General features: G+C 42.9%; 1 protein-coding gene and 1 long non-coding RNA gene across 2 annotated transcripts; one reads left to right on the top strand and one right to left on the bottom strand.

The window, feature by feature from the left end:
* Positions 1-29,073: 29,073 nt before the first annotated feature.
* RARRES1 (retinoic acid receptor responder 1) lies at positions 29,074-69,572 on the top strand. The gene is made up of 6 exons (XM_057740220.1): positions 29,074-29,510; positions 56,386-56,448; positions 58,817-59,000; positions 62,028-62,164; positions 69,139-69,201; positions 69,281-69,572. Exons 1-6 carry the CDS (start codon positions 29,241-29,243, stop codon positions 69,428-69,430), a joined length of 867 nt encoding a protein of 288 aa, XP_057596203.1. The 5' UTR covers positions 29,074-29,240; the 3' UTR covers positions 69,431-69,572.
* On the bottom strand, positions 64,639-69,284 carry LOC130856040 (uncharacterized). The gene is made up of 3 exons (XR_009054418.1): positions 67,421-69,284; positions 65,480-65,553; positions 64,639-64,801 (listed from the first exon to the last, which is right to left on the bottom strand). It is a non-coding gene; the product is annotated as an uncharacterized LOC130856040 (long non-coding RNA).
* Positions 69,573-72,089: the final 2,517 nt, after the last annotated feature.

The following is a 72,089-nucleotide window of genomic DNA, read 5'->3' as shown; positions in this document are numbered from 1 at the left end:
TTAACGTGGGAAAGGAAATAGGTACCCAAGTCCAGGAAGCACAGAGAGTCCCAGGCAGGATAAACCCAAGGAGAAACACGCCAAGACATATATTAGTCAAGCTGATAAAAATTAAAGACAGAGAAATATTATTAAAAGCAACAAGGGAAAAACAACAAATAACATACAAGGGAACTCCCATAAGGCTAACAGCTGATTTCTCAGCAGAAACTCTGCAAGCCAGAAGGGAGTGGCATGATATATTTCAAGTGATGAAAGGGAAGAACCTACAACCAAGAATACTCTACCCAGCAAGGATCTTATTCAGATTCGACAGAGAAATCAAAAGCTTTACAGACAAGCAACAGCTAAGAGAATTCAGCACCACCAAACCAGCCCTACAACAAATGCTAAAGGAACTTCTCTAAGTGGGAAACATAAGAGAAGAAAAGGACCTACAAAAACAAAAACAAAACAATTAAGAAAATGGTAATAGGAACATACCTATCGATAATTACCTTGAATGTAAATGGACTAAATGCACCACCGAAAGACACAGACTGGCTGAATGGATACAAAAACAAGACCCATATATATGCTGTCTACAAGAGACCCACTTCAGACCTAGGGACACATACAGACTGAACGTGAGGGGATGGAAAAAGATATTCCATGCAAATGAAAACCAAAAGAAAGCTGGAGTAGCAATACTCATATCAGATAAAATAGACTTTAAAATAAAAAATGTTACAAGAGACAAGAAAGGACATTGCATAAAGATCGAGGGATCCATCCAAGAAGAGGAGATAACAATTATAAATATATATGCACCCAATATAGGAGCACCTCAATACATAAGGCAAATGCTAACAACTATGAAAGAGGAAATGCAAGGCAGAAATAGAGACACAGATGTAGAGAAGAAACACATGGACACCAAGTGGGGAAAGCGGGGAAGGTTGGGGGGGAGTGAATTGGGAGATTGGGATACCAAATTGTACACTCTAAATATATGCTGTTTATTGTCTGTTAACTGTGTCTCAAAAAAAGAAGAAATATCAGGTGGTGAATTGAACCAGCAGAGTGGCGATGGAGGTGAAGAGAAGCAGCAGAATTTAAGTCTTTTAGGAGATAGAATTTATATGTGGGAGGGAAAAGGATATGGTGGATGACAGAGGAGGAGAAGAAGGATGAAACTGCAGGCTTCTAGAACCAGCAAATGGGTGAATGAGGTGCCATTCCCTGAGCTGGAGCTCGCAGAGGAAGAGCAGGTTTGGAGAAGGTAGGAAGACGATTGATTCAGTTTTAACCTGTTGAATTTGAATTACCTGTAGGAAATCCAGCATAGATAAATGTCCATTAGATGGACACAGTGTATTTGGGTCCAGAGCTCAACAGAGAAGCTGGGCTGAAGACAGAGATTTGGATAGCATCAGCACAAAGATGGTAAGGAAAGCCATGGAAATAGATAAGAGTGTGTCAAAGAAGAGAAAACAAGGACAAAACCTTTGGAAGCCCCAGAGGTTATCTTATTGTCAAGTGAAGGGCTGGTACAAACTCCACTGTGTCACATGGTACACCTTAAATGAATAAGGGAGGGTCAGCAAGAGAATGAAAGTCTTTCCCAAGCCACTTGTCATTCGAGAAAGCTCAGACATAGCACAGCTTGTGCTCTAGGAGAGAGAATCCCTGCAGCTGTCCCTTTTGCTGTGGACTTTGAGATTTGAGACCAGGCGTTAGAACCTGACCGATGGTATGACTGGTGGTTTTTATGGTCAAGAGGCCTGGTAGCAGAGATGAACTTCCTGCCAGCTGAACAGGGGTCCCTCTCCTAGGGGCCAGGAGTGAAGCTGAGCCATGGGAATCCCAGGGAGGGACCCCTGTGTCAGCAGTTTAGTTGTCCTTCCTAGAATTTCTAGACACTGTCTCTGGTGCTAGAAAGGATGAAATAGTTTTCTTTAACCATTCTACTGGCGCTTTTGTTTTTGTTGTTAAAATGGAGGTATTTGTTGCTTTTCATTTTTTAAGGCATAGCCATGTTTGTATATATTTTTTCTTTTTTTATTGTGTTAAAATACATATAACAAGAATTTAGCATCTTAACCATTTTTAAGCATAAAGTTCAGTGATATTAAATATATTCGTTTTGTTGTGTAGCCATCACCACCATCCATCCCCATAACTCTTTTCATCTTGTAAAACTGCAGCTATACCAGTTAACAATAACTGCCCATTCTCTCCTCTGCCAGCCCCTGGCAACCATCAGTATACTACTTCTGTCTTTATGATTTTGACTACTCCATATAAGTGGAGTCATACAGTATTTGTCTTTTTATGAATGGCTTATTTCATGTAGTGTGACATCTTCAAGGTTCATCTACGTTATAGCATATTGCAGAATTTTTTTACTTTTTAGGACAGAATAATATCCCATTGTATGTATATACCGCATTTTGCTTATCCTTTCATCCATTGATGGACATCTGGGTTGTTTCCACTTTTTAGCTACTGTAAATAATGCTGCTGTAAACACAGGTGTACAAATATCTCTTCAAGACCTTAGTTTCAGTTCTTTTGGGTGCGTACCCAGAAGTAGAATTGCTGGATCATGTAGTAATTTTATTTTTAATTTGTTGAGGGACCTCCATACTGTTTTCCATAGTGGCTACACCATTTTACACTCCTACCAACTGTGCACGAGTGTTCCAATCTCTCTACATCCTCTCCAACACTTGTTGTTTTCTATCTTTTTGATAGTAGCCATCCTAATGGGTATGAGATGTGAGGTGTTTATACTGGCACTTTTTTGGAATACTCTAGTTTAAATATGTCCACCCAAAACTGACCACAAAACTGACCAGTCCAGGGCTACCTGAGCTCAAGCTGTCAGTAGGGTTTGCTGCAGCCCATCACTCTAAAGTCTATTACACTAGTGGCCAGCAAAACCACACACACACACACACACACACACACACACACACACTTTAAAGAAGTTGTCATTTAAAAAAAGAATGTGATCGTGGTTAAAACGTTTAAATGTTTTACAAAGTATATAAAGTGAAGAGTAAAATCTCTTTCCGTTGCTTTCCAATTCCCAGCATTCTGCCATCAGGAGAGAAGCACAGATGACAACTTCCTGTGTATTCTCATGGAAATTTTCTATTCACTTCCACACGTACCCTGTTTCATGCCACCCTGCATAACTGATCAGGATGACATGATCAGTCTCATAAATTTTGTATTTTAAAAATATGTGCGTGTATGTGTGAATACACACAATTCACTCTTACATTGTGATCTCCCCCCATGTGGTGGGCTCTCAGCTAACAAGAGCTAATGTGGTCACCTGTGGAGTGTGTCTATATGACCCTATGTATATATTTTACATAAATGAAAGCTTACCTTTATACTTTCTGTAACTTACTTTTTTTTTACCCCCTTTTTTTAAAAATATATTTTTGTTTTTAATTTTTTTATAATAAACTGCATATATTTAGAGCATAAAATTTGGTATCCCAATCTTCCAATTCATTCCCCCCCAACCCTCCCTGCTTTCCCCACTTGGTGTCCATATGTTTGTTCTCTACATCTGTGTCTCTATTTCTGCCTTGCAAACCTGTTGATTTGTACCAATTTTCTATAGTCCATATATGTGTGTTAATATACGATATTTGTTTTTCTCTTTCTGACTCACTTCACTCTGTATGACAATCTCTAGGTCCATCCATGTCTCTAAAAATGTCCCAATTTCATTCCTTTTTTACAGCTGAGTAATATTCCATTGTATATATGTACCACATCTTTTTGTCTATTGTTGGACATTTAGCTTGCTTCCATGTCCTGGCTATTGTAAGTAGTGCTGCAATGAACATTGGAGTGCGTGTGTCTTTTTGAATTATAGTGTTCTCTGGGTATATGCCCAGCAGTGGGATTGCTGGGTCGTATGGTAACTCTATTTTTAGTTTTGCGAGGAACCTCCATACTGTTCTCCATAGTGGCTGTATCAATTTACATTCCCACCAGCAGTGCAAGAGGGTTCCCTTTTCTCCACACCCTCTCCAGCATTTACTGTTTGTCGATTTTCTGATGATGCCCATTCTAACCAGTGTGAGGTGATACCTCGTTGTAGTTTTTTTTTTTTTTTTTTTGGGGGGGGGTACACCAAGTTCAATCATCTGTTTTTATACACATATCCCCGTATTGATTTGCATTTCTCTAATAATTAGTGATGTTGAGCAGCATTTCATGTGCCTCTTGGCCATCTGTATGTCTTCTTTAGAGAAATGCCTATTTAGGTCTTCTGCCCATTTTTTGATGCGGTTGTTTGTTTTTTTGATATTGAGCTGGATAAACTGTTTATATCTTTTGGAGATTAATCCTTTGTTGATTCGTTTGCAAATATTTTCTCCCATTCTGAGGGTTGTCTTTTCGTCTTGCTTATTAGTTTCCTTTGCTGTGCAGAAGCTTTGAAGATTCATTAGGTCCCGCTTAGTTATTTTTGTTTTTATTTCCATTACTCTAGGGTTTACCCCCCCCCTTTTTTTTTCCCACACACCCTCTGGCTGTGTCTGTGAAGATATTCCTGGGTGAGGTTAGCATTTAAATCTGTAGACTGAGTCAAGCAGATTGTGCTCCCCAGTGTGGGTGGGCCTCATCTGGTCCATCTGAGGCTGCTGTAGAACAAAGGGTGAGGTAAGGGAGAATTTGTTCCCTCTGCCTGTCTTGAGCTGGAACATGCATCTTCTCTGGCACTTGGACTGGAATCACACTACCAGCTCTCCTGACTCTCCAGCTTGTAGATGGCAGCTCTTTTAACGAATCTTCATAAAATTCATGACCTATTTTCACTGTCCTGACCTCAAACTGCTCAACATTTTAATCTAATTAGTTTTCTCTCCAAGAATGGCTCTGACCTTTGCCAGGATGATCACCTTAGAAAGGACACTCCTGAGGTCCCACAAAGGGCCCCTTGGGTAGGGCAAAGCAGCCCCTCAGTGACACACTGGGGAAGCAGAGCGGATGGCTGGCTACATGCCACAAGGGCATGTCAGGAGGAAGGACCGTAGGTGTTGCCCCCATTTCAAAGTTCCATATTCCATTGCTTTCTCCTTCCAACACATCGGAATTTGGTATCTTTTATTTTTCAAGAGAACCAATCCACAATTGTATTTAGTTATTTTTCAGTAAGTTCAAATCCTTGAGGGGTACAGCATCGCTCGGATTCTATGTGCAGTGGCCTTAGCAGGAAGACTGTTATTAGCAGTTCGGCAGGAGCTGCCACTGTTTCCATGGGCACTAGTTACCTTTCTCCGGATTCCTCTGATTTTGTTTGCTTGGTTTGCCACCAGAAATCACTCTGTTGTGCTTTATGCACATGTCCCTTGCCCAAAAAAGAATTCAGTTTCATTTGGGGCATAAAACCCTTCAATTTTAAGAAGAGCTGTGTGCTCCTTCTGGTTCCAGGAAACTCGCTTATAGCCAACAATAATGGCCCTAGACCACAGCCTCCCCCAAAATTACTGCTTTAGAAGTCGTTACTGGCAGGCTTGCACAGGCAGAGCGGATTTGATCTCTTTTGATAGGATAACAATCTCTCTCTAATTAGAGAAGAACAAAGTACTTTTAAATACAATTTGTACCAAAATAAACTATTTTGATTGCTGAATCCAAGATGTAGCAATACATGTAGTCCTAAATCTTACTCAGATTCCTTAAAACTAGCTTCAATTTCCAGAAGGTCAATACCATATTTATTTTGTTGGTAGCATTTATTATTTTGTGTTGAAAATTAACACTACAAAAAAGTAGAAGTTCCACTAAATAGTTCCACCAAAGAAAAATAATTTCACTTCTATTAAGATTTGAAAGACAGTTATCAGTTTACATGGACATTGCCTCAGAATTCATAATTAATCCCCAAATGATGTAAGTGAAAGTTCTGCAGGTCAGTAAGGAGGAAAACAGAAATGAACTTCATGAAGGATTAAGATTGCTCAAAGTATGGCCCAAAGCCATGGCCCCTCCGTCTCTGTAGGATCGTGTCCTCAGGCAAAGTGGAGTTGGGGTTGGAGAGAACTCAAGCAGGACACCACTGAAAAGCACCCGGGGTACAGCAGGATGCGGCGGTTATGATTTAGGAGGCCTGGGGCCCCTTGAGTCAGAAACAACAATGTGTAGCCCTCCTGGGGTGCTTTTGAAATCTTAGCCTCCTCAAAGCCCCACCATAGGCCCAGGGCACTGAGTTGCTGAGAAAGGTCGCTGCCACAACCATCATGTAACCTGAGGTCCTGGTGGACAGACTCGGGGGAGGCAGACACCAGCACTGAGTGGGTGTCATAGCAACACCCTCTTCACTGAGCTGCCAGCATCCGCCTGTGCCCGTTCCCGTATGTTCACAGCAGGGCAGCCGACCCTTTCAAGACACTTCTGATCATGTCAGGCCTCTGCTTAAACATTCAGGCCTCGTGTCAATCTTAGAACAAAGACCACATCCTCATAGGGTCTTCAGGCCCACTTTTCCACCATCATCGTCGCCTACTTCCTGCTCCACGGCCTTCTGTAAGCTCCTCAAGCATTCCACGAGGGCACTTTGCTGCCATGGAGCTCTACACAGGCTGTTTCCTTTCCTGCTGGGAACTCTCTGCTCCCCTTTCCTCTGCCTTGTCCTCTGGTCATGTCCTCCACAAACTGCCTGCCCCAGGCTAGTTTGCCTCTCCTAGCACCAAGTGTCTTTCCCTCAAGAATTTATCACAATATACAATTATGCAGGCATGTGCATGCTTGTTTGATTCCTGTCTTCCTCCTCCACTTAAGCTGTGATATCCACAAGGACAAGGCCCATGTCTGTTTTGCTCACTGTGTTATTTCCTTACGCCTGGCACGGGTACCCTATAGGCTCTCAGTAAATGCTCCATGCATGAGTAAATGGTAGAGTGCCATCCCATCCTTTATAGGTGTAAGATTTGGGTCCATTCCCCACCACTCCAGCACAGGGTATAATCAGCGTGCAAATTTCTGTCCCGAATACAGTAAAGGTTTACTCACATCTTATCCTCTAGGATTTAATTGTACTTTGATTACTTCAATTCGTGTATCTCCATCCTTCAAACAGAAAGAAAATCATCACAGACTCATAGTGCTAAAGTAGGCTCAGTTATTTTGACTGGACAGTTTAAATATTAGGCAAATATTAAGCAGGCTCGTCAAGTTAACTGAGCTACCTAATTTTCCTACTGTTAGAGATTTTCTCCCTGCCCCGGAAGTCTAGTCAAATGCCACTTAAATCTTTCTGCGCCCTAATAGACAAGGACAATTTCTCTTTGCTTTTCATGTACTCTCCCTCTGACTGATGGTCTGGGAAGTGAAATCAACCAAATGTAGTTGCAGCACCTTCCTCATTCTCCACGAGCTCTCTGAGTAGCTGGTGGATGCTATGCCCCCTGTTCTCTGAAATAAACCACCCCCATTTCTAGCTTAATTCCTTTATTTAAAGTGGTCTTTCTTCTCAACTTTTGTGGAGGTGCCATGGAAAAGACAACTTTGAAAAGAATTGTGAGGATAAACCAGCTCTGCCAAATATTAAATACATGTTAAAGGACTTCCTAGGTGGTGCAGTGGTTAAGAATCCACCTGCCAATGCAGGGGACATGGGTTTGATCCCTGCCCCAGGAATATACCACATACCACAGAGCAACTAAGCCCATGCACCACAACTATTGAGCCTGTGCTCTAGAGCCCGTGAGCCACAACTATTGAGCCCATGTGCCACAGCAAGAGAAGCCACTACAATGAAGAAAAGCCCCCGCTCACCACAACTAGAGAAAGCCCATGTGCAGCAACAAAGACCCAACACAGCCAATAAATAAATAAATAAATGTATTTTAAAAATAAATAAGTAAATAAATACATAAGGCTATGATACCTGATGTGTCTAGTGCCAGGACTTCTGCTTCAGTAGCCATGTCCTTTGGGAACCAGAGTAACTAAAGGAATGGAAATCCTGGACAGTGCCAGTCAGGGCAGAGATCCTTCATGGCTCCTGGAAGGGGTTCCCCACTTGACCCACTTGAGGCTGCCTCTAGGCCAAGGCAGCCACTTAAGAATCACAATCTCAGCTTGAGGTTGCCTGGCTTCTCCTGGCCTCACTTGTCTTCTGGTTACTACCCCTTTTATCCTCTGAGTGAAAGCCTTGGTCTCTTCTCTTCCCTTACAATATCTGTGGTTGGCCTGTTGAGAAGGTCCTCAATTACCCTTTCAATGATGAGTCCCAGTTGTCATCAACTGAAAATCAGTCCTCAAGGGCAGGTGGTACCCATTCTTCATCACACCTGATAAGTCTCATCTTCACTCCAAGGAGAGAAGAGAGGTGTTACCTCTAAGCCCTGGAGAAAGTTGTCCTCACACCCAGAATGGATCAAGCTCTTTTCCATCCATAAAGAAAAAGACAATGAAAGTTGAATATTCATTTAAAGAGAAAGTTTATATCCTGCTTTTCAGACATAATTCATTTAATACTCACAAATATCTCCAGCATACACATACATAAAAAAGGTGATTACATTTTTTATATTTAAAAATACTACCCATGTAAAGAACACTCGTAATTTGTATTTTGTTTAATGCTCAATTTATTAAACCTACAATTTTAATAAACAAAACTTTGAAAGTCAAATTTTCTTATACATTCAAGCAATGATTATATGCTTAAATTACCGTAAATTACTTAAGCTACAATTAAAATTTTAGCATCACTGATTTTTGAACACTTCACACACAAACACAATGATTACAGAACCCTTCAAACTACTCTAAGTTATCAACCCAATTCATTTCCTAATTTTTCCTATACTTCTTAAGCCTTCTCTAAGTTATATAAAATCCAGTACTACTTAATTTCAAAACCTTCCTAGTGTTATAGAAATTTTGATCCGAGGTTTGTTGAACCCACTCTCTTTGGAGAGCCTGCTGTAATCACAGCCACAGAAAAGAAATAAGCCACATGTGTTACTGTTCTGCTACTTATTACAATCAACACAAAATTAAACACATATCATCGCATCCATTCTACTATAAGCTCCTTTTCATTCATTTTATATTAACTTTTCTTTTAAATGTTATTAACTTTGTACAAATTCAACAGTTCCAACTAACTATAATTACCGTTTTCTTTGTGATGTTCGTATGGTCAAAGGCAGGCGGGAACCTCCCTGGCTCAACTCCGGTGTCCTCTCAGCACAACTCCCGGAAGTGCTGGAAATCATTCTTGCTTTGTTCCAGATATATCCTGAGGTTTTCTCTGCCCCAAATATATGGAATCAGCTACCCTCTGGGAGTCCTATTTCCTTGTAGAGACCAATTCTGGGCAGAGAGGGTGCACGAGAGAGTGAGTGTTGGGAAAAGTGCCTCTACTGCTTTTCTCCGTCATTAACAGTGCTAGCATGAAGCATCTTTAAGGACTTGCATTACAATACGTGCTCTGATATAACAGATATTGTTGTAACCCACTTTTCTCTCTCTTTTTTTCTGTCTTGTAATTGTTACCATTTACTTTTTTTTTAATTGGGGTATAGTTGGTTTACAATGTTATGCTAGTTTACTGTACAGCAAAGTGAATCAGCCCTATGTATACATGTATCCCCTCTTTTTTGGATTTCCTTCCCATTTAGGTCACCACAGAGCACTAAGTAGAGTTCCCTGTGCTATACAGCAGGTTCTCATTAGTTATCTATTTTATACATATTAGTGTATATATGTCAATCCCAATCTCCCAATTCATCCCACCTCCTCTTTCCTGCCTTGGTGTCCACGTGTTTGTTCTCTACATCTCTGTCTCTATTTCTGCCTTGCAATCAGGTTTATGTGTACGATTTTTCTAGGTTCCACATATATGCATTAATATACAATATTTTTTCTCTTTCTGACTTACTTCATTCTGTATGACAGTCTCTAGGTCCATCCACGTCACTACAAATGATCCAGTTTCATTCCTTTTTATGGCTGAGTAATATTCCACATCTTATTTATCCATTTGACTGTTGAGGGGCATTTAGGTTGCTTCCATGTCCTGGCTATTGTGAACAGTGCTGCAATGAACTTTGGGGTGCATGTGTCTTTTTTTTTTATAAATTTATTTATTTATTTATTTTATTGGTTGTATTGGGTCCTCTTTGCTGTGCACGGGCTTTCTTTAGTTGCGGTGAGCGGGGGCTACTCTTCATTGTGGTGCGCAGGCTCCTCATTGCCATGGCTTCTCTTGTTGTGGAGCACGGGCTCTAGGTGCGTGGGCTTCAGTAGTTGCAGCACATGGGCTCAGTAGTTGTGGCTCACGGGCTCTAAAGCGCAGGCTCAGTAGTTGTGGCGCACGGGCTTAGTTGATCCGTGGCATGTGGGATCTTCCTGGAGCAGGGCTCGAACCTGTGTCCCCTGCCTTGGCAGGCAGATTCTTAACCACTGTGCCACCTAGGAAGCCCTGCGTGTGTCTTTTTGAATTATGATTTGTAACCCATTCCTCTTATAGTGTGAGATTTCATTCACTGCCATGTTATTTTCTTTTCTACTCTTATTTTCTCAAGGCAACTGAGGCTGAGAGAGCTTATGTAATGGGTCCAGGGTGACATCATCAGTAAGCAGCAAATACTATTTTAAACCTGGTCTAATCCCAAAGGTCATATTCTCTCTGTTACACAGCACTTTGTGAAACAGAAGCTATGGTTCTGGTCCTTTGTTCATTTATTCCATCAGTCAGTCCTTCCTTATAGCTTAGGACTTGTCTTCTTTCTTTCTCCATCCTCTGTGAAGGGTTATAAGGTGATCTAACTATGTCCTGCCATTCTGGACACACTGCCAATGAGGAGGAGAAAAAATGTTTCCTGTGATTGCATCAAAATGAGAAAGAGTTCTTTATAAAATTATTTTTATACCTTCAAGATCTATTCTCTCAAGACAATAAAATTACCTTACATTTCAAGGAATAAAGAGTAGAATATAAGTGATCAACAAAAGAAATAACCTGGACAGTGCAAGCCAGCAGAACAACAGTTAACAAGGATTCAAATCTTGCCAAGCGCTAAATTTCAAAATAAACGACCTGCTCCCTCCTTATACAATTGGCCTGATGATCACATAAGAGCCCATTGAAAGCTCTTATCATCTAGCACCTGGCATAGAGCAAATGCTCAAAAAATATTACCGACCATTAGTAGAGTTACTTCTTTCTGAACCAACCAGCTTATGGAATACCTACAATATGTACAGTATTATGATTCAATTTGGGGGTTAGTATAAACAAAAAAGCCTGCCTGTCACATAATTAAAATAATTATTTCAAGGATTCATGTTGTTGATAGAAATGTTTATAAAAGTTACAAAGTGGGGCTTCCCTGATGGTGCAGTGATTGGGAATCCACCTGTCAATGCAGAGGACATGGGTTTGAGCCCTGGGCCGGGAGGATCCCACATGCCATGGAGTAGCTATGCCCGTGCTCTACAACTACTGAGCCTACACTCTAGAGCCCACGAGCCAGAACTATTGAGCCCACGTGCTACAAATACTGAATCCCACGCACCTAGAGCCCATGCTCTGCAGCAAAAGAAGCTACTGCAATGAGAAGCCCACACACTGCAACGAAGAGTAGCCCCCATTCTCTGCAACTAGAGAAAGCCCGTACACACCAAGGAGGACCCAATGCAGTCAATAAATAAATAAATTAATTTTTTAAAAAAGTCATAAGGTGCTGTTTTGAGTCAGAGGAAGAAGATGGGCTGGCGGAGGGTGGCGGTGAGCCAGCTCTGTTCCCGTGGGGAAACAGGAGACACTTGGCGTGCTTCAGTGGAAACCTTTCACAGCCTGAGAAAAATAAATGAGTCAAAAGTAATTGAATTTAGAATTATAGTGGATTAACATAGACTAAAGGTACATATTATTAAATATTAAGTCAAATAGTTTAAGCATTTAAGATGTCTTGCCTTTATCAAGAAGTCAAAGGGCAATCTTGTTTTTAGACCTAAAAAAGACTTTATCTCACCCCAATCCTACCTCCTCCAAATACACCACACTTTAGTTAAATACTTAGGTTTCTTCATTCAGAATGATTATAGTCCCAAATTAGAGTCTACTAAAGTCTACAGTGGCCTTCCGTCTGTAGGATGCTAGATCAAATATACTGTAATCAGCTGAGTAGGATGTGGTAATAAGTAGATGAGAAACTTGGAAAGTCCCTGTCCCACACATTATAAAATCTATTTTGTGTAAAAGCAGAAGGAAAATCCTCAAACCACTGGTACACAGCAAATCTTAGTCAAATCTGATCTCAGTTTCTGTGGACGGTGGCACAAATAGACAGTAAATAATTCCTTTTAGTTCCTAATTTCTCAAGTACAGAATAAGATAGCTCAGCAACCTAATTAGTAGCTGCAGCCAATTCAATCGAATTTTTTAAAAGAATTTTAAAATGTGATACATGATTGAAGTCTTTCTATCAAGTTCAAAAGTAGTGTTGGAAATAGTTGCTAGGATAAACACTACAATGAAAACCTAAGCTTATACTGTTTTACATTTTCCCCCCTTGTAATTGGCACTTAAGTGTCATCCAACCGAGTGTTCACTGAGAGAGTCCCCTCTCAAATTTCTCATAAATGCAGTACGAGTTTTGTAACTCTCTGTGAATGTTTCCATGTAAAGGGGGCTAGAAAAACATACACATAAATATAAGTGTTTCCCCCAGGACAGTGGGCATCCCGGGAGTTTGTCATCTGCCTGCTGCTATGGATAAAGAAGAGTAAGTCCTTCATGTGAAATCAAATCCCCAGGCTTACTCCTCTCACAGGAACAGGAGTCACATTTACATTATTCCCAGAGCATGGGAATCGTTATCCAAAAAATTAAACTGAGAACTAGTCTGGGACCCCAAAAGCCCTTTGATCTAAGAAAAGGCAGACTACCTTGTAAGGATACCAGAAAAGAATTAGAATTTCAAAAATTTGGAATAATCTGACCATGTGCCCAACATTAGGAACATATTTTTTCCTGTCACACTTGAAACACTTATAAAAGTTGAATATTTACAAAAATTGACCACTGACCAACAACAAAAGGAATCTCAGTAAATACAAAAACTCAATACCACCAGGAAAATACAATCAAAAACAAATTTTGGAAATGAATCAATGGTGGAGAAAAGGGAACTCTCCTGCACTGTTGGTGGGAATGTAAGTTGGTACAGCCACTATGGAAAACAGTTTGGAAGTTTCTTAAAAAACTAAAAATGGAACTACCATATGACCGAGCAATCCCACTCCTGGGCATATACCCAGAGAAAACCATAATCCAAAAAGGAACATGTACCATAATGTTCACTGCAGCACTATTTACAATAGCCAGGACATGGAAGCAACCTAAATGCCCATCAACAGATGAATGGATAAAGAAGATGTGGCACATATATACAATGGAATATTACTCAACCATAAAAAGGAATGAAATTGCATTATTTGTAATGAGGTGGATAGACCTAGAGTCTGTCATACAGAGCGAAGTAAGCCAAAAAAATAAAAACAAATACCATATGCTAACTCATATACGTGGAATCTAAAAAAAATGATACTGATGAACCCAGTGACAGGGCAAGAATAAAGATGCAGATGTAGAGAACGGATTTGAGAACATGAGGTGGGGGGCGAAGGGGAAGCTGGAACAAAGTGAGAGAGTAGCATTGACATATGTATATACTACCAAATGTAAAATAGCTAGTAGGAAGTTGCTGCATAACATAGGGAGATAAACTCAATGATGGGTGATGACTTAGAGAGCCAGGATAGGCAGGGTGGGAGGGAGTCACCTGAAGGAGGGAATATAGGGATATATATATAAATACAGCTGATTCACTTTGGTGCACCTCAAAAACTGGCATGAGTGTGAAGCAATTATATTCCAATAAAGAATCAATGTATTTGAACAATAAGAAAGAGTTTTCTAAATATTTCATGAGTTAAAAAATAATCATTATAAAAATTACAAAATATTTAGAAATGGATGCCATTCTATATGTGGAATTCAACAACGTTTAGAGAAAAAATTAGATATAGTAGGAAAGAAAAAAAATTAAAAACCAATGATCTAAAGCATTCAGTTGAAGAAGTTATAAAAATAATAATAAAACAAAGTAGAAAGAAGGAACTAATAAATTTAAGAACAGAGTGGAGTAAAAAAAAAGCTACCTAGGTTTAATAAAATCAAAAGCTGACTCTTTACAGACCTGTAAAATGGATAAAACTCTCCAAAATTAGTCAATAATAAACAACAAAAGGCACAGATCAATAATACTAAATATGAAAATTCAATATAAATATGAAAATCAAATATAAATATTGATATGGGAAATTTTAAAAAAATTTCATGAAAGCTATGAACAATAGAACAATAAATAATTAGATGCAGTAGACAATTTTCTAGAAAGATATTTAAAAAAATCAAACAAGAATTTTAAAGCCTGAAATGATCTATAAACTTTGAAAAATACGTCAAATCAGTAATAAAAAAAAATTTTCAACCACTAAAAAAAGGGCAGTGATCTTTCAAAATGGTACAGCAACTTGGGAAGACAGTTTGGCAGTTTCTTGCAAAACTAAGCATGCTCTTACCTACAATCCAGCAATCACACTCCTTAGTATTTACCCAAAGGACTTGAAAACTTATGTCCACACAAAAACCTGCACATGGATGTTAATAGCAGCTTTATTCATAATTACCAAAACCTGGAAGCAACCAATATGTCCTTCAGTAGGTGAATGGATAAATAAACTGTGGTACATGCAGACAATGGAATATTACTGAGCACTAAAAAGAAAGCTATCAAGTCATGAAAAGACGTGGAAGAAACTTAAATGCATATTACGAAGTGAAAGGAGCCAATTAGAAAGGCTACATACTGTATAATTCCAACTAAATGACTTTCTAGAAAAGCCAAAACTATGCAGACAGTAAAAAGATCAGTGGTTGCCAGGGTTTGGTGGTAGGGAGGGATGAATCAGCAGATGGCAGAGGATTTTTAAATGATGTGACTATCTCATCATCTTTGCTGTATAAAATAACCATCATTCAAGGGAGTGACTATTCCACCATATTCACAGTTCCCATGCAAGTCCTCTAACCCCCTACCCACTTTTACCATCCTCAGGGGAAAGGGTGAGGCTGGATGATGCTCGAGATTCCTTTCAACTCTGAGGTTCTGTATGTCCAGGGCTTGGCATCATGCTTGAGTTTCGGTAAATGCTCAGGAAATGGTGGTTACCACTTCTCATCACCATCAGTGTCAGGGAGCACACTCATGTCTCCCCCAACCACTTCTTTTCCTCCCCAGACACCACACTGCCTGAGGCAGAGCCCTCACGGGTAACTGAGTAACCAAAAACCTGGCAGAGGCCTTGCTGAGTAAGGGGTTTGTTTTCTCACAGAAGAGGAAGTCTGGAGATTGGTAGCTGCAGGGACGTCATTAAAGAAGCAGGCTCCTTCTTTCTTCCTGCTCCAACTTTCTCAGTGTGCAGCTCTTGTAGCAAAGTGGCTGCTGCAATTCCAAGCCTTGCACCTGCATTCCAGGAAGGAAAAAAAGGAAAAGGGAAGAGCATAAGAGCACCCCATCTGCGTCAGACCCCTTTTAAAAGCCATTCCTGGAAGCCCCATGCAGAAACTCCTTGGATGTCATTGGTCAGTACTGGGTCACACAGCTACCCATGGCTGCAAGGGCATTGCCACCATATTTAGGGGACACATTGCCACCCTGAACAACATTGGGGTTTGGTTAGTAATGAAGAAAAGGAGAACAGATATTGGGTAGGCAGAGAACAGTGTCTGCCTCAGCCACCTCCTCTGGGCGTGTACACTTGTCACCTCCCCAGCTGTCACTGCTCCTTGGGGAACTAAAAAACCGCCATCCTAATGGCAGGGGCGGAGACTGCAGCCCCAACAGGAGGGCAAGGATGTCAAGAAAAGAGTGGGCGCAGGCTGCCGTGCTGTGTGTCTTGACAAGAAGTTCCATGACTCCCAAAGCAGAACTGGTCACAGTTAACCCTGGGCCCAGGGAATTTTTGTTTATGAAAACAGCACTGTTGGAAATGGAAAAAGGATTGGATAAGTCTTTTTTTCTCTCTCAAGACTGGTGGAATTGGCATAACTGTTAAAAAGAATATTCTACTAGGACCCTCTGTTCTGAAAACAAAAACAAAATGACTGAAAAGTGAGCTAAGAGGAGGCAGGCCTTATACAGAGTGAGTAATATTACATGGTTTGTTCAGTGATTAAGAAATACAAAAGACTAGTCCTGGCTAGATAATTCACAATCCTGACTCGCTTGCTTGATGTCCGCTGGTGCCTGGAAGGTGCCAGTGTGTGTACCTATATTAACCTGGTTGTATCCTGCAGCCCCCACACAGGTCCCCAGATGAGACAGCATGTGAAGAGGGCTTTTCATCACCCCAGTTACCACTTCCTAAACCAGCCTTGCTTGAAGTCTGGTCCCTGGACCTGGACCAGCCACACCAGCAGCACCTGGGAACTTGTTAGAAATGCAAGACCTCAGGCCCATCCCAGCCTTATGGGGATTCTGATACATGGGCAAGTTTGAGAATCACTAGCTTAGATCAATGACTAATAGCAGGGAAATATTCAGTAAGAGTAACTGGTCTGTGGTTTTCTACCATATAGCTATCAGAAGAGAATTACTAAGCCAGTAAAAAGTTAAATCAGTTCTATCTAGTAAGTTCAGAAAGAGTTTAAGGTATGAGATGAATTAGGAAAACTTTCTCTATAGGCCTGCCATTGAATTTAAATTTCTTAAAAAATTTTTTTTATTCTAATCACAGCATCTGTCTTAAAGGTCATAGCAAGAAATGATTTATTTGCAGAAATTTATTTCATTAGAGTTTTGGCACCAAGTATAGGGATAAGATGCATCAAAAGCTCTGCATACCCCTAATATTGTCATAGCCCCAATTAATGAGACAGGCCCCAATTTTAACATGATATTTGTTATGGGATATCTTGTGATTCCCTCTCCCCCCGTATTCATATGTTGACGTCCTAACCCCCAGGCTTTAAAGAAGTGACAAGGTAAAATGAAATCATTAAGGTGGGCCCTAGTCCAATATGACTGGTGTCCTTATAAGAAGAGGAGATTAGGACACAGACACAGAGGGAAGACCATGTGAGGACACAGGGAGAACACGGCCATCCACAAACCAAGAAGAGAGGCTTCGGAAGAAACCAACAATGCCAAACCTTGATCTCAGACTTCTAGCCTTCAGAATTGTGAGAAAAACTTTTGCTATTTAATCTGCCCAGTCTGTGGCACTTTGTTAAGGCAGCAGTAGCAGACCAATAACAGGATACAAAAGACTCATGGCGAAGTTGGGCCTCGCCTGGCACTTAGGTTGTGGTAGGCATTTGTGTTGTTCCAAATACTTCCAGCTCCCTACCTCCTGGGGAACATAATGGTATTGTACCTTCGCACCCTCTGAAGAAGTTAGGTATGGCCGTGTGATATGCTTTGGCCCATAAAAGGTGAGCAGAAGTGACATGTCACTTCTGACAGGAACTTCAAGAGCCTGAGGACAATTGTCCCTGCTCTCTTTCCCCCTCAGTCACAGCAAGGAGCAGGCTCCTGAGGAAGCTCCTCCATCAGCCCGCTCCTGGAACAAATGATATGGGCCAGGCCACCAGCCAACCGGTAATGGACTTCTAGGGAGAGCAGCAAATAAACCTTTGCTATTTTAAGCCCTGAGATTTTGGCATATTCATTATGGCAGTGATTCCTAGCCTCTCCTAACTGCTACATCAGTTTACTCACCATTGCAAATCTGAGTCATCTCATTTACCAAATTTCAAATGTTCCATTGTTTTGTTTAATTCAGATGACAGGCATATCCATTAAACCATTGGTTTTGGGGCATTTGGATTTTTTTAAACCTAAAATGTGTGATACCTGCATGCTTGTAGAAGGTGGGAAGATGTCACTGAGGTTAGTCCCAGGAAAAGACAATTTAGCAAGTCTCTGTGCACTGGGTAAGCAGCTAAAGGAGAGTCCAGCCATCGTGCCCCAGACCGGCAGTTCCCTCTGCGTATCATCTCATTCACTCCACACCTGGCAGTTTACACACAGGAGACTGAAGCCAGTTGGGGTGGTTGAGCTGGAACTAGACCTCATTCCTCCTGCCTCTCAGACCAGAGCCCTTTGCACTAGACCATACATACTCGTTAGTCCTTTAAGAATCAAAAGAGAGAATCTCCTTCTAGCCAGCACTAGTACCTCCTTATCCTAAAGCCTGGTCACAATTCAGCTACTTACCAATGAAAACCATTTTGTTTCCAAAAACGAATATTCATATGATCCAACTTGTATCCTCTTTTCAGCCTACGTGGGCAGACGATGAGGAACCTCGAAGAACAAGTCCCATTTCTGGGCTACCAGGTCTTCCACCTTTTGGCTTTACCCCAGGTAGCCCCTGGCACCATTCCAGCCAGCCTCACTGCTGCCCTGTGTGTGCTGGCTCAGGGCCCCCCTTCTGCCTGGAACAGCCTGCCCCTTGATGTTCTCCCAACTTGGCGACTCTTCTAAACCCACCACAAACCCAGCCTGTCTTGAACAGTTTCCTGCCTTGAAGATCTACCCACCGCATCATTACATTCCAAGGAACGCAACCAACCGCTGTGTGTGTATGAATTGTCTAGGCGACTGTGTCATCTATGTGTTACTCAGGTGATTTACTTACCAGCACTTTGTTCTCACTATTAGATGCATGCCCTGTTACATACCTGTGGAACGAATGGTAAGGAGGGAAAGAAAAGCAGACTGTGGGTTTTCTAACACATTGTCCTGTTATCTAGGCTGCCATGTGTGGGCAGAGGCCTTCCTCTCTGGTGTGCGGAGTTGGTCGTGGTTTCTCTGATAACATACTCTGTGCAAGTCTGATTGGTGAACAGTAGTGTCATAAACAGTTTCATAAGCCAGTTGCTCCAGGAAGTTTGTAGTATACAAATATTAACAACTATTGGGGATTTTTCTTGGAAGAACATCAAATTCTAAGTATTATTGCCAGGAAAAAAAAAAACCACCTTTCAAATCCTTTATTTCACTCTGTAATGAATAGCATCTTCTCAAACAGGAAGGAGTAAACTTTATAATTTCAAGCTTTAAATATTTTTGCTTGGAAAATTAAAACAGTCCCAATTTGCAATTTATTTCACATCACAGTTTACAGATCACCGAATGGAATGTTAATTCATTCTCAGAAAGGCAAACATCCTGTCTTAAGGGACTGATGGAAAAACAAAAGGCCATGCCAAGTTCACCAGAACATGTATAATTGGTCTACAATGATGCTGTACTCTTAACTAACATGACATGTCAAAGATGAGGGCTTAGTTTGGAAAATTGCAAAATCCAATACATGCAGTACATTTCATTTCATTACATTTTAAAAAAAACCGTCTGTTGGCAATTATGTGTCAAAATGGGCTTGTCAAATTTTGAGAAGGAATTTTTTCTCAAAGCTACACAATCTAAATTACTTTCAGTTTCAAATGTGAACACATGGTAAATTTTTAAAGAATTGTTTCATGCCCACAGGTAAGTGGAACAGAGAATTGCATAACAGTTCTATTCATCTGCTTAAGCTTGGCAATAACTCTGCATCCAGAGTGGTCAAGCAGAGAGGCTGTCCACACCGTGTGCTTTTGCTAACACCAGGTTTGAGATAAACACATAATTGGAATACAGGCTTTTGCTTTAGAAGCCACCAGTTTCTGGTTAGCCTAAGTGCTACTCACACAGTGTCCTAAATCTGTTGAGTTCCCTCTGGACCAGAGTGGGCCCACGGGGACCAACTCAGCCTCATTGAGGTGTGTAGAGAAGTGCCCCCATGACACAACTAAGGCTTTATTACATTCCCCCATGACCCCCATGTTAACCAGAATTAAGTGCCGCTTTCACCAGTGGTGACAGAGGCAGCCTGCCACTCTCTTCCAAAAACTAAATCTTTCAATTTAGTACTAAAGATTAAGTGGTTCCTTCAGTATTCTTCTCTTGAGATAAGATAATCCCAATTTCCCTAACCACAAAGTCGTATTTTCCGGCCTTAATGAGCTTTGTTGCTGTACCCTAAACCCCTCTAGTCCATCTTGAGTCTCTTTGGTTGTGGAACATACAAGATGGTGCTTGGAGAAAAAATGGGCCAGACCCAAGTGTGAGCCCCTTCCCTGTCCCCGCTAGGGATGCAACCTTGGGCAAGTCACTTATTTCTCTCTGGCCCCCGGTTTACCCCTCTAAATTTGGGGGATTAAATAAGATAATTCTGTCATAGCATCCAGCATTGTCTGAAACATAGCTCCCCCAAATCCATTTTCTTTCCCCAAATCACTGCTGTAGTGAAAGTCAATTGTCTATAACTACGTGTCTAATGTGATCATCACCAGCCACAAGTAGCTGTGTATATTTAAATCAATTAAAATTAAATATGACAAAATTCAGTTCTTCGACTGCACTGAGCACATTTCAAGTGTTAAGTAGTCACTTGTAGCTCGTGGTTGTCATATTGGACTGTGTGGATGTAGGACATTTTCATCAGAAAGTTCTACTGGATAGTTCTGGTTACCTTATTCGTTTGGATTTCAAGGTTTCCAAACACATCCATGTCAGTCTCTACCTAAATTATGTCATGTGAAATCTTTCCTTGGTAACAGGAATAAATGCAATCACTTTGTTTCTATCACACCTCTTTTAGAAAGAACCTTGTCTCCAGTTGTGCATCTCAGAGGACTCAGTCTCACTGGATTCAAGTTAGAAGTGCTCTCTCCTTATCCTCACAGATTCAGAAAACAATTGTTAGCTGTCCCACTGCAGCCTAGACCTGCATCTAGGGCCCTCGGCACTGCAGCCTCTGCCTTGCCCTTGAGAGTCTGGGGTGGGGGGAGGGGGGCGGCACGGAGCGCGGGGGGGTGGGGGTGGGGGGCGGGTGGGCATGACACTGAACCTTGGTCTTGTTCCCAAAATAAAAGGCCATCGCTGGGGCGTTTCTGTAGCCAGTGTGAGCCTCGGGTAGCTTACGGGCCCAGCGTTTAAGACACAGGGAATTCCCCCACAAGTCCCACGCACCCTCAAGGGAGAGATCAGGAAGCCAAGTGTCTAGGACAGCAGATGGAGTGAACAGGGCTTCTGTTCTTTCCACCCCCAGCAAAGGGTCTCCCTCCAGGGGTTTCAGGAGACATGTTGTGGGCCGTGGACACAGCATGGAAAATGTGCAGGGTTACAGGGTTGAAGCAAAATGGAAGCCAAGAGGTCAGTTCACGCATGTAGGATGTGAACCCAAAGAACCAGGTGAGCTGCATTTTCTCCATGAGCGTTTCTAGTTCCACAGCTTGGAGAGAAGGATCATCTTGGTCACACTTAAGCTTTGATTAAGCAGCTTTCAATAATAAAGGATTGATTATCCATATTCTTTTGCCAATTCCACTGACCTTCACTGATACCACGAATAAAAAAGGGATACAGAATCACATTTCTGACTTGCCAGTAGCACCAATAAAAGATGAGATTAAGAAGGCTGAAAGTAATCGCTAAGATTTTATTTAATGACCCAGCAGTTTTTAGTCCCTACTATCCCTTCTCATCATGTGTGAAAAGAAATCCACAGCTGACTGCATTCTTTTCAAGATTATATCTAAATTTTTTAAGTTAACAGTCACAATCATAGCCATTACTGTGAAGTGCTTTACATGTGTGTAGATAGTAGTGCACTAGAGCCTGGCCAACAACTCTGTGAGAGAAGAGGTACCCCCAGGCACGCGGTGGGGGTGAAGCAACTGGCCTCGGGTCACATTGGTTCAAACCAGGCAACCTGGCTCCAAGGCTGAGCTCTGAGCCACTGTGCTATCTGCAAATAGAAACAAACCAAAGACTTTAGTTTGAGTAAGCCCCTCCTTCCCCCAACTCCCTTCCACTGTTAGCAACTTCTGACTGTCCTTCCAGAGATGTTCTGTGTGAACATCAGTATCCAGAAAGGAGACGTTGTGGTATTACATCACGTGTAACGCCACCTAAACTTGCTTATGTATAAAAAGGGGATGTTTTCATCTTTTCTAGTCACTGACGTCAACCTTGCTCTCGAAACCACAATGGGGAAGAAAAAGCTGTCATAAGGTACTCGGCCTTTGCGAGAGATCCCATGCACCCCAGTGATGCTGCCCTCTCCCCTGGATCCTACTCTGAGCCATGGCCCGGGTACGCCTCTGTCTTAGGAATTCCTTCTCCTCCTGCCGGTCTTTTCTCCCTCCCACTCCTGCTGAGCCTGCTCTTCTTAGAGAAGAGCCTGAGAGAGTGCAGCTGACAGCTGTCCAGCCTGGACGCAGTCACTTCCCATCTGGGCTCACGGCCTGGCCTGGCCCCTGTGGCTGGAGAGGTTCTACAGCCAGGCTGGGCGTTGTTGGTGGAGGGGGTGTCCCTTCATCACCTGGTTCAGCCCAACGCGGGTGGAATCTGCCAATGTGGTCTTCTTAGATCGGAGGCAGCTGAGGCATTCCCTGCCCTGGCTTGAGCAGACCCCCACAGGGCAGACGTATAGCTCTTTGGTTCCTGCCAGTAGTACCTGCCTCAGCAATCCATTAGGAATTTTTCGACGGGGGCAGCACAACCATGCTTCAGTTGGTTTAAACAATAAAGTTGGCTTATTGGTTCCTATAAGGGAAAGGTCTAGAGAGGGCAGGCTTCAGGTAGGTTGTGTAATACTACCTACCTGACTTGAGCAGGTCAGTAATACCCTCAAGGACCTGGCTTCTTTCTGGGCCTCCTCTCTGCCTTCTGTGGATGGCAAGATGGCACCAGCAGCTTCCTGGCCACGGCGTCCTCTCAGAGTCACAGCAGGGAGGGAAGAACACGCTGTCTCAGAAGAGTGAGACAGCGTCTCTCCAAGACCCCACCAACAGCTCCCCACAGCTCACTTGCTGTATGGTCTGGCCCTTCAGGATGGCTGCTCTCTTGCTCTCCGAACCATCCCCTGCTCGACCAGGCCCTGCTTCACTCACATCACTATCCAATCCTCTTAATTACAGGGCTTCATCAGGAACTGCCTACGTGCTTGCCCCCGTCCCAGGCGCTGGTTTCCCTGGTAACTGATGAGCCAACCTGATGTTAATTCCCCCTGTAGATGGTAGCCTCCTTCTCCCCAGAGCAGTGAAGACTGCAGCGATGTCTTGCCTGCTGTACACAGTGGGGTGTCACTCCAGGGCCTTTTGCTTCAGACGTGTAAGATTTCCTTATCTGATACATTGTTGCTGTCTCTGTCGCTGAATCTGGGCTCTTTCTCGGTCTTATGGCTGGGCAACTCCAAGGCTTGAAGGCCTGTGGGGTACAGCCCAACACTTGTCCACGTAGGTCCTGAGCCTAGGCCTGTGCCCCCACAGTGACCAGGGGTGTGAGGGTGGAGGGGGAGCCCAGTCAGGGCCCCGGAGTGAGGTGAATTCAGCAGCACTGGAGAGGGGCAGGCAGTGATGAAAATCAGAGCAGCATCACCCAGAGGAAGAGGGGACACTGCTGGGAGGCCCCAGCCCTTTTTTGCTTTTTTTTTTGTTTGCTTTTCTTAGCTAGAAAAGGGTTTTCCTCCCATTTTATTGATAACGCATTTTCACAGAAACATGATAGTATTTACAAATACGTCGGTAAGAGACTGCTGGTCAAAAATCTGAAACTGAACACTTCATCAAAAATTAATTTACACTCCCCCCCGCCACCTGTCCAAGGGGGTCCCAGAGTGGAGAACCTGGACAGTGTTCTGGGCTGGATCTGTGCAGAAATAAACTCTTCTGGCTCTTCCAAATTCTGTAACCTCAGATGACAGCTCCTCGGGCCGTACGCCCACTCGACTCCGCCTGTTCTCTGGTGTATTCTCAGGGCTTGGATAAGGAACATGGGGCCTGTGGCTCATGGAACTGGCTCCTGAGTCCTCATCCACACTCTCTACAAGCCAGGAGAGCGGTGTCATCATGCCTTTCTTTCTCTGCACATCACGGCCCAGTCCCCTCAGGCTGCTGGTGAGGGTACCTCAGCGAGCCTGTGCTGAGCCCCTCCAGGGAAGACACGTCCCAGCTCCTCCTTCCTGGAGGAGGGGAATCAACAGTTAATGCCTCTCAAAACCCTCCCACTCAGCTCTCTGGCCTGCTCGTACTCAAAGGGCTAGGAAGGGGCAGGCGCAGATGCTCAGGGCTGCTGAATGCCTCTACTTAGCACACTGAACAGTGGCCAGTGCCTGCAATCTGTTCGATCAGAACTTAGGTCTCTTGGCAGTGAGCCGTGGCAGCCATTTACACCACAGTATAAATTAGCTCTTCAGCTCCTGTCCTGTGAATGTAGGGAAACATGACTGGGCCTGAGGCACAAGAAGAATGCTGAAAGGGTGAGGCACAGAGAGAGGAAGACAAGCCTGAACTGTATGTATAAGCTGAGGTCAGGCTTGCTCTGGCTATGCTGAGTGATAGAATTGTAATGTCCCTGCAGAGATGGGGACAAAGAAACTGATATGAAGTGCATTCATACATAGCATTTCACTTAAAAATAAAGGTATTTAGAATGGGTAATGCACGTTAGGGAAAAAAACACTGCAAAAGGGTATAAAGTTTCTCACACCCCATCCCCCATCTTATAATTGCTAATTTCCTACAAACCTTTTCAGACATCTTTGCATGTTTCCACATTTACATATGTACTCATATGTGTATGTCATTTGTTTCTTTTTAAACAAACAGCACACAATTTGCCCTACTCTGCATCTGCTGTCCGTTAACATTATACCTTAGAGATGGTTTGGTATCTACACGCCTGGATACTGCTCCTTAATGGCTGTACAGTAACCCGTTAGGTGGAGGTACCATAATTATTCAACTGTGGGACTTAGATTTTTTTCCAGCCTTTTATTCTTCATTCTTTCCTAAAATTTGTATTGATGCCTAAGGTGTGCCAGGTGCTGTTCTAGGCATGGAGAGCAGAAAATGAGATACTTGAGGAGTTTACAATGCCCATACAGAAAGGAACATTCTCACACATCTGTGTATGTGTGAATGTATCACTTCTGTAAACTACAGACATAGAATTGCTGGGTCAAAAGGTACGTGCGTTGCTAATTTTGATGGACATTGCAAATAGCCTGAGAAAATGTATCAGTTTCCTCTCTCTGTACTGAATCTTTTCATGTGATTAAAAATCACTATAATTTTTGATACCATTATATTCCTTAAACTAAAAATGCTCACAATCATTTGAGCAATGACTAAGGAACTAGGAAACATGACTTATGGGACACTCTTGGCAGGGGAGCCAGACACTGCTGGCTAAGACTTTCCTCCCTGCCTGCAGGGCAGTCCTCCTGCAATGAAGGCCAAGGAGGAGAGACTGCGGCGGGAGGCGGCGCATGTGACACAAGAGGATGGGCCCTTTGGAGAACATGGTGTGCAGTTAACAACGTCACCCACGCACACGCTATCTGACAAGGAGGAACAACACACACACACACACACTGTAGGAACAGAGGAAAAAAACATTAATGATACCTGTGGCCTGATTTCCTAAGTATGTAAAGAATTTCTGCAAATCAGTTAGAAATCCAACAACCCCACAGATAAAGGGACAAAGGACAAACACACAGTTCTCAACAAAGGAAATATTCTCCTGTGTTTCAGAAAATCTGTTAATAAAATGAATGCTGTAATTAAAACCTTTTAAAATGTGTGTTCCTCATCAGCGTTACTCTGCCCCAATGTAGTCATTACCACGGTTGGAGACAGCTGACCTCGGAAGAGTCCTCTGCACTCACGCAGCCACACGTGTTCCCCTGGCCCTTTCTGTGTCTGGCTTCCCTCCTGTGTCTGGCTTTCTGTGAATCTCACCATCTCACAAGCACGAACGCTGCCACCAGCCACTCCCTCACTCCCCTCCTACTTGCCTGCCTCTATCTGCTCTCCCTGCAGGGACCCCACTGGGGCTCTGCCCGGATCCCAGCGATCCCGTTCCCTGATTCTGCTCCTACCACTAAGTGTGCCTTTGCTTCCAACCTGAGGTACACGTGATCCTTCTCAGGAGGGCTGTACTGTGCTACTGCCCCTTTGTACCCGCATAGAGAGTCTGAGTGTCTGGATTATGTTAACCAGGGTGGCCCTTAGCCAGTAACTCACAGGCATAGATATGAAAGCCCAGATGCCCTGCTGGGGGAGGAATTTATATTCTGCAGCTCCTCTGCTGACCAGGTGAAGATACCCTTCTTGTAACTTTGAGATCCTTGCTTGCTACCCTTTTTCTAGGTCCTTACTGGTTTCTCCTGGGAGTGTTTCCTTCATAAATCACTCTTATATAATCTTTGGGTGTCCCAGCAGCAGGCCCTAAGACAATGTAAAACAAAATCTTCCTTAGTAAAAAAATCCTGATTTTGTCTTTTATTCTGGCATGCAGCCTGTCTAAATAAAGACTACATTTCTCAGCCTCCTTTTCAACTAAGACTATGACTAAGCTCTTGCCAATGAGATGTGAGCAAAAGTGCCCTGCAGGACTTCTCAGAAGCTCGTAAAAGGGAGCCCTTGCTGATGGCTAAGGCTCATCCTGGACCCTGAGGATGCGGGCACACCCTCAGATGTGGGAGCAAAGATCTGGAAAAAGTCTGGACCCCTAACGAAGTCATGGACCTGCCAAAACGAACCACAGGTGGCCTACAACCCCAAGCCCCACTTCTTTTATGTGACAGATAAGTTTCTCTCATGTTTAAGCCCATGTCATTTGATTTTTTTTGTCCTACGTAGCCAAGCTTAAATCCTAACTTCTAGACCAGAACATCACGATAGAGGCTGAAAAAAGGCAGATGCTTGCTTTTCCAGCCTCCCTTGGAGCTAGGGTTTGCTCATGTGACCCAGTTCTGGCCAATGAGATGTAAGGGAAGGTCAGGTGGGGAGAAGGGCGGGGGTGGAAGAGTTTCTAGAAAAAAAAAATTTCTTCTCTGATGAAAAACAAAACCCAAAACAGGTGTATGAGGCAGAGCTCTCCTGCCGCCCTAGCAACCTACTCTGTGCTACCCACCTTTGGTTGCAACATGTGACGATGTGGTGTCTGGAGCTGTGACAGCCATTCTATAATCATGGAGCTATGGGCCAGTCTATGGACAAAAAGCCAAACAGCTGAGGAGGGCTGTGTAGAAGGACGGAGAGAGCCTGAACCCTTCAAACCATCCCTAAGACCTCCGGCTCCGCACCACTGCAGAGGTCACCATGTTAATCAGTTTTCCTGTTACTTGCAGCTGAAAGCAGCCCAACACCCACTGGGGATGAAGTACTGAAATAAAATGAAAAAGTCTTTATAAGACCTAGAGGTGATAATTCTCAAGAAACCAAGATGACTGGGTTCCAGGAAGGTAATTATCTTTGCTAGGCTGCCTCTGAGGGCAAGAAACAGAACCTCCAGCTACAAGGAACATGATAAGAAGTGAGCTCCAGGATCAGCTGACTTGGGTGCTCAACAGTGTCATCAGGAACCCAGGCGTGTCCCCATTCTCTGCTCGGCCATTCTTCACATGGGCTTCGTCCCCAGGCTGTTAGCAGGACAGTGGCGCACTTCCACGCAGCATGCCCAGACACAACAAGGGCCTACCAAGTCCTGCATGCTCTGCTCCCTCCCACATTATCCTTCAGACTTCTCATCCTGATGCTCTCCCCCTCATCCTCTCCCTCCAGCTGCACTTGTCTGCTCTGCTTCAGACATGCTGGTGGACTCCTGCCTTGGGGCCTCTGCCCTCGCTGTTCCTCCACCTGCAGTGCTCTTCCCATACGTGTCCATCTGGCTCACTCATCTCCTTCAGGTCCTTATTTAAATACCACTTTCCCAGTGAGGCCTGCCTTGACCACACTATGTAAAATTATAACCAACTCCCCATCCCCTTTCAGGCTTATTTTTCTTCACAGCGTGTAGCTGCATCCAACGTAGGGTCCATTCCCTTGCCTCTTTGTCTGGGCTCCCTCTGTCTGGAAGGTGTGCTCCAGGAGCATGGAGACGCTTGCCTGATTGTCCCCTGCTCACTTCCCCCAGGGCCTAGCAGAATATGCGTTCCATAAATTTCTGCAGAAGAAAAGGCGGACAAGAGATGGGCAACATCCAGAGGAAGAGGTGACGGCGGGAGACTGTCTTTAGAGACGGCACCCGCATCCGTCACCCCGCCCCCAGGCTTCCCCAGGCATCTCTCACTCAGAATCGTGCATGCGGGGCCTCAGCCCGTCACTGGTAAGAAGGGACATCCTTTAGCTCCACAGCGGGGCTGGGGTCAGCGGGTGTTGGGGAGGGCTGCCTCCCTGAACAAAATAAAGAGAGGTGGGAAAAAAAGGATGCTGGGAGTGCCTCTAATTCTTGGTTCTCCTGGGCTTTCTCTCTCTCTGTGGCTTAAGAACAACGGCCATCTCATCCCTTCACACTGCCACGTGTCTAAAAAGAGTCGTCAACCCTGTGTCTCCGCTGCCCTACAGCCCAATCCACGCCTCACTTCGCTGGAATCTGGCTTCCACGCCCATCTGTGCCGCACCAGGGTTATCAACGTTTCTAAGTCCACTGGGGCCTCTGGGGCCTTATCTGGCTCTGTCCTGCTGACCACCGGCAGCCTCCCCTCCAGCCCCAGTTCTCTGGCGACCTGTCCCACTTCCAAGGTCATTGTGCTATAGCAACAATGGGAAGGACCCTCTTCAATGCCTTCTGCGTCCCGCTCCCTTCTCCACCTGTTTCCAATTTCATCTTCTGGGAAATGAGCTCCAAGCCTTGGAGAATTGAAGCAGGTTTGCTCTGAAACCTTAAGGGCTTCGAAATCACAGCAACCGCAGGGGAGGGAAACCTGGTCCCCGAGCTGGGTTGGGGGCACGGGGTGGCGCCAGCCAGGCCGCGCTCCCTCGGGGGCGGAGTCCCCACTGCCCTCCTTGTCCCCTTGCCCGCGCGGCCCCGCCCAGAAACTCCCGCCGCGCGCCGCGGAGGCGCCGTCGCGTCCCGGTCCGGAGCCGGGGCAGCGGAAGCCCAGGCGGAGTGGGGCGGGGCGGAGGGGCCCGGGGGCCGCGGGAAGCGCCGAGAGGGCGCGGCCGAGAGGGACCAGAACTCCCTCCAGCCGCCCGCCCCGGGGGCGGAGGGGAGGGGCCCGCGCGGCCTTATTTCCTGGAGCGCCGGCGCGCCCTGCTCGAAGCCCGCGCCCGTCGAGCGCCGCACCAGCCAGCGCCCATGCAGCTCCGCCGGCGACCGCTTCCCGCGCCCGGGCCGGGGGATCCTCACCCCGCCGCCGAGCTGTGCGCGCTGCTGCTGCTGCTCGCCCTCCAAGGGGCGGTGGCGGCGCCCGGGGGGCCCGAGCGCTCCGGGTGGCGCCAGGACGCGGAGCTCCCGCGCGGGCTCCTGCCGCAGGCGGCGCGCGCGGCGCTGCACTTCTTCAACTTCCGCGCGGGCTCGCCCAGCGCCCTTCGAGCGCTGGCCGACGTGCAGGAGGGCCGCGCGTGGGTGAGTACCGGAGCCGCACGGTGGGCGCGCGGCGGACCAGCGGCGAGCCGCGTGGGTGGTGACTCCTGGGTGCGCGCGCTTGTGCGCCCCGCGGCGGATGCGCGAGGGAGACCGCGATGCGCCTCGCGCCTCGACGCCGGAACCGTTCCCGCGTGGTGGGGCCGGTCAGTGCGCTGAGTCCGCGGGAAGCTGGCTCGTTCTTTCTGGCATTTACAAGGCCGTAAAGATTTTTCACAAGGTAGCTCCCATACCTGGGGAAGAGGTGCATGGGGAAACTGAGGAACAGGCCCAAAAGGCCAGGCTTGATCTTTTCTGCGACAACCCAGAGTTGGTTGCTGTGAGGTGGTCACCGAGTGCGCGACCCACCCGTGGCTCAAGCATTAGTTGTGGGTGGGATTTCCAAAATCTAAGCCATTTCCCTGGCCGAACCGCGGACGTTCCCCTGTTAATTGCTGGCCATCTTGCAAGGGCTTCAGGATAATATTGCAATTTACGCGTTGGCCTGCGCAGGAATCTGTGTGATCCTGGCGTCTGCTTTAATCTAATGGGAGTGAGTGAACCAGGGCTGTTTTCTTTCTTTGTGAACGGAATCAGTGAGAACTTGGCAGCTCTTGTTAGGTGGCTGATTTCAAGGCACTTGCTGTAGGGTACTATTTTTGTCTGTGGCGCTACGTTGCTTTCTTCATCAAGTAGAAGATTACGAAAGTTACAAAACTACACTAAGTCTGTCCCCAAAGTAATGATGCTCTTTCCAGTAATCCCCTAATATTCCACAAAGCCTGTATGTATACTCAGGCTTAAAGAATCTAGAGTTTGGTAAAGAGTGTAAATAGATAGAATTTTAAAGAATGGCAGTAGGAATTTTAAGATTGTTCTGGATGTAATGTTAGGGATGTGAGAACGTCATTTGGAAGCTCGGCCTTGGTTCTTCAAAGACTTAACCCTGCACCCAGCTTGGCTAGGTTTATTGAATGGTGAAATCAGATTTTCCCTAGAAAAAGGCAACCTGTGCTTGTCACCTGTTGTAACAGACGTTGCTGTCTCAGGGAGGAAAAAGTTCAGTTTACCAGCCCAACAGAGAAGTGAGGGAGCAGAGCTTGAGAGCTTTCTATCAAAGTAGGAGAGTCACTACCTCCCAGAGCCCAAAGAAGGTCTTCCTGAAGATTTTTTCCCTGGTTATCAGTGGAAAGGATTCCCTACAGAAAACCAAGCTCAGATTTCTAAAGTACACCAGGAATTTTTCAAGTCCCAGGATTTTTTTTTCTTCCTTCTAAGACCATAAAATACTAAAATAATTTGCATTTTCATGCTTTTAGTTACCTCCTTATTAAAAAAAATAAAATACTTGGTATCTTTCACAAAATAAACCAGCTCCTCAAAATCCAAGTGAGCTAAGAAAAACTTTCCTTTCTTATCCACAGAGAGCTCAGTTACTGTTTTCATCTGTAATATTTAATATCCTGAATTTTAAAGGGATCCTCCTTTTTGGTCTAAAAAAGCTGAGGGGATAATCAGCAAATTAGAGGCAGGTATGCATGAGAGGGAGGAGGAATTAATAAGTAGAAGAATCCAGGGCATTGGCCCTAAGAAAGGATACCTTGCTGGGATCATCTGGCTTATCTTTACATTTCTTCCCAAAATGATTATAAATGTTTTAAAATTAAGGAGCCAGGGAAGAGAACTTAGTGACTTTCAGGGCCAAGACTCTCTAGAGACTAAAAGTGGTTTAAGTTTCTCCCCAGAATTCAGTGAAACTGCTTGATTGAAATTGCTTGATTGATTGCAACTGCTTGAATGAGAACAGACACCACCTGCATGGAGCCTTCAATGCAAGGAATTTCTGCTTCAATTACAAGAGCGGTTGTAGCATTGACAAGAGTGGAAAATGATAGACCCTCAAAACTCTTTATGCAGTCAGTGCATTTTTAAACTGAGCACTGAGTTGTTGCAGTGTTTGTCATTCCTCCAGGACTGACCCAGGGTGAGCAGGTTGGCTGGGTGGGTGAGAGAACTGTAGCTGGCAGGGATCCTTCTCCATCCTTGGGGTTGGTGCACCCCTTCATAAGATGATAGGCTGAGAACAAGTCAGGGTTTTTCATACTAATAGCACACTAGTGGGTTATGAAATCTATTTAGTGGTTGTAGTTGTTTTTGTTTGCATTAATTAATTAATCTACTTATGCTGTGCGGCATGCAGGATCTTAGTTCCCTGATCAGGGATTGAACCCTCGCCCTTGGCTGTGAAAGCTCGGGGTCTAACCACTGGACTGCCAGGGGATTCCCTGTTTGTTTTTAATGCAATCGTTTGGAATACAAACAGTTTAGAGTGCATTGCAGAAGAAAGGGTAAGTAGTGCTTCAAAATGTTGCAAACATATGTATGAACTGGGGTATTATGAAGCATGCAGTTCTTGCTGTGAGTTTCAGCTGAAAAAAAAACTGAAAGCCAGTGAACCAAAAGATTCAGACCTCTTCCAGCTCTGAAATTCCTTGATTCTAAGTGATTTTTAGGTTCTGGAAGAATCCCTCATTTTAGGAACACTGTTGCCCTCTAGTGGTAAAATGTAGTAATAGCTGTGGTAGTAAATGCAAGGAAGCATTGAGAGCCAGCGGGTGAAAGCTTGTGAGCATTCTGTTTTGTTTACTACTTGTAAGGGACGATCACAGACCATGACTTGTGTTCCCTCACTGCCACTGCTGTTTCCTGACCTTACACTCCCCTCGCCTGACCAGGAGACTCCTATTTTACTGTTGCCTCAGGACCCAGAGCGTAGAGGGGTGGGTGATGTGGGGTGGGGTGGAGAGCTCCTCTGCTACCCAGGGTATGCTAGATCAGCCCCGCGCTCGACGACTTGGGGCTGTCCCTTACACTGAGGCAAATATCTTCTGGCCACTCGTAAGTCCTGCGACCACTGGCCCCTGCCCCGAGCCGCTCGTGAGAGGCTAGCCTTTCCCTGACATTTAGAGACCGAGGAGATCTTTACGTGCACAAACTTAAGGAGAAAGGCAACCCATTTGAAATCAGCCCTTGTTTGGGGATTGCTAACAAGAACCAGGCCAGGACCAGTAGCTGGAAACATAATTGAAACAATTGACCAAAGTGGGGGAAGAGGGGAGTTATGCCCAAACCTTAACTGCTTCAATTTAAATAAAAATCAGTAAATATGGGGACTTTCCTGGCCGTCCAGCGGTTAAGACTCACCCTTCCAATGCAGGGGGTGTGGGTTTGATCCCTGGCTGTTGGACCTAAGATCCCACATGTCTAGTGGCCAAAACACCAAAACATAAAACAGAAGCAATGTTGTAACAAATTCAATTAAGACTTTAAAAATGGTCCACATCAAAAAAAATTTTTTTTTTAAATCAGTAAATATAAAACTATCATGTCTTTTGGTATAGGGCAAAGTCTATTGATTGGCACTCCTTGTAGTCTTTCTAGCAAGAAGACACCCATAACGGACATCTGTGATTTCCACTTTTGTTTACTTACAGTGGAGGGAGCACTTGCAAAGGATATAGTTCATGATCCTCTCCTTTTACTTTTTCTGTCTTTTCATGCCTAACTGCGACTCACCCATACCCAGTTTACCATCAAGAGTTTTAGAGACTTCATCAGTTCTTTCTACAGCATTTAACTTGGATTTTGTGGACATGACATCTTTTATTGTGTCCCCTCTTCACCAGAACATTTATGCGGCTAGATAAATGGGTACACCTGATATAGGAGCAGAACAGCTGACTTCAGGGGAGCATCCGGCCGCCCCCGGCACAGGTGGGCTGGGCTGCTGTGGGCGCCCGCCCGGGTGTATCTGAAAGCGGAAACTTGAGCCACAAGGCAGCTGGGAGAGTGCCTAGTTTACTAAGAAAAAGCTTCTTTTATCCCTTTTCAATCTATAAAGTACTTTAATACAGCATAATTCATCTAATTACTGCTCTCCTTGAAGTCTTCTCCCCATTAATGTCAGTAATTCAGAGGTGATGGTTCACAAGAATAGGAAAGCAGTACATCAAGCAGACCTTAGAAATGAAGACTGGGGAATGAAGAAGGCGGCAGTGAATAAGGAGGGGAAAGATAAGTAATAAAACCCTCAAGTGAGAGAATCGCTACTTTCATGCAGGGAAGGCTCCTAAGTGCTTTTACAGCCCTCATGAAAGGTGGTGCTCCTCGCCGCCCTCTGCCTTGGGGATGAAACATAAACAGCCTGAAAGCCTGAAAGCACAGAACGGAGGCCCACGGCCACCCTCCTTCCCAGGCCCTGCTCCTGAGGAAGTGGCACAGGTGCCCCAGTGGCTCCATCCACCGCCCACCGCAGTGCCCACCTGGTCTGCAGGCTCTGATTGCAGAGTTTGGGTCCAGTATGGGGTGGGGAAGGCCACTGGCCCTGAGGGTGAACTTAGTCCTTGGCTTTCCTGGCGCTTGTCCCGCAGTCGCGCAAGCCAGCTGCACCCGGATGAGCTAGCAAGTAGGAATGCTTTTAACGAGCTTGTAAGAAGTTGTTTTTGAACCACAAACATCTTTTACCAGCCCACAGCCTTTCCACTCGTCTTGCCACACGGCGTGTCATAGCCAAAGAGGCGTGTGATCCTGGAGCACAGTAGTGGCCCCCAATAACGACCACTGTTGGTGGGTCATGAATTTAACCATCAGGAGTCTGGCTTGGCTGCACACTCTTCCTTGAAAGATCTAGCTGGTTCTGCTGGAGACAGAATGTAAATAGCTCTAAAATGACTAATCTTAATGAGACCAGAATGTTAAATACACACACATACACACGCACTCTCTCTCTCTCTCTCCCTCCCTCCCCCCCCCCCCAAATCCAAGATCTCAGTGCATGAGCACGAATCACGCTAGAGATTTATTCACACTTTTGCAGCCTTTGCATTTATTTGCCTTTGTAATAGTCCCTCCGTTGAAGAGATTTTCACAGAGCTGGTCCTACAGTAGCAATAGCAATTCTCTACCCTGGGTTACTTCTTAAGATCCTTCAAGACGCCTCTAGCCAGTAAAGTTAAAGACACATCTTGTACCATAGCTGTGTACGAGATGTATACGAATCCACGGTGGCCCCAAGAGGACGTGCCCACAACGAACACTATGTGAAGGATTACAAGTAATTTTCTGTCTGTATTAGTTTCACTGCTGTAACAAATGACCACAAACTTTGTAGGAAAATAAAAAATACAGATTTATTCTCTTACAGTTCTGGAGGTCAGAAGTCTGAAATAGGTCTCACTGGGCTAAGATCAAGGTGTTGAAAGTGCTGCATTCCTTCTGGAGATTCTAGGGGAGAATCTGTTTCCTTGCCTTTTCCAGCTTCCAAAGGCCACCTGCACGCGTTGGCTCATGCTGCATCCTCCACCTTCACAGCCAGCGGGGAGCATCTCCTGAATGTAACAGTACTGTCTCCTCGTAAGGACCCACGTGAGCACACGGGGCCCGCCTGGATGATCCAGGATACTCTGTCCAACTCAAGATCCTTAACCTGATCATATTGGCCAAGTGCCCTTTGCCTTGTAAGCATGTTCACAGGTTCCAGAGATTAGGATGTGGACATCTTTGAGGGCCGCTACTCAGCCTACCACACCCAGCTTGCGGGTGGCTGTGAGCTCATGCAGGTACTTACCACGCTGCCGGACACGTGACTCTACCCGAGAACTGGTAGCTCTGGCTGCTCTCTGCAGCCCTGGTGACCTCCTCACCCCCAAACACGCACACCCTGCACACCCTGTCTTGGCACTTGACTCTAGGCTGCTTTGTGCTCCTGCTCTGCACGTGTGTCTGCTTCTACAGGGTGGGAGGGTGGGAGGCATCCCTTTATCTCCTCCACGGGTGTGGCGTAGGGAGCTGCTAAAGACACATATTAACTATCAGATGAAAACAGAGGTAGCTGGAAGGGTGATGGGAGCACTGGGCATCTGGAACAGGAGGCTGGGCCGGGCCCCAGCCCCTTCCCAGCCCTGCTGCACGTGGGGGAGACCCAACACCTCGAATCCTTCTTACAACCAGCCTTTTCTGATGAGCCCCACCCTGAGGCAGAGGGGAAGTGGAGGGGAACAGTACCTCTGGCCACTTCCACTCTGGCTCCTTTGGAAGGGTCAAGAACGCGTACCCAGAGGTGGCTAAACAGATTAACACAAGTATTCTGTCTCTTTCTCTCCACTACTCCTTCGCCTGATAAAGGGTGCAGTGCAAAGATCCCCTTGGACCCCAAGGGATGGGGCCTGATGTGAAGGTCACTGACTTTTGTTTGATAAACTGCATTCGCCTTATCTCGCATTGCCCAAGAGAAGGAAAATGCAATGCGATAAATCCAGGGTATAATGTAATACACTGATGTTCTCTCTGTCCAGAACATAAGAGCAGCACAGCAATTTTTATCCACAAATGAGTTGTTTACTTGTCTCCAACTAAGCCTGACTCATAAAACTAACCTTATAAAATGAAGAAGTTTGCTTTTCCTGGAATAGCATGACATTTATGTTTTCTTACCAAATGTGAAGGCTGGAGGGGACATTTAGAAGCTGAGTTTGTTAGACCAGTGAGGCCCACTGTGCGCCCGAGGGGAGATTGGCATCACTTTTACGCTCTTGACAGCTGGCCTGTCCCCACTGCCCACCCCCCTCAATGTGGAAACATATAGTTTAAGGCTGTCACTGCTGACATGGTCGCCACATGAAGGGACCATGCCTAGCAACCAGTGGCAGAGAGGAAGAACACGAGACAGGCTTTCCCCAAAGCATAGGGTTTTCTTTTTTTGGGGCCGCGTGGCGTGGCATGCAGGATCTTCGTTTCCTGACCAGGGGTCGAACCCGGGCCCCCAGCAGTAAGTGCAGGGTCCTAACTACTCGATCTCCAGGGAATTCCTAAGGGTTTTCTTTCTATAAATGAGCTTTGGGCAGAGTCGTGTCTTTGGAGACTTCCAGAGTCAGTGTTTTCATGGCCCCTCCAGCAGCCGACAGCAAGGTTTCTCTGGGTACATTTGCGCCAGGTTTTTGTTGTGTTTTTGAGTGAGTTAAGAGCAGGTGTTAGGTTTTTAAAATGTGCTCTTAGAATAATAAGACAGATGAGCAGGAGATGAACGACATAACAGTTATCAAGTTGTATCTCATGTTCTGGACAGAGAGAACATCAGTGTATTACATTATATCCTGGATTTATCACATTGCATTTTCCCTCCCTTATCAAGTTCCTCAGTTTTATGTCCAGTACTCACACCCAGTATTTCAGTGACTTGACTTTAAACAAGCAGGCAAACATTGTATAGCATCTAATGTAAAGATAGTCCAGACATGTGCTGGGGGAAACATCTTGGATCCACTGACATGAGGTTAGTAGTTTTTTTTTGTTTTGTTTTGTTTTTTGGTGCACTCCGCAGCATGTGGGATCTTCCTGGAGCAGGGATTGAACTCATGTCTTCTGCATTGGCAGGCGGATTCCCAACCACTGCGCCACCTAGGAAGCCCGGATCCACTGACATGAAAACAAAAGCTTTGTGTTTTACGGAAAGTAGCTTTTTACTGAAAATGAGGCATGACTTAGAGTTGCTATTAGAACGTGTAATTTTAACTTCTGGATATAAATGGCATTATATGGCCAAGTCGTCATCCATGTAGCAGGAAGCAAGGAGTGAGTTTTCTTCAAAAATGATTTAAATCCAGACTACCTTCTCCAAATGTTCCTGCTTGAAAAGCAGCACATGCTATGTCGTCATGGAGTTTATCAGCTGCACCCCCTGAAGCAGAGGGTAGATCTGTCCCCCGAGCTTCCTAAGGCATCAGGACCTGAGTTGCCAGAGACTCCAGGTGGACCAGACTTTGAGATAACGTTCCTCTGTTTCGTTTAGTCTCATAATGCCCTCAAACCTTGGGAATTAATTGTTAATGTCCTTCATCTCCTGCTCATCTGTCGTCCAGTGACTGTCACTGAAGCTACTTGTTACTTCCTATCCCTCCCCCTGAACTTTAGTGGTTCCACTCAGTGTCTAGAGAGAGGTTCTCAAAGTGTGGTCCCTAGACCAGCAGCATCTCCTGGAACTCATGAAAATGCAGGGTTTCAGGCCCCACCCCAGGTTTACTGGATCAAAACTCGGGGTGGGGCCAGAACACTGTGTCTTATTTAGCAAGCCCTCCAGGAGATTCTGCTCCAGCTCAAGTTTGAAAGCCATTGCTCTAGAATAAAGTCCCTGAAGAGAGATCTTCTCAAATCTGGCCCCATCCGCCACAGTAACATCCACTCTGGGTATCCCCACCATTAACTTGCTAATCTTCGCAGCTTGGCTGCTCACCTCTCTTCCTTGTCCTGAGTGCCCTCGCCTCCTCCCTCTCCCAGGTTGTCTCCAGCCTAGACCGCCTGGAGGTTCCCCCTCCGGCGCTGCACCTGCTCAAGCTCCCATTTATACCCTGCCTGAAAGAGTGCGTACAGGGACTCCTTCCAAAGTCTCAGAACATCTTCATCTCCATACTGTTGTGTGTTGTTGTGTTCTCAAAAAAGATACATTGAAGTCCTACCCCCATACATGTGATTATGACCTTAATTGGAAATAGTCTTTGCAGATGTAATCAAGTTAAGATAAGGCTATATTGGGTTAGCATGGAGCCCTAAATCCAGTGATTGATGTCCTTATAAGAAGGTCATGTGAAGATGCAGAGAGAACACCGTTTAACGCCAGAGTGATACAGCTGCAAGCCAAGGAACACCAAGGATTGACGGCCACCACCAGAAGCTCAGAAAAGTCAAGAAGGGATTCTATCCAGAGCCTCAGAGGGAGCCCAGCCCTGACAACACCTTAATTTTGGACTTCTGGCTTTCAGAACTGTGAAAGAATCCATTTCTGTTGTGTTAAGGCACCAGTTTGTGGCACTTTGATGGCCACCCTTGCAAATGGATACACACGCCCTGCCTGGCTGGCTCCCTTCCAGAAGGTCTGCGAATCTTGTCAATAGGAACCGTGGTTTTAAGCACAGTCCAACTCTCTCCCTCCCTCTCTCCCACTTCACGTGCGTGTGTGGGTGCACATGCAAACACACACACACACACCAGGGAGCGTTCTTTCTGCCCTGCCTTAGAGGGAGTGGCTGGGTCTGTTTGTACGACCTCTGTGCTGTATAAGGGGAGAGCTGGGGTCTGGAGCCAGGCTTAGCTCTGTGACTTTGGACAAGTGCCTCAGTTTCTTCATCCTTAAAATGGGGATAAGATGAGTATTTACTTCAAAGGACTCTTGTGCTGTGATAAGTAGTTCCCGGGCACTGTGTTGAACCACATTAAGCATGTAGTGAGAGCTCAATATATATGCAATATATATATATATATAATAGCTTTTATTATGATTCTGCCCAGCAGCTAGCAGAATGCTTTACACATGAGCACTGAATAAATCCTTCACATTGATTTGGTAGGGATTTGAGGAGTTTTTTGTTGTTGTTTTTTTTTTCCTTTTTTTTTTTCGGTAAAAGAGATCTAGTGAGATGAGTTGGTCCTTTGAAGGCATTCCATGGTACACTTTCTTAAACAGGACTTTAAAAGTGGCCTGTTTCCCTCCCAACTCACTGCAAGGGAAGCCGCAAATCAGAGTGTGGATCACTCCCCTGAAGAGCCTGTCCTGAGGCAGGGCGGCTGCGGGTTGCTACCCTTCCTCGTGGTCTTTGGGGACAAAAACCAAGGAACCTATAAAATTAAAACACAAAAAACGGGGTAGAACATGAACCACATCATTGGTGGCCTGTGACTGTAAAGCATTTAGTTCTAGGTACGTAAGTCCTCTTTTATATGTAATTACAAAATCTGTAGCGAAGAGCTGCTGATTCATTCCTTCAGGTTATACAACCACGTGGTCATTTGCTTTGTTTGCTGACTTTTTCTTTATATAAAACCATTATTCCAGAAAAGATTAGAGCAAGGTGCTGTCCCCCCCGGCTGTGCTTGGAGAGGGATGGGAACTTCCTAATCTGTTTGGCAGATGGGCGGTTTTGGCAGCGTGGGGAATGGGAGGAACAGAGCCCCGTGATCCGCTCTGGGAACACGCCTCACATCAGCAAAGCCAGACCCGCCTGTCCCCTTACCCGTGGCAGCCTAGGCTCTTTAAAAAATGTCTTTTTAGCTTTTTTAAAAAAGGTCTTTTAATGAATGGATTAGCTTTGTACCTTGTGGCCGTAGCAACACACATTGTAGGTGCAGAGGGAGGACCACCTGACCTTGAGACGTTGGCTCCGTTCCAGGTGCGGAACTTCTAGATTCAAAACCACTGTAGCGAGCAGTTTACACACTCTGCAAATGCAAATTTAATCATACCAACAACATGAAGAACAAAAACACAAGTTTAAGATACGGGGTGGGGACATCCATCCCGAATTACTTTGGACTTAATGTTTTTTAAATGCCTTTCTGTCTTGTTAAAAGCACATTCATGCACTTGCTAGTCCCAGGTGTAAAGCTGAGGGAATAACACCCTCATTACCTCTGCTTCATGGAGGCCCCTCTCTGATGGTTGTTTATTCTCTTTTATCCCCTTTCCCATTGTCAACAAAAAAAATGTATAACCTAAAAGTTGAGAATTATGTTTTATTTGGTGAACTTACTGAGAACTATAGCCCAGGATAGAACCTCTCAATGCTCTGAGGGACTATTCCAAAGAGGTAAAGGAGGAGCCAGGATATGTAGGAGTTTTTGCTGGGGGAAAAAACAAAAAACATGTAGTTGAACATCAAAAGATGACTGCTAATCGCAAAAACAGACATCTCAAGTTAACGTTTTAGTGCTTTTCTAGGTATGGGAAGATGTAAGAGTCTGGGCTATGTAAATCATTCCTTTGATAGTATCTAAAATATCTAGGGCCAGTATCCTGTGTTTCTCCATCCTGAATTCCCCTCCGGGTGCACTTTTTTGGGTTTTAAGGCTGCAACATCCTTTGTTTACTGAAATGGCAGGCAGCGTTCTTTGTCCACAGTTCTTCTTGCTCATAAATTTGAACAACACTTGGGAGGCATTTCATGACCAATTTTGTCCCATGGCTCTAGGAAAACTCATTCCTAGATCAGATGAGGATTCTGTTGATAGGCCACTCATTGTGCTAAGATTTTTGGATTAGGCCCTGTTGATAATCTAAAATTCTCTGGATTGCCTGTTTTACTAGTCTGTTATAATCCAGGAACGTTTTCTCTTGTTGCTTCTTCTCATATCTAGAGTTGGACTATTACAGTTACTCTGTGTAGAGTTATATATGTGATTGACTGCCTCAAGACATTTAGCCATCATTAGTTTTATCAGAGGCCTGGTTGCACATTGGGTAATGCAAGAAACAATAATCTTATAAAATAGGCTGTAAGTAATACAGCTAGTAACATTAATAAAGTATAGCAGAGAAAGGCACAAGGCAAAAATAATTTGAAAACACCAACAGAACAAATTAAAACAATGATTAGTATAACTAGTAATCTGGTCACAATAAGCCATCAAATGCACAGGGGAGCCAGCTGGATAAGCAAGATTCTGGAAGGATTGTGTAGAGAGAAAAAAGTAAATGTTTCACCTTTGTTTACAAAGGTATACTTTATAATAAGCATGTTGTAGATCACAGCATAAAGGGAAAGATTTTCTGGAAAACAGATTAGAAGCCAGTATATTTCAGAAAAAGTCATAAAATTATAAATCATTTATCAATTCATTCAGTCCCATGCAGTTAATTTCAGTTGATCTGGATGAAGACATCAGGTTTTCCATTATAGTTTGTAATTTTTTTTTTACTGAGTACAGTGGTATGATCTAAAAGTTATTAGAAACAAATTTGTCAAAAAGTCTTTTTTATGAATCCCCTTAAAAATCTTCATTTTATAAAAGCATCAGAGTAAAACAGTGATTGTCTATAAATGACAGAAGACTTAAAATGGAATGGTTAAAGATCTGTTTAAAATGTAAGTGACAAGAAATTTGGTTATTTCTGTGGCATCTGACATTTTAAGATAACTGGAATTATAACTAACATTATATCAGGACATAACAGATTTTTAGGAATTCCATATAAGTTTTACAATATCTACATTAATGACATTTACCCATAAAATAAGGTTTTATCATACTTATTTGTCAGTGTTTCCCATGTAATTTAACATGCCAAATAAACCTTATTTAGTTTCATATCTCTCTTTGGGATTTTCAGGGGTTCTTTGAAGCATCCCAAAGTTAGCTGGAGGTCAAAAGAATCTTAATTAGAATTTGATATTTGGGAAGTTTGTTTAAAAAAAAAAAAAAGGCAAGTTTTTAAACGCTTGGTCAAATAAGATCATAGGTCACTGTGAAACGGAACTTATTCACTCAACCAAAGTGACAATAAAAGATTTTTAAGGCAAATAACAGATCATTTAGAAGGCAAAGAAACTTACAATCTGTTACCAAAAGTATTTAGTTCAGCATTCAAAGAAAACTCTGTTCTCTTAATGGGAAGAGAAAACCAAACTCCAGTCCTGCACCAGCCCACCCTCAACAACAAAATTCACTTATAATTAAATTCAATCCAAACCCAGCCTGACCAAGCTTAGAACAACTTTTTCAGAGCTGTCTTTCTACAAACCTTCCACAACTTTCTATATCCATTTTAGTTTGTCCCTAATTTTTCCATCCAAAGACAACCAGCGCTAGGACAAAATCACTCTTTTCTCTTAACAAAATGTAATTCCACTCCTCATACCTTCTTTTGCCAAAAACACTTATCCTACTTCCCTTGCATACTAGATCATGTGAACTTGGAATTCATTCTGGCCAGTTTCCTTTAGACTTGGGAATATTTAATTTGTAAGTGCTTACTTTTAAAGTCAATTAAGTAGACCTCTTTTATAAGTTTAATTTTGATAATATTTTCCAGAGGTAGAAACACCTATAGGTATAATTTACACACTGACATAAACAAAACTAAAGATCTCAGCTTCATTTTAACACTTAGTTTTGAATCAGGAATTACAGTATAAACTTACCAGTTTATAAATAAGTTGGAATAAGTAAGTCAAATTTATTTTCTCAGATGACCAAGACTTTACTATTGATATACTATTGATATTTATAGAAAAGACTTCTAAGATTTATTTCTTTTTTTAGAAAATAAATTTATTTATTGGCTGCATTGGGTCTTTGTTGCTGCATGCGGGTTTTCTCTAGTCGCAGTGAGCAGGGGCTGCTCTTCGTTGTGGTGCACGGGCTTCTCATTGTGGTGGCTTCTCTTGTTGGGGAGCACAGGCTCCAGGTGCTTGGGCTTCAGTAGTTGTAGCACGTGGGCTCAGTAGTTGTGGCTCATGGGCTCTAGAGAGCAGACTCAGTAGTTGTGGTGCATGGGCTTAGTTGCTCCCAGACCAGGGCTTGTAGCCATGTCCCCTGCATTGGCAGGCTGATTCTTAACCACTGCGCCACCAGGGAAACCCTGTATTCTTGATAATCCCTTAAGGAAGCTGTGAATGAGATTTTGAGTGAGGGAGCCTTTCCAATGCTTTGAGTTTTAAAAGGCCATTTTTTTTCCTTTTTTTTTTTTCCAGTATCAGGTTTTACCTGATTAAGCTAATTAGGCTCAGTCTCAGGCCGTTGTGGCTATATCTACATTTCTAATTTGCAGAGATTTGAAAAACAGACAGTTGCTTTTAATTCCCCAGAGAACAGATCTGCTGCCTAAATTACACTAAAAGATCGATTTGTCCAACGACGTTTTCTTTACCTTGATTTTTTATGTCAGAAGATTTCCAACTAAACTGAAATTCAAAAGTTCTATATCCTAGAATTTTAAGCTTCAGTTTATCATGCTTTCAAAAGTTTGCATAAGGCATTCAACAAAGGCCCTCTTGCTGAGTGCACAGGTGAAACCCCGAGCAAAAATCTCTATTGTTTTTATTAGCCCCTGAATATTAGCACCCAGTTTTTATTTCATATTGTGTGGTCTCAGGTAACCCTGTTGGTTTCTTTTAGTATGTTTAATATTGTCTAAGGGACAGATTTATATGCCCTGTCTTATACCAGGAAGTGGAAGACATAGTGTCTGTCTTACAATATAATTAGGCAAAAGAGATGTAACCATCTTATATAAAGCCCATTTAAACATACCAATTTATGTAAGCTTTTATCTCAATTCTATCAATTTTTATACCTTTAACTTTAGTTTCTATTAGGACCCCATCAACAAGTCTTGGTCTTACAAGGAGTCTTAGAAGCTTTTCTTTTTTTAAAATCTCCTAACCACTTAATCTTTTTTTGTATGAAAAGCTCTGGGGTCCCCAGTGAACGGCTGAGCCAAGGGACTTAGGCTGTTTTGTCAATCTTTTAACTTGATTAATTGGCCTGTTGCCACAAGCAATGGCTGGTCAGGTATCTCAATGTAATTCCCCCCCCCCCCCCCCCCCCACACACACACAGCCTTTATATGTGTACCTGGGGTAAATAGAGTAGACTTGTTTGGGGCCCTTTTATGTTGAGGACCAATAAGGGGTCCCTTTAACCCACCCAATCTTAGGTAGAGTTTCATCAGAACCTTTTGTTTTAATCCCATTAACATTGTTTTATGTATCCCATATTTTAATAGCCACCTAAAGATTTTTATCTTTTTGGGAGGAGTCCCTTTAAAATTTTCACCTTGTTGGAAAGAAAATCTCTAGACTTTCCCCTCAGTTTTTTCCTCCCTTCCTCCTTGTTAATCAACCTAATTAATGTTAGTTAACCTAATGTTTTTATTAGCATTTGTAAGACCCACTGAGGGGGAAGCTGAGGCCACAAATAAGACTTCCCAATCAGAGAAGAAAAAGAAATAAAAGGAATCCAAATTGGAAAAGAAGTAAAATTATCCCTCTTTGCAGATGACATGATATTATACATAGAAAACCCTAAAGACTGTACCAGAAACCTGCTAGCACTCATTGATGAGTTTAGTCAAGTAGCAGGATACAAAATTAATGCACAGAAATCTCTTGCATTCCTATACACGAACAACGGAAGAGCAGAAAGAGAAATGAAGGAAACACTGCCATACCATTACAAGAAAAGGAATAAAATGCCTAGAGGGGGTGGGGGGTGGGCACACCCATGTCCGATTCCTGGTTGGGGAAATAAGATCCTGCAAGCTGTACGGAGCAGCCAAAAAAAAAAAAAAGTTTACTCCCCAAAATAGTCAAGGAAAGTAAAGACCTTTGTTGCACAAGTAGACGCAACAAAGGTTAAGATGACAAAAGTCCCTGAGAGTTGGCACAGCCAGACAAAATGACTTCTCGGAATCCCAGCCTATTCCATTGACTGCCAAATGTGCACCATGTGTGTACTTTCCAGATGGCAGAAACTAAGTTCTCAAAACATACACACACACACACACACACACACACACATACACACACACTCTTAAGAAAATCTGGCAGAATATTTACATCTTAAAGACACAGGGATTGAAATGCAAGTAAGTTCCTCCTAGAAGGAATCCTGAAAAGATATTTTATCAAGCTGGCTTTTTCCAGCTACGCACACACATAAAAATTAGTTTCAGAGTGGCAACAGAGCCCCAAATTGGCCATTCTAGCTTGAGAGCTCCTTTAGTGCCGTTTCCCCAGTCAAGTATTCGCAAGTATACATTCCATATGTATTGTACATGAACCCGACTGGAGTGTTAATTGGAGGCTGGCAATCTGTTGCTCTTTTTTGTTTTGTAAGCTTTGTGCCCCATTTTGAGGTCTGTTTGTTGAGATAGACTCACTAGTGACAATTGTGTGGTGGGCCAATGAGCTTCACACCTCTGGGTGTCACCCTGAAATCATTTCAGCTTTCTTATATGTCTCAGTTTCTCCCTCTGGTTGTGTAAGACCACTGTGTGTGCTCACATCACTGAGTGACTGGCTCTTATGCCTGTCCCTGGCAGAGCAAGTGTTTAATCAGAGTGAGTGGGTTTCCTTATAGGGACAGCTGCATGGTATGAGGATGTGCCTCCATCACTCCTGCAAGTTTCTCAGTTGCTTGAGAAAGCTGGCTGGGAGGAGATCTCCCTTCTTTGGAGCTGAAAGCTCTCATGAGATAGCTTCACTTTTATTCTGACAAACTCTACTAAAGTAGCCAATCCAAGGAAAAACAGCAGGCTAGTCTTCCACCTAATTACCCAGTCCAACCCTACTCAGTGTCTTTCAACTGAGCAAAGGTTTCCCAGTCTTTCAACTGAGAATAACCTAGGTACCTCTTCTTGAAACTAAGTTTTGAGTATAACGTACTCCTCCAGAGAGGAGTTTAACACTACCAAATAAAACTTAGGACCTATCAGCCACTAATTGGAGACCTGAGAACCAGGAAAGGCTTGCCCACATGTGTACTCTCTTAGGAGGCGGCAAACCAGTCCAAGAGGCCGCTGCTGGTACCAAGGCTCTAGATCCTGGTGAAGGAGAGACGTCTGCCCTGGTTCTCTTCATTGGCCGCCAAAACTGTCAACTGAAAAAAATGTATAACCTAAAAGTTGAGAATTATGTATTATTTGGTGGACTTACTGAGGACTATAGCCCAGGATACAGCCTCTCAGGTTGCTCTGAGGGACTGTTCCAAAGAGATAAGGAACGAGGTAGGATATGTAGGGTTTTTTTAAAATTAGAATCAATTAATTTATGCCTGCATTGGGTCTTCATTGCTGCACACAGACTCTTCTCTAGTTGCGGAGAGTAGGGGGCCACTATTCCATTGTGGTGCATGGGTTTCTTATTGAGGTGGCTTCTGTTGTTGCGGAGCGTGGGCTCTAGGTGCATGGATGTCAGGAGTGGTGGCTCGTGGGCTCTATAGCGCAGGCTCAGTAGTTGTGGTACATGGGATTATTTGCTCTGTGGCATGTGGGATCTTCCTGAACCAGGGATTGAACCCGTGTCCCCTGCATTGGCAGGCGGATTCTTAACCACAGTGCCACAAGAGAAGTCCCTGTATAGGAATTTTTGCTGAAAAAAAAACATGCAGTGAAACATCAAAAGATAACTAGTAATCACAAAAACAGACATTTCAAGTTAATGAGTTTATTTTCTTAATTTTTATTGTAGTTACTTTATAATGTGTTTCTGCTGTACAGTAAAGTGAATCAGCTATACATATACATATATCCCCTCTTTTTTGGATTTTCTTCCCATTTAGGTCACTACAGAGTATTGAGTAGAGTTCCCTGTGCCATACAGTAGGTTCTCATTAGTTATCTGTTTTATACATAGTAGTGTACATATGTCAATCCCAATCTCCCAGTTCACCCCACCCCCCGTCCCCCCTTGGTATCCATATATTTGTTCTCTACATCCCTGTCTCTATTTCTGCTTTGCAAATAAATTCATCTGTATCATTTTTCTAGGTTCCACATATAAGCAATATTATATGATATTTATCTTTCTCACTTCACTCTATATGACAGTCTCTGGGTCCATCCACATCTCTGTAAATGGCACAGTTTTGTTCCTTTTTATGGCTAATATTCCATTGTATGTATGTACCACATCTTTATCCATTCTTCTGTCGATGAACATTTAGGTTGTTTCCATGTTCTTCCTATTATAAATAGTGTTGCAATGAACATTGGGTTGCATGTATCTTTTTTGAATTATGGTTTTCTCCAGGTATATGCCCAGGCGTGGGATTGCTGGGTCATATGGTAATTCTATTTTTCGTTTTTTAAGGAACCTCCATAATGGCTGTATCAATTTACATTACCAGCAACAGTGCATGAAGGTTCCCTTTTCTCCACACCCTCTCCAGCATTTATTGTTTGTAGATTTTTTGATAATGGCCATTTGTCACATATGGCCTTTATTATGTTGAGATGGGTTCCCTCTATGCCCACTTACTGGAGAGTTTTTATCATACATGGGTGTTGAATTTTGTCAAAAGCTTTTTCTGCATCTATTGAGATGATATGGGTTTTATTCTTCAATTTGTTAATACGGTGTATCACATTGATTGATTTGTGTATATTGAAGAATCCTTGCATCTCTGGGATAAATCCCACTTGATCATGGGGTGTGATCCTTTTAATGTGTTGTTGGATTCTGTTTGCTAGTATTTTGTTGAGAAGTTTTGTGTCTGTGTTCATCAGTGACGTTGGCCTGTAATTTTCTTTTCTGTGATATCTTTGTCTAGTTTTGGTATCAGGATGATGGTGGCCTCGTAAAAAGAGCTTGGGAGCGTTTCTCCCTCTGCAATATTTTGGAAGAGTTTTGAGAAGGATAGGTGTTAGCTCTTCTCTAAATGTTTGATGGAATTCACCTGTGAAGCCATCTGGTCCTGGACTTTTGTTTGCTGGAAGATTTTTAATCACAGCTTTAATTTCATTACTTGTGATTGCTCTGTTCATATTTTCTATTTCTTCCTGGTTCAGTCTCGAAAGGTTGTACCTTTCTAAGAATTTGTCCATTCCTTCTAGGTTGTCCTTTTTTTTTTTTTTTTTTTGGCATATATTTGCTTATGGTAGTCTCTTACGATCCCTTGTATTTCTGTGGTGTCAGTTGTAACTTCTTTTTCATTTCTAATTTTATTGATTTGAGTCCTCTCCCTTTTTTTCTTAATGAGTTTGACTAAAGGTTTATCAATTTTGCTTATCCTCTCAAAGAACAAGCTTTTAATTTCATTGATCTTTACTATTTTCTTCATTTCTATTTCATTTATTTCTGCTCTGATCTTTATTATGTCTTTCCTTCTACTAACTTGGGTTTTTGCTTGTTCTTCTTTTTCTAGTTGCTTTAAGTGTAAGATTAGGTTCTTTGAGATTTTCGTGTTTCTTGAGGTGGAATTGTATTGCTACAACCTGCCCTCTTAGAACTGCTTTTGCTGCGTCCCATAGGTTTTGGGTTGTCATATTTTCATTGTCATTTGTTTCTAGGTATTTTTTTATTTCCTCTGTGATTTCTTCAGTGATCCATTGGTTATTTAGTAGCATATTGTTTAGCTTCCATGTGTTTGTATTTTTTACAGTTTTTTTTTTTTCGTAGTTGATTTCTAATATCATAGCATTGTGGTCAGAAAAGATGCTTGATATGATTTCAGTTTTCTTAAATTTACCAGGGCTTGATTTATACCCCAACATGTGTTCTATCCTGAAGAATGTTTCATGCGTATTTGAGAAGAAAGTATATTCTATTGCTTTTGGATGGAATGTCCTATAAATATCAACTAAGTCTATCTGGTCTAATGTGTCATTTAAGGCTTGTGTTTCCTTATTAATTTTTTGTCTGGATGATCTGTCCATTGATGTAAGTGTGTTAAAGTCTCTTATTGTGTTACTGTTGATGTCTCCTTTTATGGCTGTTAGCATTTGCCTTATGTATTGAGGTGCTCCTATGTTGGGTGCATAAATATTTACAATTGTTATATCTTCATCTTGGATTGATCCCTTGATCATTATGTAGTGTTCTTCCTTGTCCCTTGTAGTAGTCTTTATTTTAAAGTTTATTTTATCTGATATGAGTATTGCTACTCCAGCTTTCTTTTGATTTCCATTTGCATGGAATATCTTTTTCCATCCCCTCACTTTCAGTCTGTATTCAAGTTAATGAGTTTAGTGCTTTTCCATGTAGGGGAAGATGCAAGAGTCTGGGCTCATTGATAGCATTCTTTTTATATGCAACTTAACTATCTAGGGCTCGTATCCTATTTTTCTCAATCCTAAATTCCCCTCAGGGTACACTGTAGGGGCTTCATGGTTGTGATATCCTTTGTTTACTGAAATGGCAAGGACATTCTCTGTCCACACCATTCATCCCACATCCCATGGGCAACTGTTTTGAAAAGGACTGATGTATCTTCTTCATCATGCTCTGAGTGGAGAGCAGTTGGGTAAAGGAACTTAGGAGAACCGCCCTGCCATGTGGCTCACAGTCTTGGGTTTTATGGTGATGGGATTCGTTTCCAGGTTATCTCTGGCCAGTTGTTCTGATTCAGGGTCCTTCCTGGTGACAGGCATGGCTCAGCCAAGATGGATTCCAGCAAGAAGGATTCTGGGAGGTTGGTAGGACACATGGACTGGCATCTCCTTTGTCCTTTTGCCTTTTCTTGAATTCTTCCGGTTGATGGTGACTTGTTAGTTCTGTGTTCCTTACCAGGACTTTCTGTTGTAAGATAACTCATGCACGTGGTTACTGTGGTGCCTGGGCAAGGTGGGCTTTTTCAGTCAGTGGTTCCTGTAACAGCCATGAACCCCCCAAACCTGGCCCTATGCATTTTCTCATTTATTGTCAATCTAACAGTCCCTCACTGCTGCTTTATCTTGCATCTCTCAATTACTCACTTGTGAGCAGACCTTCAGAGCTCTGTTAGCCCAGGTAAAACATGTGATATGCTTAGAACCACACCCAGCACAGGCCCTAGTGAAACCATGCACCTCAGATTGGGACTCAAACCCATGCAATTAGGACTCAAACCAGGCCAAAATCCTGATTGGGACTTGGACCCACATGGTCAGGACTCAAACCCACCCAAAACCCTGATTGGGATTTGAACCCAATAAATACACGTGTCCTTTAAATGATGGTAGATCTAATAATGTTGTCTTAATATGGAATGTGAATTCTAGTGGTTATTTTTGATCTTGAGTGATGTAACTGGTCATGTTGACCTGCCAGTTAGGACTCACATCCACATATGTCCACCATAGACTTCCCCCCCATTTCTGCTGTCCCCACCTTGGTTCACCCACCCCCTCAACTAGCCTCCTGTAGTCTCTGCATTCCCTCTGGACCCCTCCTCACTCCAGGCTGGTTCTCCACATGTGGGCTAGAGGGAGCTTTAAAATCTCTTCCTGTCTATGGCTTCCCATTTCTCTTGGGGTGAAACTCTCACCGCAGCCTGCAAAGGGTAGCCCCTGACTACGTGGCCAGGGCCAGCCTCTTCTGGATCCTGACTCCTGTCTTTCTGCCCTCCGGCCCCCCCAGCTGCTCCCCAAGGCTTTCAGCCCCACTCTTTCTTCCAGGTGGAATGTTTGCCAGGCCCCCACCTTCACCCTGACACCCCCAAAGTCAATTCTTTCTTAATGTTCACAGTTCAGCTCAAATGTCACTTCCCTGATCCCCAGACTAGATCACTTCTCCAGTTATCCTTTCATAACTCTTAAGTCATCCATGATGAGAATCAACTTTACAGTGATCTACTTGAAGTCCTTCTCCTGTCACCCGACTGCCCTGAGGGTGGTTGTGACAGTCTGTTCCCTGTTGCTGGCCCTGCACTCACATTCAAAACTCCTGGGGTAGATGTTGAACCACTAAGACCTCTTTATCACAGGATAGTTTAATCAAAGACAGCTGAAGGGAACTCAAAGCCCTAGAATGTCCTGAGAAGCATGAGACACTTTGTCTCAGATAAGAAGGCCTGGCTGGTGCTGCTTGGCCCAAGGCCTGAGGCTGCTGCCTTGTCTCAGGAGAACCAGCAAAGCCACCTCAGAGGAACTTGTGACTCAGAGGAAGGTAGCCGGGAGAGGCCTCTGTGGGAGGAAAAAGGGCTGCATTTTGATAAATGGCAAAGTACAACCAAAAATATAAAAATCTTATTTTGGACAAAATGTAGACACTTTTAAGAGTGCCTAAGTAAAAGAAGGAGCTCAAATCAGGAAGGAAAATTACTCTTCAAAAGGACAGCTCCATCCTGACTCAGCTCACAGCCTTGGTTAATCCAGGTGTTTCTTTCCCTGCAAAGAATAGGTACTGGGTACCTGACTTTGCCTCCATGTATTTTCTTTTTCTTTTCTTTTTTAAAAAAATTTATTTATTTCTTTATTTTATTGGCCGTGTTTGGTCTTCGTTGCTGCACACGGGCATTCTCTAGTTGCGGCGAGCGGGGGCTACTCTTCATTGTAGTGCGTGGGCTTCTCATTGCAGTGGCCTTTCTTGTTGCAGAGCACAGGCTCTAGGCGCGTGGGCTTCAGTAGTTTTGGCACTTGGGCTCAATAGTTGTGGCTCACGTGCTCTAGAGCACAGGCTCAATAGTTGTGGCACACAGGCTTAGTTGCTCTGCGGCACGTGGTATCTTCCTGGGGCAGGGCTCAAACCCGTGTCCCCTGCATTGGCAGGCAGATTCTTACCCACTGTGCCACCTAGGAAGTCCTCCATGTATTTTCAAGAAACTGTTGAGTCAAATAATATCTTAAGTACTTTATTTAAAATATGCACAATTACATCAAGAAAAGGCACACTTTTGTGAATCCTTGTTGGTAGCAAATAAGCGTGCCCAGTTGATTACCGATGGGAAGGTTGGTGGTCCTCAAGGTTCTTCTCAGACACCTTCCCTGAGGAGACTGCAGCAAATTCTGTGGCTTTAACCACCACCTCTACTGAGTCTTCTTTTATGACATCCAGCTGCCTCCTGGCCATCTTCTATGTCTCTGAGCACAAAAATGATACTGCCAACTCTGCTGCCTCCTCCTCTTCACATGAATGGCCTCACTACCCACCCCGCTCACCCCCAACTAGCAGCCTGAGGAGCATCCTGACTCCTGTGTGCTCAGGCCCCTAAGTGAACACGAAGGGCAGACTCCTAGGTTGTGCGTGCAGCAGGCGAGAGGGCCCCATGGCTGGTGCAGCAAGCAGTTCAAGCCTTAGACCTGCTGGCAGGCAGAAGTGCTGCCTTCTGAGTCTCAGCTGTTGGTGACCGCATGGCTGGGGTGAATGTTCCGTGTGTTCCTCTAACTCAAGTGGGGCAGCGAGGACACCGAACTTCAGGAGACTTGGAGACAGATGCGTGGGGCACCTTGTGCAGCCACTTTCATGCAGGTCCTACTCACACCTTTTAATGGTTCACTGCAAGCTCCAGGCAGGAGAAAACAAGCCAGATGGAGTCTGTATCTCAGCCTTCCCTAGCCTCATCCTCGGGCCAGACCCTGCTTTCCAGCACAGTTCTTTCTCTCCCTGATGTGAATAAGTTTTGTTTTGCATTTTATTTAATTTTTTATTTAATTTTTGTTTCATATTGGGGTATAGTTGATTTATAATGTTGTGTTAGTTTCAGGTGTACAGCAAAGTGGTTCAGTTATACGTATACATAATCCGTTCTTTTTCAGATTCTTTTCCTGTATAGGTAATTACAGAATTTGAGTAGAGTTCCCTGTGCTATACAGTAGGTCCTTGTTGATTATCTATTTTTATATACAGTAGTGTGTATATGTTAATCCCAAACTCCTAATTTATCCCTTCCTTCCCACCTTTCCCCTTTGGTAACCGTAAGTTTGTTTTTGAAGCCTCTAAGTCTGTTTCAGTTTTGTAAATAAGTTCATTTGTATCATCTTTTTAGGTTCTACATATAAGTGATATCATAATACTTGCCTTTGTCTGAGTTACTTCATTGGTACGACAGTCTTTAGGTCCATCCATGTTGCTGCAAATGGCATCATTTCATTCTTTTTATGACTTAGTAATATTCCATTGTGTGTACATACCACATCTTTATCCATTCCTTTGTTGATGGACATTTAGGTTGCTTCCATGTCCTGACTATTGCAAATAGTGCTGCTATGAACATTGGGGTGCATGTATCTTTTTAAATTATGGTTTTCTCTGGATATATGCCCAGGAGTGGGATTGCTGAATCATATGGTAGCTCTATTTTTAGTTTTTTTAAGGAACCTCCATACTGTTCTCCATAGTGGCTGTACCAATTTACATTCCCACCAACAGTGTAGGAGGGTTCCTTTTTCTCCACACCCTCTCCAGCATTTATTGTTTATAGACTTTTTGATGACTGCCATTCTGACCAGTGTAAGGTGGTACCTCATTGTAGTTTTGATTTGCATTTCTCTAATAATTAGTAATATTGAACATCTTTTCATGTGCTTTTTGGCCATCATATGTCTTCTTTGGAGAAATGTCTATCTAGATCTGCCCATTTTTTGATTGGGGTTTTTTTTTTTAGAGAGAGCTGCATGAGCTGTTTGTATATTTTGGAGATTAATTCCTTGTCCATGGCTTCATTTGCAATATCTTCTCCCATTCTGTGTGTTGTCTTTTCATTTTGTTTATGGTTTCCTTTGCTGTGCAAAAGCTGTTAAGTTTAATTAGATCCCATTTGTTTATTTTTGTTTTTATTTTCATTACTCTAGAAGGTGGATCCAAAAATATATTGCTACAATTTATGTCAAAGTGCGTTCTGCCTATGTTTTCCTCTAAGAGTTTTATATTATCTGATCTTACATTAGGTCTTTAATCCATTTTTTAGTTTATTTTTGTGTACGGTATTAGAGACTTCTAATTTCATTCTTCTACATGTAGCTGTCCAGTTTTTCCAGCACCACTTATCGAAGAGGCTGTCTTTTCTCCATTGTATATATTTGCCTTCTTTGTCATAGGTTAATTGACCATAGGTGCATGGGTTTATTTCTGGGTTTACTATCCTGTTCCATTGAACTATATTTCTGTTTTTGTGCCAGTACCATACTGTTTTGATTACTGTAGCTCTGTAATATAGTTTGAGGTCAGGGAGCCTGATTCCTCCAGCTCTGTTTTTCTTTCTCAAGATTGCTTTGGCTATTCGGGGTTTCCATACACAATGTAAAAATTTTTTTGTTCTAATTCTGTGAAAAATGCCCTTCATAATTTGATAGGGATTGCATTGATGTGATGGTCAATCAGATTGGGATTCTTTCCTTAATTTCTCGTTCTGATCTTTTGTTGTTAGTGCATAGAAATGCAGTAGATTTCTGTGTATTAATTTTGGATACTGCAACTTGTTTTTTGTTTTTTGGTTTTTTTGGCTGCTGCTGCACAGCTTGTAGGATCTTAGTTTTTCCCAACCAGGGATTGAACCTGGGCCCTCTGCAGTGAAAGTGCCGAGTGCTAACCACTGGACCACCAGAGAATTCCCATGTATACTGCAGCTTTACCAGATTCATTGATGAGCTCTAGTAATTTTCTGGTAGCATCTTTAGGATTTTCTACGTATGGTATCATGTCATCTGCAAACAGTGACAGTTTTACTTTTCCAATTTGGGTTCCTTTTATTTTTCTTATTGTGTGGCTAGGACTTCCAAAACCACGTTAAATAAAAGTGAGAGTGAACATTCTTGTTTTGTTCCTGATCTTAGAGGAAATGCTTTCAACTTTTTACCATTGAATATGATGTTAGCTGTAGGTTTGAATAGGTTTTAATAATGATAAAAAATAGTGAGCATATGTTGGACTTTTACCCCGACCCAGGCACCACCTAAGCTCTTTTTGTGCCGTGTCTTACTCTCCACAACAGCCTAAGTACTGTATTATGTTTACTGGGGCTCCCACAGACTTTGGGATCAAGTTCCAAGTCCTCTTTACAAAAAAAGAGGCTTTTGTGACCTTGCGCCAGCCTCCCCAGACAGGCTTTTTTCTGGTTTTGTTGTCTTCCCTGGAATGCCAGCCCCTGCACTCTATTCCCACACCTTTGCCTGCCCCTTGCTCTAGATAAGCCTGAGTGCCTGGCACATGTGCAGCTCTGACCACATAGATGAGCTGCACTGTGTAGTGCTGACATGCCTCTTTCCACACAGGAAGCAGGTTTCTGGTCAAGCTGGACTGGATGTTCTATTTCCTTGTATCTCTCTGGTTCCTGGCATAAGAGGTGGCAAAAAGTGAATGAGAAGACAGTGTGTGTATGAATTTTGTAATCTGTATGAATTTGTAATTGAAATCAGTGTTTCCACTTACAGCAGAACTTGTTTGAGATTGAAAATGAGCCCTAAGCAAACTGCTCTCATGCATGTGCTCTGGGTGCCCCTGGGCTCCCAGCAGTATCTATACATCCACGTGTCTAAATGTTCTGTACATAAATAATTGCCACAGAATCCTCGCCCTCCATTCTCCGGTTTCCCAGAATTTTTTAAAAATCTGTAATAGGAATGGATGGTATCTGGTCTACTTAAAAATAAGATAACCCTGTTTGGTTTTTGTGTTCCTGATTCAAGGGAAATTGATGTTTCCAGAGTCTAACTTAATCAACACAATGTGAAATAACTTCAGCTCCAGGCAGCAGAAGTTCCTTTTCTTCTCTAGAAAACACTCTTGTACTGAATGATCACTATGGTGGTTTTTTTGTTTTGTTTTGTTTTTTAAAAAAGATGATGGCCAAAAACATAAAGTTCTTCTAAATAGTCTAATGTGCTTCAATGATATGGGTACGTATGCTCTAAAACTATGCATTGGAGTCAGTTCAAAGATTTTAAAAGGTTAAATATGCATTCGCCAAGTTTAGAAGTATGCCAGCCTGTGAAAGCTGCAAAAAAGGGGGAGAGCATAACATCTGAGGACTTCCTCCATGTGGCTAACTCACCCTGCTCCAGACTCAGGCCCTTCACAGAACCCACCTCAGGCCTCACCTGTGGGTCCCCCTCTGCCCACCCTCGGTCTGGGTGTGGCTGCTTCTGTACTATCCCTTTGACCTTTGCTGAGGTCTCCTCTTCCCAGGTGCCTTCCTTGGCCACCTTAAGAAAAGTGGCCCCACCACTCTTTCTTCTCTCATCACCATCTGAAAACCCATCATTTATTACTGGGTGCACCTGTGCCTCTGGGTCAACTGTGAGTGGCAGGAGGGGGCGCTGATGTGGCCCAGTGCCCAGCACAGGGCGTGGAGGGCACTCAACAGTTGGGGAAGGAAGGAAGGCACTCGCTCCTCAGCCCTGTGTGCTCGTGTCGTTTCTCACCCGGCCGCACCCAAAGCCAACATGTTAGGGTCAGGACCACTGTTTCCCCATCTCAGCCTCCCTCTTTGTGAGTAGCTGTCAAATCAGCAAAGCAGAGTGGCATGATGCGACCAAAATTTGAGATCTTTTCTCCTTGTAAAAAATCACTGATTTTATTCAGGTATAAATGCTAGAGCTGCCATCTCATGTCATGTTATCGCAAGAGAGAAGTGGTTCTTGGTCATGAAGATGTTAAGAGAGCTTCCACGAGGCTAAAGTTCCGCTTCTGTGTTTCAGATTAATCAAAAGAAGGAGTATAAAGTTGACCTGGTGTTTACCACGGAGCTCTACGACTCAGAGGTAAGCTGCCATGGTTCGTGAAGTGTCCTATGAACAACTTACATGAATTATTTTAAAGTGAGAATCTTCATATGCAGTGACTTTGAGGTTTGCTCCCCCCCACCGCCTCCCCCACTCCCCCACTTTTTCTGTTCTCAAGAGTTGAAGACCAGAGCTAGGCAGGACAACTTCATGGCCTTAAACAGGGTTGTTTTTAACACAGTCCACACAGCCATCGTCCCCCTCCTTCTTTTGCCACTGCGAGGGCGTTTCACACTCCCCTTGGCACCCTGGCACCTCAGAATCCCTAGAATGACTCACGGTCAAATGCCGACGTGCTCTTTTCCTGTCAGCTGGTGACATTTTTTGATAGCGGGATGGCGTAGCACGAGGCCACCTCCAGGAGCTTCCACGTGCAGAGGCATTCTGTAACAGCGGCCCGTGTACGCCACAGGCACCTTCAGACTCTACAGTTCTGACCCAGCAGGCCGTGCGTGGTTCACCAAGTTTCCTTTCCCCCATTCTCAAGAAGGGAGTAAACAGAACACTTATACCGAAATGAGAGCCAGATGAACTTCCTGGTGTTAGGCCAAGCTGGGAGGCAGCAATCGAAACCGGAGTGGACGGAACCGCCCGAACCTCTGTGCGTGGCGCCGAGTCAGAGCGGCGGGGATGCGCAGGCAGCATCGGGCATTCTGGTGCCTCAGGAAGGCAGAGCTTCGGAGAGGGCAGGACCCCTCTAGCTGATGCTTCCGGAAGAAAGCTTACCAGTATTCAGAAACAAGTTCTGATAAGACAGTACGTGGACTTCACTAATTAATCTAAGAATGAACATTTTCTTAAAGCATAAGGAAGGTGCTTTTTGGTTTCTGTGTTGCAAATGGAAGTGTCAGATTAAAGCTAAAGGGAGAACAATTACTAGATTATTTTGACCAACTGTGCTTCTCTGAAGGGCACGGCTAGCTAATTGAGAGGTTTCATTTCAGGGGGTGAGGAGAGTTCTTTCATCTTCAGGGAACTTCTTTGATTCTGTGGAGCTGTCTGGGGGTGAAAGGAAAACAAAAGGGGACACTACTGTTTCCTTTTCTCTTCCCTGGAAACGGTTTTGACATCAAAAGAGCCTGTGTACCATCCCTCTCTTCTGCCTTTGAGAAGCCTCTTCCCGAATGCTCCCTTCACTGTTTTCCTATATTAAAATCCTATGATTAGGATTTCAGTGCACCCCTGAAATTCCCTCTCATGTAAACCAGCACTCCTAGGAGGAAACACTGCCCATTGGAAAGCCTGTTTTAGTGTTTTGTGTTAGTTCTAGGAGGGCGCTTACTTAGCAGATCCAGTTTTGATTACGGTTTGTTTCTTTGTGGACTTTTTCTCTTTGGTGGTTGTTTTAACTGGGACTCCACCCAGTTTAAATGACTGTAAAAGTGAAAAGAACTCAATTGCTCAACCAGCCATGTTGAAATAGTTCTTAACTAGAGGCCCATGGGTGGGTTTTTGAGTAGGGCCACGAACTTCCTCAAATGCTAGGCCCAGTGGATGGTATGAGTGAACATGCATTTTCCTGGTTTTTGTTGTTGGGTTAAAGAATCAGTTTCCTAAAAGGGTGGAGAAGCACTGTCCCAGAAATGAGTTGCACCCTTGATGTTTACTTAAAGCATCCAGCTACCCAGCTCCGTGTGTGTCTGGATTGGAAAGTGCGGGAGACCTGAGAACACTGTGTGTCTACATTTAAATACGAGTGCAAGCAGACGTCCCTCGGTCACCTGGGTAGTTGAATCAGTCCCACTTGGGTGATCTATTAGTTCTTGGAATAGAGAGATGGAGTTCTCGTAGAGCCGGGGCCCTGGCCTCACACAGACACAGCTCAGGTCCTGGCTTACCACTTACTAGTTGTGAGACATGGAGTAGGTTCCTCTTTAAACTTCAGTCTTAAACTGTAAAACTGGAATAAGGGGACTGAATTCTTCAGGCAGCATGAAGATAATTGTCATTTGTGTTTATGGGAACCAGCTTCCTTCTGGTTCAAGCTTGCCAGCTTGAGGGCCAACTAAGCATTATGTGGGTCCACAGTAGGGAGGCAAGTACCCCTATCCCAGGGGTCTGAGCCAAGCAGCACTCCACAGATGTCAGTGGTCTTTCTTTGGAAGAGGCCCAGCATTCTTTTCATAAGGGCACCATCAGAAAGCAGGAGTTTAAGGGACAGCAAAGACTGAAGATTGTTGTGTTCAGCTGTGAGCAGAAAAATCACTTTCTACAAAGCAAAGAATACTACATTCGGATGCCAGTGCCTACCTGCAATGTACAAGGAACGCCCTGATCTTGTGTGTTGTGCATTGGGGTGTGTGGGGACTGATAAGGAACCATTCTAATTCCAAAATCTTTATTTCAGGAAGGTAAGGAACGTCTGGGGAAATGTTCTGCTCGAGTGTTTTTCAGGAACGAGAAACCCAGACCAGCCATTAATGTAACATGTACTCGGCTCATTGAGAAGAAGAAGAGACAAGAAGAGGATTACCAGCTCTACAAGCACATGAAGCAACTTAAAAACCTCTTGGATGTAGACAGCATACCTGGTATGTACCAATATCTGGAATTTCTATATTCAGGAATGCATGTCATTACTACATCTTAAAAAGAATGATCATCTAAAAATGTATCCCCTAAATGGCACTTTAATTCAACTACAGAATATGGTACACCTCATTATTTAAACAAATTCAGAACTATCCTTTTCCTATTCTCCTCTTCCAGTACAATATAGGGACTCCATCAAAAACTATCTGTGCCCCTTTAATCTGCCCACTTCTCATCCCAGATGCGGGGCAGGGCAAGAGCTGGACTCCAAAGAAAAGAGGTGGAGGGCTTCCTAGGTGGCGCAGTGGTTAAGAATTCGCCTGCCAATGCAGAGGACACGGGTTCGATCCCTGCTCCAGGAAAATCCCACATGCCATGGAGCAACTAAGCCCATGCGCATTAAAAAAAAAGAAAAGAAAAGAGGTGGAGGTCTTTGCAACAGGACACACACTTAGGGATGCAGTTTTCAGGGCTGAGTCGAGAAGCCGAGGTTTCTAGAGATTTCTGGTGGTGGCTTTGGAAGCTTCAGGTGACGGGACACCCATCCAGGGCCTCCGCTGTGCCCATCACGGCCTTCCGCACCAGAGCCGGGCTAGCCGACTGTCTCAGGGCCTTGCTGGGAGGCTTCAGTGGAGTCAAGCTGATCTCATTTTAGGTCCAGCTCTAATGGGCAGTGGTGCCGTCTCTTATAAGAAATGAGCCCTGCCTCTGAAGTGACTCAGCTGAAGTGAAGCAGAGCCCATTTGTTCCGGCACTCAGCAGGGTATGCAGGCAGCGGCTGACACGCGGCACTTCCCGGCAAATCCAATTTCCAAAACCACAAAAGTCATCTCTGGACTTGCACTTGGGTATTAAGCTTGACATCTGACCACCACGGCACTCCTGTCCCACTCTCTCTCTCTCCGTTCACTCATTTGCCTGGAGGCTGTGATAGACCCTTTTCAGCGTGGAGGCCCTGTGGTCTCCATTCCTGGCTGCACCTGTGTCCCATCCATTCCTGAGACTAAATGTTCTGAAAGCCCGGAGGTTGGGGTACTGTTCCTTGCGTTTCTCTATTGGCAGCATGGCTCATTCTCATTATAGCTCTCTGACAACTTGGATTAAATCCTGTTTCAAAGAATTATGAGGAACAATTCAGAATCTTACAATGTAGCAGAATTTTTCATTTAACTGCCTGAAATAAATGGGCCAATGACTAATACTTAAAATCCACAGTTATTTAGGGTTTGGTCCCCTCCTTAGCATTAGTTGAGAAAATAGGGTTTTATATATTCTTCTTAAAACAGAAATTTAAGAAATCACACTGGACCTTTTCTTTGAATATTTGCCACAGGATCTATAGATTTTGGACACTTTTTAATAGTGCAGGTTAACTGGATCGTGTTCAGTTAAGTCCTCTATGCCCTAAGGATCATTCTATGACAATCTAACTTGATGTGTTGCTATGAAGCTTCAAAAAATATTTTTTAATAGAGGGCATGTTTTCATCAACAAAATCTACAAGTTCTCGTCACTTTAAATTCAGCAGAGACTAATTTAGTGTGCTATTTATAGCCTGTATATATAAAGTTATCTACTTAAAACTGAAAAGGTTTAGTTTTAGATAAAGCGAAACCTATGTTGGAGCAGCCAGTTCAGACCTCAGCAGATCCCATTCAGTATTTAAACAACCCAGAGTATTCGACTGTTGAGCAGTTTTCTCTACAGTTCGTGAGAAGATCTAATCCGTTTTTGGATATCCTTGCTCCGTACTGTTCTTCCCCTAAAAAAGTAGTTGTCTGGTTTTCATTATGAGTAAAAACTTCACCTTTTCTAATGAATTCATAAACTTCCTATAGATGAGCCCAAGTATATTACATATCAAAGAAAAGACTGGGGACCTGAGAATAACCAGCTACAGTCTTAAGTGACACTGTAGCAGTGCTACTGGCATTCATACTTTCAGTTATCCTCATTATTCAGTGTTTTGTATATCGAATTTTTCTTCTATGGTAACTCATTTTGATTTCACAAGTTAAACTCACAGTGGCTCTACAGGTTGAAGGAAGCCTGTCACTCTCTCTTGCTGCCACACACACGACAGGAATTCAAGGCTGAACTCAGATCTCATCTCTGTGAAGCTTTCCCCGCCCTCTTCAGCCCACAGAAGCCTCCGCCTCCCCTGCGCCTCCTCAGCTCTCTGATCCTCCTTCTTCAGGTGTCAGCTGCACTGCTACCCTGTCAGCAAGTGGAGGGTAGCGTCTGTCTTTGTGTCGCTTAACAGCACCCAAGCAATCAGTGAATGCCTTTTGAAATGACTACCATTATAGAACAGCCAAGTCTAGTCCTACCAATACAGAGCAGAATTTACGTGAAAGATTATTTTACCAAGAAGGATTCATTTCCTCATAAGCTGTTAGTATTCCTCACATATTGTATTATACGATCACTGGACTTTAATACAGACTAAGAATCTCCTTCAAATTGCATAAATGATGGTCCATGAACAGCTCATAAATTACTTGCTAAAATTTGAGTTCCTAAAAGTCACAAAAGGTAATTTATTAGTCATTGTATCCCTACCTCTAGCAATATCTGATATTAAGTAGATTTTTTTTTATAAATGTTTGCTGAATTTAAAAGATTGCAGTTCTGAAAACAATGCACCAGGAAAAACCCACTTGATTTCTTCATGTGGTCAGAAAAAGTGCTGCCAATATACTGATTAACTCCAAGGATCAGAGAAGGACAAAGACATTTGCTAGACTGGCAAAGACCAGCACATTGACTGTAGACCCAAACCAAAAGGTAATGTGGAAAAGATAACTGATAGATGTTTCCACCTAATTAAAAGATTAAAGATTTTAGGTTAACTTTGAGTATCATCATAGCTCTTAGTTTGCATTTATATAGTACAGCAAATAGCTTTACTTAGGGCAAGCTGAAGCATGTAAAACTCTGTATAATGTAGTCCTATTTCACTACTGAAACTTCTAAAATTTTGTCCTAAAAATGTCTTAATACGAATGTACTTTTTGTGCCCTCAGATAGCCATGGACATATTGAGCCCTCTCTGAGACCCATCTGGGACTTAGCTTTTCTGGGCAGCTCTTATGTGATGTGGGAAAAGACAACACAGTTCCTACACTACTACATGGCACAGCTCAGCAGTGTGAAGCAGTGGGTAAGAAAAACAAAATGAACTTGTACCATAAGAGATGCAACCAGTGCAATGTTCTTAGACTAATGTGAATTTCTAGTTTCATGGAAAGAGTTTTAATTGCGTTTCATTCACTCAATAAATATCTGAATGCCAGGTATGGTTTTGGGGACTAAGGATATACCAGTGAACAAAAAACTCAATGTAGCTGCCCTTATTGAGACTAATTCTAGTGAGAGAAGATAAAGACGGTGAACTGATGAACAAGTAAATATGTATCAAATGGTGGTAAGTGCTGTGGAGAAACATAAAGTACAGAAAAGGGAACGCAGGGTATTGACAGAATTAAACTTTAGTCTAAAGTAAGGCCCCTCTAATTTGAGCAGAGGTGACACTGGTGCAGACGCCTAAGAGAAGGGAGGGTGAGCCGTGCCTCCAGAAGGGAAGGAGTATCAGGCAGAGGGAAGCGAGGCAGCAGTGTGGCTGGTGGGTTGGAGCAACAGCGGTGACCTAGTGTGGCTGGAGGAGTGAGCAAGGTGAGCGTGCCGGGAGAAGAGATCAGACAGAGGGGATCAGTTTTTATGTAAGGCCTGGGAGGCCATTAGAAGCACCTTGTCTTTACTCATTACAGGGTCTTCAGCAGAGGAGTGACACAATCTGACTTACAACTGAATCATTCTGGCTGCTGTGCTGAGAACAGACCGTAGACAGACCAGAGAGACCAGTAACATATTGCAATAGCCTAGGCAAGGCTTGGTGGCAACTCAGACCAGAGTGGCAGCAGTGGAGGTGGTGAGAAGTGTTTGGATTTTGAAAGACCAACAGTATGTGTTGGTGGGTTAGATATGGATATATCCGAGAATGGGAAGAGTCAAGGATGATTCTTAGGATTTTGGCCTGAGTAACTGGAAGGATAGAGTTTTCATTTACTGATTGTGGAAGACAACAGAGGAACAGATTTGGGTGGAAATTAGCTTGATTTGGGGCATTCTAAATTCTATAACCAAGCAGAGAATCTGTACAGTCATATGGACATAAAAGTCTGAAGTTCAGGGGAGAGGTCTGGGCTGGAGTCATCACCAGATAGATGGTTCTTAAAGCCACGAGAGTAGATGAGATCAGAGAATGAGTGTAGACAGAGAAAGGTTATATAGGAATTGAGTCCTGGAATACTTCTAACTTTAGAGGGTGGAGATATGAGAAAAGAAGTGTTTCAAGGATGAGAACTGACAAACTGTATCAAATGCTGCTGGAAAGTCCAGGAAGATGAGGACTGAGAATTGACCATTAGATTTAGGCGAGTCGCAAGTCCATGGAGAGCTTATCAAGAGCTGTCTCACTGGCACAGTGTGGGCAGAATCCTGACTGGAGTAGGTTCGGGAACCGAGAGCACGTGGACACGCCATGTCTTTCAAGGAATTTAGCTATCAAGGGGAGCAAAAGGAAGGGAGGGCTGGAGGATGGGTAAGCACAGGGTCAAAAGAGGGTTTACTCTTGTACTGTTAGGTGGGGCGGTTTAACAGCATATTTCTATGTTGATGAGAAAATCCAGTAGAGAGGGGCAAAGTAGGACCTGTAGGGAAGAGAAGGGAGACTTATTGGAGTTAATATCTCTGAGGAGATAGATCAGTCCAGGAGATGACTGGACAAGGGCACAGCGTTTACCTGGAGGAAGGCAGACAAGTGTGGCACACATGCTGGTAGGAGCGTAGGTGTCATGGGGTAGCTTATGGAAGTTCTATTCTGACTCCTTCTGTCTTCTCAGTGAAAAATGAGGCAGAGTCACCAGCTGAGGGCGAGGGTGAGACAGGAGGTGATGGACAGCACTCATGGAAGGTCTGTGGTCACAAATTTAGAGGAGGGCCAGTGACTCTCAGCTGGTTGGGTGTGGACGTGGAGGTGGCTGAGTGGGGTTTTTGTCAGGCAAGTGTGATGTGGAGAGAGGGGGGCATTTCTAGAGTAAACAGTATCAACTACTCAGAGAGGCAGGCTGAGCCAACCATAAGTACAGTTTTCTAAATATTTTCTTCACGGGTGGCGGAAGCAGTAGATTCACCATGGATGGATATCAGTGAGTGTCTTCTGAGTACAAGGATTTGCCTAGTATCCAGTCAGCATTATTAATGCCAGTTATAGCTTGATGTGCCTTCCAAAGGTCACCTGTACAGCAGACAACTGTTTGAAATGTAGTTGCTTTACTTATCGAAATGAACACATTTCCTTCCCCTATAGAGTGTGTTTTAATAGAAATGACCATTTAATTGATTGTTGTTACATTAGGAGTCAGGATACAGCACTAATTCTTTGGCTAAGTAAAAAGTTTCTCATCTACCAAGACAATCATATCCTCAACAAAAGGCTTTTACTTTAACTGAGAAGTCAGGGGAAATTTTTTGTTTAGTGTAGAAAATGGTGTCAAAATAATAGAACTAATTTTAATGAATGTCAGAGGAAAACTCAGTAGGAATAGAGCAACAGAGACAAGAGAAAAAATTAGGATCTTTTAATGGCAGTCTTTTCCATTCTTTTGTATTTGTACATGACACGTCATTTAAGCAACCACCAGGACATACGGTGGTTTGAAAACAGCAGCCCTGTTTCTCATTCATTCTAGCCTGTCTTCGATGACCATCATCTGTCCATTAATATCCCTCAACCAGCCTGCAAGTGGGGACAAACATAATTGTAGAGTTAAGAAAATAAAAATGCAGGGGAAGTGGGACTTTTAGAGTTTTTTACCCTGTGGTGATTGGGTTTTAGATAAACAATAATTGAATATGCAACTGACTTGCTGCATACCTAAGGCAAATCACTTCTCTTAAGGCTATGAAATGAGGATCAACAAGCTTATTGAAGCATCTAAAATACAGAAGTAATTGGGAAATTTGGCTTAAGGTTGATATGCATTTCAGATTAGAATTCTCTCTTTTTTTAAAAGCCTACAGCACCTGGTATTCCCAGGCAGTCTCCCATCCAAGTACTAACCAGGACCGACCCTGCTTAGCTTCTGAAGTTAGAGTTCTCGTAAATAAAAGCATGCACATACCCACGTAGATTTACAAATTCTGCTATTTGGTGGCCACTGAAGATTCTTGTGATCTTTCAGAAAAAGATGCAACAAACAAAACAAGCAACAATTTCTAAAAAAGTCACTAAGAAAATCTAGGGACTGTCCCTGGAGACTAGAAGCAGGATGGTAGGGCTGACAAAGCAAAGACAGAGAAGCGGGGAGTGACTAGAGGTGCCCTGTGGACCAAGGTATCTCAGGAGACTGTAGGAATTATAGTTTTTTCCAAAAGCTTTCTGGGTGAGAATCTCTACACTCAGGGATAAACTCACCTGTTAATCCAGTGGTGTAAGGAAGTACAGCCTCACATGAACACAGCCTGAGAGAAGAGCAGGCTAAGAAAGAGCTGAAATACAAATATAAAACCCATCTTACTGGCGGTTATTGCCTTAGAACTGAAGAACAGATATCATTCCCAGGCCATGAGGACTAAACCAAGGACAGGGGAGATATTTGCTGGCTAGGAAAAAAAATAATGAATAAGGACTTTTCTGACACCCTTAGCCTTTAATATGAATTGAGAAAAGTAACTGTTACTTTTCCAGCATTGTTCCAAATCTTATCAGTTACCAGATCAGCACCCCAAACTATCTAACCTGCAGCATATCACTGTCAGGCAGCCTAAGTCTTCACCCTAACTAGAGGCCCCCATTGGCCAACAGTACATTACAGAAACCATCGTATCTACCTTATTTATTCTGCTAAGAAATCTACTTTTGACTTAAATGTAAGACATGACACCATAAAACTCCTTGAAAAGAACATAGGTAAGACATCCTCTGATGTAACCCATAGCAACGTTTTCTCAGGTCAGTCTCCCAAGGCAACAGAAATAAAAGCAGAATAAACAACTGGGACCTAATCAAATTTATAAGCTTTTGCAGAATAAAGCAAACCATAAACAAAACAAAAAGACAACCTATGGAATGGGAGAAAACATCTGCAAATGATGTGACCAACAAAGGCCTAATTTCCAAAATGTACAAACAGCTCATACAACTCAATATCAAAAAAAAAAACAACCCAATCAAAAAATGGACAGAAGACTTAGACATTTCTTCAAGGAAGACATATAGACAGCTAACAGGCACATGAAAAGATGCTCAACACTGCTAATTATTAGAGAAATGCAAATCACAACTACATTCTCCCACAGGTCAGAACAGCCATCATTAAAACATCTACAAATAAATGCTGGAGAGGGTGTGGAGGAAAAGGAAACCTCCTACAACTGTTGGTGGGAATGTAAATCGGTGCAGCCACTTTGGAAAGCAGTATGTAGGTTCCTTAGAAAACTAAAAATAGAGTTACCATATGATCCAGCAATCCCACTCCGGGGCATACATCTGGATAAAACCATAATTCGAAAAGATACGTGTGCTCCCATGTTCACAGCAGCACTATTTACAATAGCCAGGACATGGAAGCAACCTAAATGTCCATCAACAGATGAACGGATAAAGAATATGCATAGGTGGGTATAGACACACAATAAAATACTACTCAACCATAAAAAAGAATGAAATTTTGCCATTTGCAGCTTCATGGATGGACCTAGAGATTATCATACTAAATGAAAGACAAATACCATACTATATCACTTATATGTGGAATCTAAAATATGGCTCAAATGAACTTATTTATGAAACAGAAATAGACTCACAGATATAGAAAACAAACTTATGGTTACCAAAGGGGAAAGCGGTGGGGAGGGATAAATTAGCAGTTTGGGATTAACAAACTACTCTGTATAGAACAGATAACCAACAAGGACCTACTGTATATCACAGGGAACGAGATTCAATATCCTGTAATAAACCATAATGGAAACAATATGTAAAACTGAATCACTTCGCTGTATACCAAAACAACACTGTAAATCAACTACACTTCAATTAAAAAAAAAACTTCTGATAGCATATATTAATAATCTAACCCTATTTATTCTCCACCAAAAGCACCCTCGTTCTGCTAGGGATCATTTCTTTTAGGGGAGACGGGGAGCAGTAGGGGTGGGGTGGATCACAAGTATAAGGAAGCCAAACACTTGAGTCTCTCTCCAGGAAGATTAAAGTGCAGAGTTATCAGAAAAATGTGACAGTAAATCATCAGTTTGGACTGTAAGGATTTGACATATGTGATGATTTGAACAGAAACCAAGGAGATTATTTCTGAATAATATTAAAAATGATGGCTTCCTGGCAGAGCCTTACTTGGTATGGGCAGTGCACCCTGGATACTTTGCCAGGCTGGGATGTGCCACGTCTGGGCTGTGGTTGTTCAATAAGCCCTGCTTTTGGTTTGGTCTAAGGGTGCTTCCTCCTGGAAGAGGAAGAATCTATAAAAATGGAAATGTAAGATGTATTTCAATAACTTTATTGAGGAAGGTCTTAAATGTAGACGGTGTCTAAGCATTATAATGCAGTTTTTTTTTCTGGATTATTAAAAAATGGGTAACACTGAGCAGAAGTTTGTCAGTGGACTTGGAATGCCATCATTTGCTTCAAGCCTTTTCTTCCTTTTTGCCTAAAATCTGGAGACTGCCATAATTTCCTTCAGAAATGTTATTTTCAAAAACAAAAAGAGGCAATGTCCTGAAAAAAGTTTATGACCAATTTTTTAACTGTTAGATATACACATAAAACAGACCTTGAAAAATGGTGCAAGCTCAAAAGTCTGAGACAAAAATTATACAGCACAGCAGCCAGCTGTGTCAGTACAGTCCAAGGTCAAGATCGTCACCAAATGAGAGTCTAAATCCACCCCCAAACCTAGCAATGCCCAGCTGATAACTGGAGTCTCCAGAAAGTGTTCCTTTATATATGACACTAAATTTTCCCTCATGAATTCTTGGACTTCTCAGCCTGTGTTTTGGATATTTGTTTTCACCATTCATGCTACCTGGCAGAAGGGAAACCTACCCAATGATGGAAAGCATCACAGAAAAGCAGTCAATTTCTGATTGATCCAGGCCCTCTCTTGTATCTTATCCCTCTAGCATCCTCTCCACCTGATGGAAATTTCATGGCTTATAAAAATCTTCATCAATGTAAGCAAAGGGAAGACAAAATATCAGTCCTTTTTGTTTGTTTTTTGCTTTTTCATATTCTTAAGTAGTCTCAGTGAAAGCCTGGTAGATTAAAATCATAATCCAAATTAGCTTTTTAATTTCTTTTCCATTTTTACTAGTAAAGGGATAAACACTTCTGCCTCCCAACCTTTCCTCCCAAAACAATTACTGTCAAAAAGAAAATAGGAAATTGGTTTAGTCACTTGTAAAATTTATAGAAATCAAGTGAATAAAAGAGATGAGGGAGACGGCCTGCTTACTGTAAATTGCACTGGTTTTAGAAGCAGTGTGGTAAAGCATGAAGGATGTGGGTGATGGAGTCAGTAGATCTGGGTTTGAATCCCCATTTGTTACCTACTAGCTGTAACCTCGAGTTGCCTTCACTGTAAAACAAGGCTCATAATACATATTCTTGCAAGACAGGAGAATTCCATGAAAATATGTATAAAGTGCCTAGCACAGAACGTGGCCCATGGTGTCCTTCTAGAAATCCTGGTCGCCCTTCCCCTTTGTCTTACTGCCTGGCATATCAGGGCTACATATCAGCTCAAGGTGCATATACAGTATGTAGATCCCTTAGGCTGTCAAAAGATTCTCCCTATTCTCATAGAGCTTAGTCTCCATCAAAACCCATAAATATTAAAGAGAAAAGGGACAGAAAGACCTTACTATATTTTCATGGCTTGGTGGCAGAGTAAGAATCCACAACATCCACATCTTGATGCAGGATACCACCAAAGGAGATGAGGCTACAAAGAGAGGGCAGGTGATTGAAGGCACCCATGCACCCATCCAAAACAAGAACTGATATAAGACAAGCCTTCCATATTCTGAACACTAACACTTTTTTTCTTCTTCTAGAAAACAAATGATGATGCAATTGATTTTGATTATACTGTTCTACTCCATGAATTCTCAACACAGGTAAAACAAAATGGTATATAGAATTGTTGAAACCAGAAGTTTTTGCAGATCATAATATTTTAGAACTCTTATTTCCCAGGAGATGATTCCCTGTCGTATTCACTTGGTCTGGTACCCTGGCAAACCACTGAAAGTGAAGTATCACTGTCAAGAGCTACAAACACCAGAAGAAGCCTCTGGAACTGAAGCAGCATCAGCTGTGGCACCAGCAGAGCTTAATAATTTCTGAAAAGCAAAAAAGATCTGTTTATATCAAGTTCTAAACAAAATGACTGTACTAAGTAGCCTAAATCATTACTCTAGTAAAATAGCCAAGGTATAAGGCATTCTAATACTTTGGGAAAGCCTGTGATTACAAGTAAATACTCAAAAGATACTGGGATTTTTGTTTTTCAATTGGTTTGGTTTAGTTTTTAACTCTGGGAGCACGTGCATACTCAACTCTGCTCAGTGCTAAACAGTTATCCCTACAGGTTCCTCAGGGTTTCAGCCCTAAAATGTAGAACTCAGTTAGTATATGCTGCAGCTGGACCACTAAGTATTTAAAAAAACATAACAAAAGTGATGGTCGCATTTCTAAATCTGCATTTCTGAATATTTTGAACACACTGTGTGTAGCTATTTTGTATTGTTAAATTGCTTCTACCTAGTATGTAAAAAAGATATTTCGATGAAAGCAAATTGTAGGGAAAATATTACCTGTTTAAAAGGAATTTTACTATTTTTTATGATTTCAAGCAAATATTCCTTTTAAATTTATCTACTTTTAAATGTTTGTTTCTAAATAAAATGTTAAATGTGTGTGTAGAGATTTGTCTATAGACAAAATTAGTGCTAAACGGGGATTAAAGGATATTTAAATATTAATTCAAATTTTACAAATAAAAATATAGTTTCTCACAGATAAAGCCAAGTGTCTGCAAACCTATTAAACGGAACAGTGATGTAACTGAAAGTATATAATCACAATTTTCATTTATAACCTAGTGTTGGCCTAAGTAATTTCTAAAAGCAAACACAATATGTACCATTAGCAGATTTGTGGAGTATCTCCCCAAGGCAGGAAGAATTGGTCCAGGAAATGTGGCCAGCATTTGCCTCTCAAAATTAGTATTTAATGGAATGCTTATATGCATGTCTCAAAAACTTTAGCCAGGTTCCTTGGCCAGTAATTGGTTAAGGAAGCATCAGCCTTAAAACATACCAAAATTTTACCTTTAAGTCTATATTATTAGAAAATTGAAAAAGTTTATACTAAATACAAAAATTAAGACATGGACTCTTACAAAATAAAAATAAGATGAATTATACTATATTTCTAGCAGATACAGTTCATGAATTATTCTATTTAAAACCCCAATCCTTTGCATTCATCTTTCCGACATCCACTGGATTTAAGGATTATAAGTTTTCCAAAGCGCTGGAAACAATCATTTAAAGAAAACATCAGATTTCCCACATATATGATAATGCAGAGAAAATACTTTACCTAAGATATCAATCTAGTGATAATGCCAAAACCAAGCAGTAAACTCCTCTAACTGAAGTTTCCTAAATATCTTTTTAAAAGAAAGTGCCAAGAGCATTATAAGAGCATATTCAGTGTCTTGTGATTTTTTTAATCTTTCAAGTGTCACGTTAAGAGCTAGAAAGGGTTTCCGTTTGCTTGTCTCAACTCTCATCCTCATAAAGGCATTTTTAATTAGTTAAGGTTAGGCTCATAAATGTGACCATAATTCAACCAGGTAAAGAATCTAAGGTAACCCTTTAACAGATTTCAGTATAATAGATTATGAAGGTGAATTCTACACATACAACATACAAAAAATTACCTAATTTGTGAGTTTACACAACCCACAAAAGTTAAACCAACTAAAAATTTCTCAATATTACCATTAGGACATCTTTTCTAGCACAAACTAAAATTGCTGACTTGATTTTACTGGATTTGCTGTCTAACACAGAAGAAAAATTACTTCATCTGCCTTGACATAAAATGAAAACATCTAAATTCCCTAAGCCACCTTTTCATTAAGAGTCTAAAGAATTCTGAATATCTCTGACCCAATGACAGTTACAGACAGTATCACATTCTTTTTCCTAATCTCTTTAGAATTTTCAAAAATTTTAAGACATACAAAATAACACCAGGATTTTGCCTGCATTCCATTTGATTGTATTCATAGTTTCGTTTTTCCTACCCAAGTTATGAATAGTTAGAAGCCAACAAACAAGTTCTTTTGAAATTCAGTTTGAAGTTTCTATATTGGGTGTTGAATGACTGTCTTTCATGACATATGAGCTTATTACACTAATTTCTCTCAGCTTAGAAAATTCTATGACCTGTTCTGTGACCTTTCCTAACTTTTAAAGTGCTATAATCACATAACATGCTGCCTGGCACTTATTTGAATGGATAAATGAATGCTCACAATAAATTGCCTGTGAAAACATTTCAACGATGCAGCATGTTTATCTGAAGACACTGTAAGCAGCAATTAAAGCTCTAATTCAAAAACTTACAGTTTTAGCAATGCAAGTAGATATTTTCTACAAAGGGATATATTCCTACGTCACGATTTACTACTTACCTGGTGGCTGCCTTGCTTCACTGGCATCAATTTTAAGACTCATCCAGATTTCAAAAGTATAAAATATAAAAAATCTGAAAATTACAGTATTAAATTTTAGTGACTTTACAACCTAAATCTAAGAGTGAGCAAGGAGGAAAGGAATAACAGAAAACTGACTGTATATCTATCTTTAAAGTTACCAAGCTAAGAACCACTAGCCCAAACAAAAGAAAGTTAAAAAAATGACACATTTGAACAAATCCTGCATTTCATGTTTTCGAGGTACAGACGATACTGCAATGGTCTTTAACCTTA

The sequence above is a fragment of the Hippopotamus amphibius genome, chromosome 6, assembly GCF_030028045.1.
Source record: "Hippopotamus amphibius kiboko isolate mHipAmp2 chromosome 6, mHipAmp2.hap2, whole genome shotgun sequence".
Taxonomy (NCBI): Eukaryota; Metazoa; Chordata; class Mammalia; order Artiodactyla; family Hippopotamidae; genus Hippopotamus; species Hippopotamus amphibius.
The sequence above is the reverse complement of the archived record's forward strand: the minus strand, read 5'-3'. Positions and strand labels throughout refer to the sequence as shown.

Coding starts and splice junctions, on each gene's coding strand:
- RARRES1 (XM_057740220.1), top strand. CDS start 29,241: ATGCAGCTCCGCCGGCGACCGCTTCCCGCGCCCGGGCCGGGGGATCCT. Junction 29,511..56,385: donor TGCAGGAGGGCCGCGCGTGG/GTGAGTACCGGA, acceptor TCTGTGTTTCAG/ATTAATCAAAAGAAGGAGTA. Junction 62,165..69,138: donor TCAGCAGTGTGAAGCAGTGG/GTAAGAAAAACA, acceptor TTCTTCTTCTAG/AAAACAAATGATGATGCAAT.